Below are 72089 nucleotides of genomic sequence, written 5' to 3'. Positions count from 1 at the left end.
TCCGTTACGAATAAGGTTTTTAAGTAAGCCCTAAATTTTTACTTTCCCCTTTCTCAATCCCTCTGTCAAAAAATTTCCTCTTTCTCTCTCCAATATTGAAGCAGCTCCCGCGCGCAAGGTCGTCGTCCTCACCTCCCTCAACTCCATTGAAGGAGCTCCAAGCTCAGTTCAATCTTTTGCTCCTCTCATTCTCACTCTTCTCCTCCATTGAAGCGCACTTTGAGTTCTCCAATATTGAAGCGCTCTCCGAGTTCTCCATTATTGAAGCGCACTCCGAGTTCTCCATTATTGAAGCGCACTCCGAGTTCTCCATTATTGAAGCGCACTCCGAGTTCTCCATTGAAGGGCTTTTTTAGTTCTCCATTGAAGCGCGGTCTGAGTTCTCCATTGAAGCGGTCTGATTCTCCATTGAAGCGCACTGAGTTCTCTATTGAAGCTCGGTCTGAGTTCTCCATTGAAGCTCGGTCTGAGTTCTCCATTGAAGCGCACTGAGTTCTTCATTGAAGCGCACTGAGTTCTCCATTGAAGAGTCCTGCTTCCTGTAAGTTGCTCCATCTCTCTCCTCCCCCAATTTCTTAACCCTTGTTTCAATTTGCTTAATTGCAATTACTTAATTTTAGGTTTTTTTCCCCAAATTAATTGATTGATTTTACATGTTTAATTTGATTTCTTGATTTTTCTAGGAAATGGGAGTGAATTGAAATTGATGTTTTAAGAGTACCTCGGTCCTCAGCTCCCTCAACTCCATTGAAGCAGTTTGGTCTCACCGTGTGACAATTTGGTATGATTAATTAATTGATTTGTAGTTTTTTTTTTTTGTTTTGTTTAATTTACTTCCAACTTTCTGCAAATTCAAATTTGTTTTTTTTTTCTTTTTTTTTTTGTCTAATATTTTGTGAATTTTTGTTATGTTAATATTTATAATGCATTATATCTTCATATGCCTAGATACCCGTTCAAGATTTACTCATTAGGAGTAAATCTTGAATAGTCCCCGTTTGGGACTGTTCTTGGAATTGTATTCTCACTTAGGATGTAAATGGTTGATTGTTTTTCGGAAGTAAAGGTAATTTCGTGTAAGCATTCCGTAATGTGTTCTCTGGGTACATACGTAATTAAGAAATCAATTACGTCGTGTACTTGGAGAACCGTAGGGAAATGCTGCCAAAATTTCTTTAGGTCCGAAAAGTGGTCAACCATTTTCTAGTGGGAATACACTTCCAAGGATGGGTTAGGTTGGAGCGATAAGGACCTTTGAAATCATGCATTTGGAGTATGTTGATATGTGATGTTGAATATAATTTTTTTCTTGGGATTTAATCATACATTGTTAGAAATGGACCGTCGTTGGATGTATAATGCTTCTCGAACCACACCGGAATACTTAGACGGGGTCAAAGAGTACTGTAGAGTCGCAGTGCAACAACAATGGAGTACTCTGGTTGAACAAAGGCTAACCAAAGCAAGACCTATTTTCTGCCCTTGTCGTGATTGTAACAATGTGAAAAGGTGGGAAGACATTAAGAAAATAGAGGACCATTTGATTATTCGTGGGTTTATGCTAGACTACAATATTTGGTATTGGCATGGTGAAAAATTTCCTCCCATGGATAATTCTTCTTCTATTAACGGCAATGGCAATGAAGCTGATGAATTTGAGCCAAATGGTTTTGAGGATGATGAAGTGGGTTCTAATGATGACATGGAGGAAGATAGGATAGATGAGATGATAGACGGGTTAGGTGATCATGTTAATGAAGATTCTCATATATATGAGAATGTGTTGAAAGCAGCTGAGACACCGTTGTATCCTGGTTGTTCTAAGTATTCCAAGCTTTCTGGGATTCTAACATTGTACAACTTGAAAGCGAAGAGCGGGTGGACCAACACTAGTTTCACTTTGTTGTTGGAAACCCTCTCTGATATGTTTCCAGAAGGAAATGACATTCCTAAGTCAACTTACTATGCGAAGAAATTGATGTGTCCATTGGGTTTAGAGTACTCCAAAATCCATGCTTGTCCGAATGATTGTGTGCTATATCGAAAGGAGAATGCAAAATTGGACGCTTGCCCAAAGTGTGGTGTGTCACGATACAAGCGAGAGGGCGCAAATAAGGATCCCTTGAAGTGGCCACCAGCTAAGGTAGTATGGTATCTTCCCATAATACCAAGGTTGAAGCGCCTGTTCTCAATTAAGGATGAAGCGGAAAAATTGGTGTGGCATGAAAATGAGAGGAAGAAAGATGGGTTGATTAGACACCCGGCTGATTCATTGCAATGGAAAAACATTGACAAGACATTTCCAGAATTTGGGAAGGAGCCGAGGAACATAAGACTGGCATTAAGTACGGATGGGATGAATCCATTTAGCACTCTTAGTAGTCAACATAGTACATGGCCAGTTCTTCTGTCAATATACAACCTACCTCCTTGGTTGTGCATGAAGCGCAAGTACATTATGTTATCACTTCTAATCCCAGGTCCTAAACAACCTGGCCATGAGATAGATGTTTATTTGGAGCCCCTTATTGACGATTTGAAACTGTTGTGGGATGAAGGTGTTGTGACATTTGATGCTCTTTCAGGTACAAATTTTCGATTAAGAGCCATGGTGTTTTGTACCATAAATGATTTCCCTGCGTATGGAAATTTGTCAGGGTACAAAGTTAAAGGAGAAAAACCATGCCCTATTTGTGAGGATGACATGGAAATTACACGCTTGAAGCATTGTGGCAAGAATGTGTATATGCATACTAGACGATCACTTTGTCGAAATCACCCATACCGGAAGATGAGACAACAATTCAACGGGCATGTTGAGAATGGAGTGAGTCGTGCGCCATTGACAGGATTTGAAGTGTATGAGAAAATTAAGAATGTTAAGACAATCTTTGGTAAGATGCACAGAGAAAAATCGAAGAAGGGTGTGTTGTGGAAAAAAGTGTCTAAGTTGTGGGATCTGCCTTATTGGAAGCACTTGTCGGTTCGACATTGTCTTGATGTTATGCATATTGAAAAAAACGTTTGTGAGGCACTAATTGGGACTTTGTTGAATATCAAAGGGAAGACAAAGGATGGTGATAATGTGCGTAGAGACATGAAGAAAGCCAAAATTCGACCTAAGCTATGGCCCGAGGATAATAACACAACGAAAAAAGCATTTTTGCCCCATGCGTGTTATACATTGTCTAGAGAAGAAAAAAGGGTCTTTTGTGAGTGTTTGAAAGGAATCAAGGTTCCGACGGGGTATTCATCGAACATAGGGCGTTTTGTTTCTACTACTGATAAGAAAGTTGTTGGTATGAAGTCCCATGACTGTCATGTGATGATGCAAGTGTTTATGCCAATTGCACTCCGAGGCCTTTTGCCAAAACATGTTAGGCATGCTGTTGTGAAGCTTTGCTTGTTTTTCAATGCAATTTGCAGTAAGGTGATAGATCCAAAAAAACTTGACGATATGGAATATGATATTGTTGAAACATTATGCAAATTCGAGATGTATTTTCCTCCTTTTTTTGACATAATGGTTCACCTTGTTATGCACTTGCCTCGTGAGATAAAGGAGTGTGGTCCTGTATTTATGCGTTGGATGTACCCTTATGAGAGGCAAATGGGTACTTTGGCAGATAAGGCAAAAAACAGAGCAAATCCCGAAGGGAGCGTCGTTAAAGGAACCATAGCCGAGGAAGCAGGGAACTATTGTTTAGTGTTTTTAGCTAAGGCTAAGGAAATAGGGATTCCAACTTCTCGTCACGAGGGAAGACTACAAGGGAAGGGTACAGTAGGTCGGAAATTGGTTAAGCCTCCACTTGATCGATATACGAAAGCCCACCGATTTGTGCTTCAAAATCAATCTGCAGTTCATCCATACATTGAAAAACACCTTAATGAGTTGAAAATTCACAATCCCAAGATCAGCTCCTACGCGTTGATGCAGGAGCATATTCGCCACTTTGTTGAGTGGTTTGAAGGCCAAGTGAAGCTTGAATTGAGTAGAAATGAGAATGTTTCAGAAACGATCAAGTGGCTTTCACGAGGTCCACAACCACTTGTTTATACTTATGAGGGTTACGATATCAATGGATTTACTTTTGCCACTTGTCGTCAGGATGAAAAAAGTGTGCAACAAAATAGTGGTGTTGTCGTGGTTGCATCTTCTACTGAATACTCAAGCTCTAGGGATAGAAGGCCAGTTGAAGCTACACAGGCATATTACGGTGTCATTCAAGAAATTTGGGAGTTGGATTATGTTGATTTCACAATTCCTTTATTTCGTTGCACATGGGCGGATAACCGTCGTGGTATGAAAACCGATGAGTTATTTGGATTCACCTTGGTTGACTCTAGTCGATACATTGATGGTGAAGAGCCTTTTGTATTAGCCTCACAAGCGAAACAAGTATTCTACATCAAGGATAATATAGATCCGCAATGGCGTGTTGTAGTTGAAGGCAAGCGAAAAATTGTGGGTGTGGAAGATGTTGTGGACGAAGAAGAGTATGACCAATTCGATGACATCCCGCCTTTGACAATGGGAGTGCAACCTCTACAAGAAGGGGAAGATATTTTTGATGACGATGAAGAGTATGATCGTGAGGAAGGGGAAGTGGTTCCTATATCTACAGTCGAGGTTTGTGTTATTGTATTCCTTTAACAAATATATTTGTATTGTTGGCTATAAATATTGAATTTATTAAATTGGTATATATTTAAATCATTAGTTACTTTATTGTATAGTTTTTACATTAATATAATTTTAATGTTATGATTTTGATTCCAGTTCTTATTAATTTCATTCTTTGTGTAGGTGTAGGCTACTACAATGGAAGAAAACATAGGTGATCGTGATGGACATGAACAATCTGGTGACATGGATGTCTCCACTTCCCAAGGAAAGTCATCTACAAGAAAAGGACGAGGCCCATCTAAAGCAGTCCAAACAACTACACCCATGTTCCTCGAATTTGATGAGTTTGACATGCCTACGGGAAAGTGGGAAGCTGCCTATGGGAAGCAAATTGGTAATTGTGCTCAAAGAGTTAACATTAATGTGAAGGGATATCCGAATTATGATAAAGTTCAAAAGCAAAACTTGTGGGAGGAGAGTAAGGTAATTAAGATATAAATATGGTTAGTGATACTTATAATTAATTCTAAATATTAACAAACTCTAATTTTGTAGCGGAAGTTCCACATTGATGATCCCAAGGGTATTAAAGAGAAGAAGTTCCACGAAGCTGTTGGTGCTAGATTTAGGAAGCACAAGTCTTGGTTAATTTCACGATTCATTACTAGGGAAACAGCACCTCCGCCTGACTCACCAAGTGCAAACATTAAGCCTTAGGAGCTTTATGAAGGATACATCACAGAAGAGTAATGGAAAGAGTTTGAGACATATTGCAATACAGATGCATTTAAGGTGTGCAATTATGAAAGTAATTTCCACATACTTCATTTCAACTATAACACTACTTACACTAGCTTTTTCATTTGTAACAGGCTTTGAGTGAAAAAGGCAAGGAAAATGCAAAGAATAATAAGCATCGCCACCATCTAGGCTCCAAGAGTTATGAGAGGGCTCAAGTTGATTGGAGTAAGACCAACAGAATTCCAGCAGAATCATCTTCAACCTCAAGCACAACAGATTCCACGACAAGCAGTGTAATGAGTGAAAAGCTTAAAAACCGGTCTATGTGGTGGATTTTGGCCCGTCAAACTCGTCATGCAGATGGATCGTGGGCTATAGACCCGAAGAATACCGAAACCCAGCAAATTGCCATTGCTATTGTAAGTATTGTTCAGGTTTTGGCTGTAATTTTTGAGCTGATCAGTTCTGATCAGTGCTGATCTGTTCCGATCAGTTCATGTTTGGGCTGTAAATTTATAGCTGATCAGTTCTGATCAGTTCCGAACTGTTGTGATCTGTTCTGAACTGTTCTGTTCAGTTCAGGTTAGGGCTGCATTGTTTGAGCTTATCAGTTCTGATTTGTTTTGATCAGTTCCTAAGTGTTCTGATCAGTTCGAATCAGTTCTGAACTGTTCTGAGCATTTCTGAACTGTTCTGATTAGTTCTGATCTGTTCTGATCAGTTCAGTTCTGATTTGTTTTGATCAGTTCCGAACTGTTCTGATCAGATCAGATCAGAACTGATCAGAACAGTATAGAACTAAACTGATCAGAATAGTATAGAACTGAACTGATCAGAACAGATCAGAACTGATCAGAACAGTATAGAACTGATCATAACAGTTCAGAACTGATCCGAACTGATCAGAACAGTTAGGTACTGATCACAACAAATAAGAACTGAACTGTTCTGATCAGGGGATGTTTTTCATAGATAGGGGCAATAATGAGTCGTAATGACCTCGTCTTGAATTTGAAATATTCAAAATGTCCTTCCTATATACTTGTTTATCTCTAAGATTGGTTCGTTAATCCGTTGATAATATGGATAAGAGGCGGAACACATCACCACCTCACAAGCCAAAACCATGACACCTTCTAATTATAACATTGAAATTTATAATAATCAAATATTTTTCCTCTAGAAATTAATTAAGCATAAATTAAATTTATATCTTTATCTCCACGAAACATTTAAATATTTTATCCTATTCAAAAATAATTTTATACGGAGTAAATCCATTCCCGGTCCCTAAACCTAATAATGGTACATGAAAAAAAAATTAAAAAAAAAAAATTCATCATAAGTATAAGAACAGGCTGCAGAATGCAGACATCAAATATTTCTGAGGTCTAGTAGTACACAGCCAGGCAGCTACCTATATTATACTAGTAACATCAAATATTATTATTACATACATCTTCATAACAAATCATCATTCACACAAAAATTTTGCTGAAAATTTTGATCAGGGGATGTTTTTGCTGAAAATTTTGGCTCTGATCATTAACAAACTGATCTTTTTGAAGCAATTATTAAACTGATCAGTTCTAATCAGTTCAGGTTTGGTCTGAAATTCTTGAGCTGAGCAGTTCATGTTGTGGCAGAAATTTGAGAGCTGATCAGTTCAGTTGTTGGCTGGAATTTAAGTTCTGATCAGTTCGGATCAATTCAGATCGGTTCTGATCAGTTCAGGTTTTGGCTGAAAATTTTGAGCCAATCAGATCTGATCAGTTTAGTGTTAAGGTTCTGCTAAATTATGAAATTTTCTTGGAATCTCATTATGTAATTCTCTTGCTGTATAATATGTTTATTTACGTTTATTTTGTTAATAGTTGGAAAACTTGGAAAAGAATCTGAAGGAAACGATTCAAGTGAAGGTATTGGTATGGATGCCCTGAACAAGGCTTTAGGAAAAAAGGATCACCGCGGGCATGTAAAAGGACTAGGAAGGTGTGGGGTTGGAGTTAGTCACACACAAGTATTTGGGAAGGGACATAGAAAGGGTAAATCATCCGGCCAAGGTGGATGCTCATTGGAAGAGTTAGAATCAATGAAAGCTACCCTAACTCAAGAATTTGAGGCGAGGCTAGATGAAAAGGTTGAAGAGAAGATTGAAGAGAGGATTGAAGGCGGGCAGATATAATGTCAGTTACGAATAATGAGTTATTCGTAACGGGCGTTTATAATGCCCGTTACGAATAGAGTCTTATTTTAGTTCAAATAAAGACTTATTCGTAACGGGCACCTGAAATGCTCGTTACGAATAACTCATTATTCGTAACGGGCACCTGAAATGCCCGTTACGAATAACACATTATTCGTAACGGGCACCTGAAATGCCCGTTACGAATAACCCATTATTCGTAACGGACATTTTATCTGCCCGTTACGAATAACGTGTTATTCGTAACGGACACCGCCCGTTACGAATAATATTGGCCATCTGTAACGGCCGCATACGTAATGGACGCTGCCCGTTACGGATGGGCCCTTTTTGCCCGTTACGGATGATGTTTTTTCCACTAGTGCTTTCATGACCGTTTATCTTATTTTCCATGCCTATTTCTTTTTTTTTCCTTAATCTAAATCTAGTAAATGTGGGATGAGTAATGGTGTAGTAGAAATGCTGTAGTACATAAATGATTCTTAATTCACTGTCAAAAACGCGGTTTCATAGTGACAATGCTCACTATTACCAACTACCACCAGAATGGTGTTGATGTTTGTATTAACTTATTCCAAATGCTATCAGGATGGTATTCAAATTTGGGTTAAGTTAGGATGGTGTTGATGTTTGTATTAACTTATACCAAACTTAAACCAAATGCTATCAAGATGGCATTCAAATTTGGGTTAGGTTAGGATGGTGTTGATATTTGTATTAACTTAAACCAAATACTATCAGGATGGTATTCAATTTAGGACTAAGTTAGGATAGTGTTGATGTTTGTATTAACTTATACCAAACGCAATCAGGATGGTATTCAAGTTAGGATTAAGTAAAGATGGTGTTTGTATTAACTTATACAAATTCATCGAGTTTAAGGTTTACATGCATAGAACCCATGATCAGAAAAATGATACCTTCACGGGTGTAGAAAATACTATGAAACTATACCATCCAACATTGAATGGCACTGTTTTAAAGGGAATGTTTTAAAGGTGCTAACATAAAGTCACTAAATGGATTATGTCATTAGTGACCTTGATAACATGTAGAAGGAGATACTAGATTCAACATCACAAAATGTTCATTAGAAGCAGAAACCATAACTCCCTTCCCAAACAAACAGCCATGAATGAGATTCGAGGTGGCAATCACATATTTTACCACCCTAAAGCTTTAATCTACTTTAATCCTTTAAAATCAAACACCAAACCTGAGATTGACAACAATCAAACAAAATATCATCTAGGTGACAATGAATACTATCATGGGAACCCACACAATCCGGACAATGTAATCAAGGCTATATTCTCTAGCAAAAATGATCGGGATGGTTTCGTAGCTGGGGTGATGACGGTTGATGGGGAACAGGCTACCGTGCCACATCTTCCCTATGTGGATGATCATCCTGAAATCCATTCGGGTGTTTGGGAGTTCTTCAAGTGGTGTTCAAGAAAGTTGCGAGAATCTGGTTCTAGCAATTTGTTTCCACAAAATTTACTTTCGGTATTAGATCCTACTCCCGATATCCAGGTTCAGAATCCAGTGGTCTATAGTTTCCCAACTTCCCCCACTACGTTGTTTGTGGCACCCAACACCGATTCTCTCCATGTAGTTCGAGTGGATTCCACTTGCCACTTGTTATGCTTCGGTGTTGCAAAGAGGAGAATGTTCCACAAGCCACGACCTTACTTACAAGTAGATCTCCATTGTGAACGTCACCCTGATGCGGATAATGCCAGGTTGATCCCTAGAGGTACTATTGCGCTGCGCTGGAATGCGAGGGGTGTGGATCGTCCTTTATTCATGCACAACTTTAGAACCTTATTCAATGAGCTCCGTCCAGTTGTGTGGGTCATTACCGAGTCTCGAGCAGATCGGGAAACCCTTATGAAACTTGTTGCTGAAATGCCAGGGAAGTATCGCGTCATGTGTACATGTCCTCATGGGTGTCCCTGTGGTGTCCTTGTTGTTTGGAACCGTCTATTTGAACCAAGTTTCGCAGATTCTACAAATCTCGCCACCAACGTATACTACAATGAGTTGTTTCAGGTTTCTTTCTCTATAAGGTAATTGGTTAGCGTCCAGTACTACCAACTGAGGTGATTGTGCTACTAACACAATGATATATGCAATCTGTTGGTATACCAACTAATGTCCAACGTTACTTTATGCAGCACTTTCAGGCTAAAGTTGCAACAACTCAAGTATGGACATGCCAGGATTAGTTGACTATCCATTCGACACAATGAAAGGGTGTATTTTGTAAAATTTTGGAAAAAAACTTAAATTATGCTTTCTGAAATTCTGTTGTTATTGTATAATAATTTATGGACATCGGCCTAATTTTAAGTATTAGTGTTGTATTATGTATTACGGTTATTGTTTTATTGTATTTCTTAATTAATATGTTTGTATGGTACGATATCATTTCACTGACTTATAAATTAAAAACCTATGTTTCGTATATATTAATTAAGAATTACATCAACTATTTCATTTACATCAATTAAGTGCGTTTGGTTCCTGTTTAGGGTAATTTTACCCCGCCATGTAGACCAACCAGAGGGCGACACGTGTCAGCCCAAGGATGGTCCAAAGTGGACCTATCCCTGCTTGACACGTGTCATCCCAGATATTTGGGGAAATGACGGCCTTCAGGCCCAAATCCCGAGAAAGCCGCAATGCGGCGCAGCCCACCACTGATTAGGGTTCTGTAACCTAATCAGGGGCACAATTCCCAAGGACCCTATAAATAGGGAGATTCCCCTCTTTTGGAGGGCACGTTTTTCCATTGATTACAAACTGTCCCTTTGATAGAGACAACTGAGCTAGAAATCCTAGCAGATCTCCACCTAAATTTTGGCACCTTTTTCTCTCCTTTCAAGTTACTAACTTGATCGTCGGAGGCGGAGCACCTACCAACTGGTGTCTCCGTTTGTCTTGCAGGTACAGGCCGCACCGGACCAGTCTTCGAGCTGTAACTCTCCCGAGGGACAAAAACACCCAAAACATTTGGCGTTGTCTGTGGGGAGAGTACCTCAAGATGGTTCAAAGTTCTGTAACAATTATCAACTCTACTTCTCTACGTCCGATTACTCAGACGGGTAACCAAGAGGACTTGCAGCCGGTTATTCAACCGGAAGGTTTTAAAATCCCTCAGCCTCCGCCTCAGCCCCAGCCAGAGGTATTCACTGAGGAGGTTGAAGAAGAAGATAATGATGTGGAGACCTACATAACCAAAGATGGCTCCCTCATCTCTAAATCCATTCGTTCCATAGATCAATTGGAGCGAAATCTAGACCAGGCGGGCCCAAGCAGGCGCCCCTCTGGGAGGTCAGACGGGGAAACCCGGAACGCCAGAGGAGAGGCTCCAGTCACCCAGAACGAGCTCATGAAATTCATGAACTCCTTCAAGGGTGAAATTAAGGAGATGATCAACAACAAGGCAGGCTCTAGTAAGAGTCCGCCTGCTAAAAAGACTCCCAATGATGGGAAGAAGAAGAAGCCGGTCAAGGACAGGCAGCCAACTCCTCATCCAAAGGAGAAGGCAGCCGCAAAACTTGACTGGACCAAGATTTTGATGCCCCAGAGGCAGCCCCGGCAACCCCAGCCGGAGGCTAAAAAGGCTTCTTCCTTCGATGCTAGGCAAGTCATCAATCGAAGGAGGCAGCAACAGTCTGAGTCAGCTTCTACCTCAAGCTTTCCAGACAGCTTCAAGGAAGCTTCTGCAAGTAATTCTATGTCCTTGCATGAGAGTCGGACAGGCGGTAAATCCGTCAACACCGAACCTCAACTGATGATAGGGTCAATGCCATACGCACCCCAGGCGCAGTATGGGCAATATGGCCTCCAATTTATGCAGCCACCCCCATTCGGAGGTCAGGCGACATATACCAATGTCCAGCCACTAGACTGGCAGCTGCGGCTAATGAGGCTAGGCGAACAGCCGTCTGCCTTTGCAGCCAATGTAACCGAGGCGGCTCAGCCGTCCAAGGTTAAGAATGTGTTGGTGGGCACCTATGATGGTACCACCAACCCAGAAGACCACCTGATGGCATACACCAACCTCATGTGCTTACAGGGTTGGGACGATGCCACCTGGTGTCGATGTTTCCCGGCTACACTGAAGGGCATCGCCCAACAGTGGTTAAGCAACTTGCCAGCCGGCTCAATTGATTGCTTCAAGAAGCTAGCTTTCTTGTTTGCTACCAACTTCTCAATGAACATCCCTGCTAAGAAAACGAGCCTTGATTTGAGCACCGTTAAGCAGGGTGAGAGGGAAGGGCTACGCTCATATGTCAAGCGGTTCAACCTGGTCAGAATACAGATCCAGGGACGTCTGACGAGGTAGCTTTTACAGACTTTTTCAAGGGTCTGAAAGACGGGTCAGCTTTTAAGTTCGACCTTGTCAGAAAGGGGGCATTTACGCTACAGGCAGCCCTGAGGGAGGCGGAGAGCTACATTCAAGCTACCGACCTCTGCACGCTTGGTAGCCAGTCAGACTCCAAGAAGTCTAACAAACAAAAAGAAAGCCGGTCTGCTCAGCCGGGTAACAAAAAAGAAGAGAGCAAAAAGAGAAAAGAAGTCTGGGCGGTTAGTGATTCTGACCAGCCGCCCCAGAAGAAAAAGAGGGAGTTTAAACCGTACGTCCCCAAGTACGAGTTTAACAAAGACTGCAACTCCATCCTCATGGAGGTAAAGGACCGGCTGTCTATTGAGAAGCCGAATCCAATGAAGAGTTCCGTCCAGTCACGGAACAAAAATAAATTTTGCCAGTTCCATGAGGAGGTTGGTCATAACACCAACGACTGCTTCAGTCTACAGTGGACGTTGGACCGTCTGGCTGACAAAGGGCTTCTGAAATCCTACATTTCTAAGTCCCCAGCTGGGGCAAAGAAGAAAAACAAGGGTCAGTCCCCCAAGACTACCCATCAGCCTACTAGTAGCTCGGATACCGACAAGGATCCGGTCTACACTATAGCAGGCGGATTTTCATGTGGTGGCCCTACCATCCGGAGCACCAAGAGCCATCTTCGAAAGATGGACAAGGATGATGATGATGAGCAGGCGTTTGCCAATTCCACCTTCCCAAACGTCCTCATAACTGAGAAGGACAGGGGCAGCGTCCGCCGTCCGCATGACGACCCGGTCGTCATTGAATGTAAGGTTGCCAACCAACTAGTTGGACGGATCCTTATCGACACCGGCAGCTCGTCGGGCATTATCAGCCTCCGGTGCCTGCAGAAGCTGAAATACAATATCAGCAGCATGCATCCGGTCACCCACCCTTTGGTTGGTTTTGGGGGTGGGATGGTCTTCCCAGCCGGCAGAGTTGACTTGCCCATTCGGCTGGGATAAAAAGGCCAGGGACGACATATTGTCGTCAGATTCTTGATCGTGGAGGAGTTGACCGCCTACAATATCATCCTTGGTAGGCCAACCCTAAACGAAGCCAAGGCAGTGATCATCCCGTCTCTCGTGCTCATCAAGTATGAGCGGGATGATGGCTCTGTTGGTTCCCTGAACGGGGATCAGAAGACGGCTCGGGAGTGCTACCTCTCAGCCGTTAAAGACACTGTGGCCTTAGACGGCCAAGAGAAGAAACCAATAGACCTTGACGATGTCAATGATGCCAACCCTGCCCCACCAGCCGTTGGTAAGAAAAGAAAAGCGCCTCTGCTGGTGGAGGTGAAGAAAGAAAAAAATAGCAATCACTGACCGGGGAACGGTCAAACGAGCTCCGTCCCCAACCAGCTGGTGAAAATATTGATCTCGTTCTGGACGACAGCCGTCCAGTTCGTACTTTGAAGGTTGGGACGGTTGCTTATGCTACTTTGGGTGCAAGCTTGCACCTTCTGCTGAAAGAATTCAAAGACATCTTTGCCTTTGAAGTGGAAGAGATGCCAAGCCTCAACCCGGATCTCGCTGTCCACAAACTCGCCGTGGATCCCAAAAAGAAGCCCATCCGGCAAAAGAAAAGAAACCATGGCGAGGAAAGAAGTCAGGCGGCAGCTACCGAAGTCAAAAAGCTGCTAGATGCCAGGTTCATACGGCCCTGTAATTTCCCCGACTGGGTGGCCAATGTGGTCCTCGTCAAGAAACCGAATGGGAGCTGGCGCATGTGTGTTGACTACACAGACCTCAACAAGGCGTGTCCAAAGGACAGTTTCCCGCTTCCAAAGATTGACAGTCTGGTCGACTCTACAGCTGGTCACGCCTTGATGAGCTTTATGGATGCCTACTCCGGCTTCCATCAGATACCCCTCTGGAAGAAAGATCAAGAGAAGACGGCCTTCGTCACTGATTTGGGGTTATTCTGTTATACTGTGATGCCGTTTGGCTTGAAGAATGCGCCTGCCACCTTCCAACGGATGATTAATACGTCTTCATTAATAAAATTGGGAGGAATGTGGAGGCGTACATCGATGACATGATAGCCAAAACCAAGCAACAGACGGATCATCTTGCTGATCTCCGAGAAACATTCACCACCCTCAGGCGGCATAAGGTCATGTTAAACCCCAAGAAATGCGTCTTTGGTGTTGAGTCTGGGAAGTTTCTCGGATTCCTGATTGATCAAAAGGGGATAGAGGCTAACCCCGAAAAGATACAGGCGGTAATTGACATGAGTTCACCCCGTTTTGTCAAGGAAGTTCAAAGACTAACTGGTTGCCTGGCCGCCTTAGGAAGGTTCCTCAGCCGGTCAAGTGACAAATGCCTTTACTTCTTCCAAGCAATCAGGAAGAAGACCAGGTTTGAATGGGGAGACGATGCTGAGACGGCATTCCTGAAGCTAAAAGAGCACTTGCATTCTCTGCCTAGGCTGGTCACTCCGCTACCTAGGGAGACGTTGCACATGTATTTACCCGTCTCAGATCATGCTCTCAATGACGTTCTCCTTGCTGAGCGAGACGGCGTTCAGCTCCCGGTTTACTTCATTAGCCATGTCCTTAAAAATGCTGAACTCCGGTACCCCATGGTTGAAATATTTGGCCTTGCTTTGTACATGGCATTCAAAAAATTGAAGCCTTACTTTCTGGCTCATCCGGTGGTGATTTACATCGACCAGCCACTCAAGCGGCCAATGTCTAACTTGGAGTCATCCGGCAGAATGTTAAAATGGGCCATCGAAATAATCTTGATCGGGTTTGGAAAGTGTATGTAGACGGGAGCTCTACAAAGAACGGCTGTGGTGCAGGCGTAATTTATGAGTCTCCTGAGGGGGACAGATATGAGTATGCACTACGGTTCAAATTCCAGGCCTCAAACAATGAGGCTGAATATGAAGCCCTGCTAGCCAGAATCCGCATGTGTAAGGCGGCAGGGGCAACAAAAATTGACGCCAACTCTGATTCACAGTTGGTCATTAACCAATATGAGGGAAAATTTGAGGCAACTCACCCGGCTATGATCAAGTATCTTCAGGCGGTCAAAGAGGAGGCTGGGTCACTTGAGGAGTTTCATTTGAATCAAGTACCCAGGTCTGATAACAACCAGGCGGATGCATTGTCAAAGCTTACATCTTCCGCCTGCCATGATACGCCTCGGTCAGTCTTTTGGGAAGTACTTGAAAAAAGAAGCATCTATGAAGATCCCATTGGAGTCCTAGACCGAAGCTCTACCTGAATGGATGGCATCCGGGCATACCTGACAGACGTAACACTTCCTGATTCGCCACAGGAGGCAGCCGTTCTGAAAAAAGCGAGCCGCAAGCTTCGAGTTGAGAAATGGAGAGCTCTTCAAGGCGGGGTTTCTTAAGCCTCTTTTGAAGTGTGTAACCCCAGAAAAGGGGAAGGAAGTTCTTGAAGACTTGCACTCGGGATTCTGCACCTCCCATATAGGCGGCAGATCCCTAGCCGTCAGAGCCAGACGACATTACTTTTAGCCCACTCTAGAGGCAGATGCCAAGGAATTGGTGAGGAAATGTGACAAGTGCCAGAAATTTGGCAAACTTATTCACCGTCCAGCTACTGATCTGACGGCCATCCACAGCCCAATCCCGTTTGCAAAATGGGGCATGGACATTTTAGGTCCTTACACGCCTGCACCAGGCGGAAAGCGCTACATCTTGGTGGCTGTGGATTACTTTACCAAGTGGGTAGAGGCTAAGGCGGTAAAGAATATCAAGACATCAGACGTCATTTCTTTCATCTGGAAGAATGTTATCACCCGGTATGGGGTTCCTATGTCCATGGTGTTTGATAATGGTCCTCAGTTTGAGACGCCTCAGCTAAAAACTTGGTTGGGAGATCAAGGGATCTCAAGTTGTTTTGCATCAGTCGGCCGTGGTCGTCCCCAAGCAAACGGCCAAGTTGAAGCCTTCAACAAACTGATCTCAGACGGCATTAAGAAGAAAATTGAAAGAGCCGGTGGCTTATGGGCTGAGGAATTAATCCATGTCCTATGGGCCATCCGGACAACAGTAAAGGGGGCAACCGGTGAAACCCCATTTCTCATGGTTTACGGTGCTGAAGCCGTCTTGCCCATTGAACACTATGAGCCGACTCTCAGGGTCATGCTTTATGATGAAGAGGCAAACTGGGAGGCAATGCGCCTGGCATTGGACTCACTCCCAGAACGCAGGGGCAATGCCGCCTTGCGTCATGAGATTTACCGCCTGAGAATGACAAGAGCCTACAACAAGAGAGTACACACGCGTCCTTTGAAAGTAGACGACCTAGTGTTACGGAAAATGGAGGCAACCAGTAGGGCCAATGAGCTTGGAAAGCTAACTCCTAATTGTTTTTCTGAGTTTGACACTTGGAAATTGAATTAACGTCTGATTGACGAGAGGCCAATGGCCAGATAATTAAGCTAAGCACAAAACCGCATAGTGGCTATATAGCCGATCTCAAACAAGACCAGAGGCCAATGGCCGGATAGCTGCTTTTCCCATAAATTCGCCTGTCCCAACATGGACAAAGGCGTCCGGCGACACCCCTCCGGGTGCAATTGTCGTAGAGAGAAGCCAACCTGCTTATTCTACGTACCAATGCAGGCGGCCACAATTGGACGGCTGAATCAGCCATCCATAGTCGTCTGACCTGAACAGTCTGAGGAACGACCAAGTTTCGGAACCCGGATGTCCAAAGACATCAGTCGGCGACCGACTGCAGTTCTTACATAGCGTTCTTTCGTTTTTAAATTGTACACATCCTCGTTTGGGGCAAAAGAGTTGTGCAATGGCTATAAGATCTCTACCTAGATGGACAACACCGTCTAGCTAGAGACTGAAGCGCCTGTTAATGTACGGCTGTGTACTTGGTTTGGGGCAATCACTACTGCGATTGATTGACTGACAAACGTATCATGCTCTTTGCAGCATCAGACGTTCCCAAGTCAATCAACCAACTCCATTTGAAACCAACCACACAGTCGTCCAGGGGCAAGGACAGCCGCATACTTTTGACAAGTTAGGCAAAATTCGCCGCATGCTTTTGATAAGTTAGGCAAAAATTGAAAATACAAAAAATTAGAAAATGCAAAAAATTGAAAAGTGCAAACACAAGCGCAAAGTAATAAAAACCGACTCAGTTGGCGCATTCATTGAATTTCCACCCAGCCAAACGGCTGTGATGGATTAATTGTTATTCGGACCCCGTCCGAGAAAGAGAAATTGTTTGACAAACACGGCTCCTTAGCTGGTAAAGATACAAATATACTCGGCACACAGGCTGGAAAAGCAACTAATGGCATACTGCTGCAGAAAAAATAAAAAAGAGTTGGCGCACAGCCGCTGAATCTACTGCCCCTCAAGCGCTCCCTCCGGGCCCTTCTCCCCTTCTTCATTCCCGGAGCTTCAGGCTCAGGCTCGGGATGCTCAGTTTCAGCCCAGGCGAGGAAGGACTCAGGCTCTGGCTCACCCTTCTCTCTCAAGTAGATCACCTCATCAGCATACTTGTGAGCCAGAGCCCAGACGCCATAATCCTTGTCGGGATACAAGGCAGTCCAGGCGATCCTCATCATAGCCTCGTTGTCGGCGGCCATCTCAGCAACCAGACGGTTTTGATCCGCCTGGAGAGTCGCTCGGAAGTTATCCTGAGCTTTGGCCGCCTCTTTTTCCAACTTGGCAACCTTGCTCTTCAGATCAGCATTCTCTGAAGAGGCTCCTTGAAGCTTTTCAAGGTCTTCCTGAGCCTTCTTGAGGTCCTCCCTGAGCTTGGGGAGGTCCACCTCCGCCTGTTTCTAAGCCGCCTCGGCATCCTCAGCCCTCTTCTTGGCCGCCTGCAGATCCGCCTCCAACTCTTGAATCTTAGCCGCCTGTGTCATTTGGGTTGCTTTAGTTTCAAGATCGTTAACTATACACGAGTACAAAGCAACATTATCGGCGTCTGTGGCTGCCTGCTTGGACCGTCTTACCTCGTCCCGTTTGCGGGTGTAAGGACGCTTGAGCCCGTCTACCCGCAGAAGAGCCTACAAAAGCAAAACAAGGTTAGTAGTGCAGGCGGAGAAAAAACTTGGAGAAAGTTATTGAAAATTTTTCAAGTGTCTTACCTCAGCCAGGAGGGTCAGAATACGTTCAAGATTGAACGTCTCAATCCCCGGGATAGCATCCTTATCCCGTTTGCTGACAGCCTCCAGCATGGCCTTGGCATGCTTCTGGACGTCTGGCCAGCGGGGAGATTGATCTGCACCATAATCAGCGTCAGATTGAGATACTAAAGAAGCGCCTATCTAGTTTCGACTATCTGAGGATGACGTCTGCTGGGAGTGTGATTTCACTCGCAACGGCCATCCCAGCTCAGGCGGGGATTCAAAAGGGTTCTTACCTGCAGAGCCGGCCAGACGAGAGCCGCTGGCAGGCGCGGTGAACCCCCCGGTTGCAGATAGGGGGTTGGCCAAGTCAAGGCCAACAGAGCCGCTCACTCTCTCATTCCTTCCCCCTATCCGCATTTGTCTCCCGCCTGGGGCGTTGGGAGTTGCGGTGGAGGCGGCCTTCTTGGAGGATTTGCTGGGGTTAGAGGCGGTGGTCTCCTCCCTAGCCCGTTTGAGGGTTTTCTCAAACGTCTTATCCACTTTTCCTCCCTGAGAAAATAAGCAAGTTAATGTTAGCAGTCGAAGAAAGTAAACTTTGAAAGTAAACTCACAAAAAGAGTCAGACGTTCACCTTGGCCTTGAGCTCTCGCGCCTGGGCCTCCGCCAAGTCTCGGCGGATCTGTGCTGAGGACCGTCTGGGGGTCTTCTCGTCTGGCAACATGTTCAAAGCTTCTTCTGCAAAAACAAAAAGGGGAATCGATTAGTACATCATCAAAAACGATTCCGACACAAAAGTACTACAGACGGAAAAGTATTAAGGCCTTCACCGCCTCGTGAAGGGGGAAGCGAAGTCCAGCCTTGAACGTCGCCTCATAACAGCCGAAGTAGCCGTTAGCATTTCGTTCATCGTCTTCCTAGGAAATGGTGCCGTCTGGAGGAGGCACCCTTATTTTCCACTTGTCTCCCATTGGGTGCATCTTCAAAAAGTTTTCAAGACCTCTTTCCATAAGGTCTCTATCTTTGAGGGAGACGTGAATCTTGAAGAGATCGTCCTTCTCCTTCCATTTCTTCCTCTCTTCTTCCTCACTATCCTCGAGCGGAGGAAGATTGTCACTGCTCTCTGAGGAAGAGACGGCGAGTCCGCTTCCCGTCTCCTCACCAGATTGGGAGACAGAAGTTGAGGCGGCCTCCTCACCGCCTTGGTCGCACTCGTCCAAAAATGAGTATGGAGGAGTTGGAGGGCCACGCGGAGGGGATCTCTCCGGAGCTGTCTGGTGTTCAAAGCCAGACGTCTCTCCCTCAGGCGTTTGGCCGCCTAAGCCTTCACTTCTATAATCAGGGTCTTGTGCCGTCTGCATTGTCCGAGCCATTGTGTCCTGCACAGACGCGCAAATGGTCGAAATCCAAGCATGAGGGTGGTCCCAACACCTTGAGACAGCACTACCAGTCCTAAACTCAGCCGTGCCTGGTGAACGGCTGGATTGTACCCTAGGTTGTGTCGTGTGTGTTGGTGATGAATCCATTTATTGCAAGAAATATGTACAAGCGATAAAATGAAAAACAGCTGAGAGAGTCAGAGACGGTACCTCTAGATTTGAGATCTGAAGGTAGACGGGTCCGCCTGTGTTGAAGAGGCTGAGTTTTCTTAAACTTGCGCTTGACTCAGACGGGTGACTTCTGCTCTCTCTTTCAAGATTCTCTCTAAGTTTTCTCTGAAAATTTTTGTGAAACGTACAAAAATATGAGGGTAAACGGCTATATAAAGAGGGTAAATGAAGGGGTATTCCTGTAATTTACTCAGATGGTGAACAGTAAAATTTTGGCGATAAAATTACCACCATTCATAGAGTGACACGTGTCACAGATGCCACGTGGCGTGCCACGTCACATCTGTGAGGGGCAAATGTTTAGGGTAAATTTACCTCGCCATGTGGACCAACCAGAGGGCGACACGTGTTAGCCCAAGGATGGTCCAAAGTGGACCTATCCCTGCTTGACACGTGTCATCCCAGATATTTGGGGAAATGACGGCCTTCAGGCCCAAATCCCGAGAAAGCCGCAATGCGGCGCAGCCCACCACTGATTAGGGTTCTGTGACCTAATCAAGGGCACAATTCCCAAGGACCCTATAAATAGGGAGATTCCCCTCTTTTGGAGGGCACGTTTTTCCATTGATTACAAACTGTCCCTTTGATAGAGACAACTAAGCTAGAAATCCTAGCAGATCTCCACCTAAATTTCCGCACCTTTTTCTCTCCTTTCAAGTTACTAACTTGATCGTCGGAGGCGGAGCACCTACCAACTGGTGTCTCCGTTTGTCTTGTAGGTACAGGCCGCACCGGACCAGTCTTCGAGCTGTAACTCTCCCGAGGGACAAAAACACCCAAAACAGTTCCCAAATCATAAACAAACCGAAACATAAGTGACTAAGTTGATGTGATTAAATTCAATACAACCATCACATCACAAGGCTTAGTTGTTACATTATTCAAATGAATCACAACTAATATGGTAATTAATAATGCCCCGGTATGTAATAAAAAAACCTATTGTTGGTATTAATCAAATACCATCACACCATATATTGGTATTTACATCATTGACGTCTGTGTTGGTATTTACATCATATCACGTCATACCATCCCACCATATATTAGCATGTGTTTTATACCATTACACCCTATGTTGGTATTTATAGTGAGTTTAAATTGTATAACTATATATGAGGAAGGCAATAAGAATGATAAAGGCAATATAAATGGTTAATGAACCTGAATTACTGCATACAACTAAGTCCATCTTCGTATCCGAAAATTCTATTTTTTTTTTTTTTTTGGAGTTCATACTATCTAAGCCATAAATAGGACACAATTACAATATGTCAGTACTATCCAAGCCATAATTAGGGCACAATTACAATAACAACTTGTGAAATGAATTTGTTACAAGCATATCAATTATTATTCCTAGAGAGATTAGAATGAGTTTGTGTAGGCGTGTTGGGGACAAAGCTTGGATTGATAAATTGTCCACCATCCCCAAAATGCAATTATCTGTGGCACGCATTGTTAGTATAGTAACCAACTGCCTCACTTTGCGGATTGATATGAATCCCACCAGCAAATACCCTTCCGTTCAACGCTGAAGGCCCCCCGATCCCAATTCCACCATAATATCCTTGGTTCACCTACACATATGTGGTAAATGTTTGTTTGCATCCAATACACCAAAATCAAAACGCAAAGGTAGCACACTGAATGTATTACTTAACTAGCTCACAAATACCTGATTATTGTGAATTAAACCATTATTATGCTGCTGTTGGAGGTGTAACATATCACCCCTAAAATGAGAAATGGGATTATGCTGAGTAGGTAACACGTTGTTGGGGAAACAAACCTGCACACAATACTATTTGTTAACACAAATTAATGAAATAAATGAACATATGACATACATGATACACTTATTATACCCAAATCAGATAACCTTACTTGTTGGAAATCCGCCGGATGTTGCAGGCACTCAGAGGGATGATGTTGCACAGTCCCATTACCATATTGTAAGTGATCATCATGCCCCTTGGCCTGTTTCTTCTTACCACATGTCTTTGGAACATTAACTTTGGCCTTTTCTACTGGGGATACAAACCGTGTTGTTCGAGGTCTGCCTTTGTTATTTCCTCCTCGAGGTTCTGGATCTTTCACCACACACGTGGAACTGGGTGTGTCTAAGGATCCTGCAACGCTTGCTTTATTAACTGAGCTTGGCGTTTTGGGAGTTGGAGGTGTAGCATGTTTCACTACCTCCACATCAACACTTTGCCTTTCATCCCCACCAGAACCTTGGCCCGACCCTTCTGCTAACGCACAAAGTTCATCCACCTTAATGCTCATTAGCTGAATCAAGTCCATCAGGACTTCAACAGCTTCATCTGACGCCGAACCACACAATATAACAGGTTCAAGGGCTAACTTCAGCTTATCATATCTTTGAACCTCTTTTGTTTTTGAGGCATCATGATAAGCAACTTTAACGAGAGTGTGTTTCCGACTAATATCCTTTCTCCACCTGTCTAATATGTACATGGGAGGGACATTAGTTACTGTGGCTACAAATTATCCCATGACATTCAAAGTGGCGACAATCACAGTACGCTTTCTGTCTCTCTGTGTTGTACAAAACAGTGTAGTCCTTCAACCGACCTTTGAGAGGAGTCTCCTTCTTTTTTTTCTTGCAATATATCCATACACGGTCTAAGAACACATACTCCTCCTCTTTATGTGACACCGACTTCTTTGATACAAGAGTAACATATGCGACTCAGTTGCATTGGTTTTGCACTTCAACAAACTTTGCATCCATGTACAACTTCTAAAATTTACGTTCCAGCCCAAATTCTGATATCAATGGCCTCACAAAACGTGTACAGTTTGCATCCACTTCCTTCTCATCGTTTGCTCGGCTTTCCATCGCCTTACAATAATTAAGAGCAAACTCACATAGTCGAGTGTGCCTTTTAATATAACCATCAAAAAAGCTATTTATGCTCTCAACCCTCTGAGTTGTCAGCATTCCTGCCCAAAACACACCTTTCACATATGCGGGAATCCACATCTCTCGTTCCTCGTATAGGCCTATCCAAAAAAATAGGGCATTTTAACAATTAACATACCCTTTAACCATCAAATGAAGTCATATAACTCAACATTTAACAGGAGATTGGAGATATGCAAAGTTTTGGGACGGAACAGAACTACGGAACTTGTATATATGAATCACATCTAAGATGCATGTCTAGTCCAGTGGGTAGAGACTCTCATATCCAAAAAAAAAACACCATCCAAATTAAGAGAAAGTGTTTGTTACATTTCTTGCAAACACATCCTACTTTACAGATATTGGAGTACCAATTATCTAATACATTATCTACTGCATAAACAGTTTTATGTTGTGCTGCATAAACAGTTTTATGTTGTGGTAAAATGCCTCATTTCTTGTAATTTCTTAAAATTGATTTATGTCTTGGGCTCACCAAATATGTATCTACGGTAAAGACTCAGCAATATTTCTTAGTGCATGTATCTATATGTCATACACATGGAATATATAATATCAAACAAGTGATAAGAAACATTATTAGATGGACTCAAGTGATAGGGCAACAAATCCTATGTTGGTATTTACTTTATACCATCATAACCTATGTTGGTATTTATAATACAGTATAAGGTAATTAACAATTATCTTAGTTATAATGTAGAATAGGAGTATATTATGATCGGGTCGGCCTCATAAACAAACTATCAAAAGTATCAATTTCATGTGACTTTTTTGTATCGGCAAGCTATCTAACAACTCGGCAAAAACACAAATCCTATAAACAAATCAGGGAGTAAGAACCCGAAGAAGCAATTTTCAGACTAAGATATTTTCAGACTTTATCTCATCATCCAAAACAATTTCATCTCACTAAAATTCATGATGACTGAATTTCATCATGCATAATAAATGCTGAATGAATTTCTTAACAAAGCATACAGAAAATAAAATACCATGCAAACAATATGAATTTCTTAATCATACAGAAAATAAAATACCATCATCATTAAGCAAAAACATGAATACTAAGCATTAAGCAAAAATTGAATACTAACAAAGCTATTATTACAGTAGGCAAACGCACCTTCCAGCCACTCGTAGCACTCATACTCTTCTAGCTCGAATTTTTTGATAACTTCCCACCAAGAATCAACAAACTCCTCTGGAGTAATGCTATTGTAGATGACATGTTGCAATTCCTCTTTAACATCTTCGTAATTAGTAATAGCACCAAGTTTGGTACCAAACTTCTTCATGATGTGCCATAAACACCACCGATGGCGTGTTTGCGGCATTGGGAACACCGATCTTATTGCCTTCCTCATTGCAGGGTCCTGATCTGTCATGATTGCAGCATGGGGCTTTCCACCCATGCAAGAAACCCACGTCTTGAATAGCCACTCAAACGTCTTGGCATTCTCATGGGAAACCAAAGCACATCCAAGTAGGATTGTCTTACCATGGTGATTCACCCCAACAAAGTTTGAAAAGGGGAGCTTATACTGGTTTGTCAAGTATGTTGAATTAAAGCAGACAACATCTCCAAAATACTAAAATGCCTCCCTACTCCGGGCATCAACCCACATGATGTCTTTCAATCTCCCCTTTTCATCAATGCGATGCATGTGAAAAAATTTTGATTATCCGCAGTCACTTTATCAAAATACTCCAACACAGCCGCATCATCACCATTTTTTAACTTCAACCTCCTCTTTCTATTTCACCAAATTATGAATATCTTTTTTCGTGAATCCCACATTCTCCACACCATGTCTTTGTCCCGCCAAGTTGTTAAATATTTGACCTACCGGGGCGCCAGATGCATGGTCAGTTTTAATCCTTTGCTCTAAATGTTTAGTGATTTTTTCTTTCCTATACATTGCAATGTGTCTTGAAAGCTCGGGACTGACTGTGTGATTGTGATCATTCACTACTTTCTTGATCTGCCACCCACTTTCATCGTTGCCTTGCCCATACATCATAACTGGGCAGTTGCATTTTTTACTCTTCTTCTTCATAGATGGCTCATCATAAACCACAACCCTCTTCCCATTAACCCTCTTCCTGTATGCTGTCATACCGTAACACTCACACTTCCAAACATAAGTGCTATAAGATCTTGTCTTCCCACCACCTATACGCACTACACTAAATCCCTCTTGCTTCCCATAACTACGATAATAATTATTCAAGTCATCCCAAATACTAAACTCCATTCCTACTTCTGGGGGTACTACTCCTCCCACTACACATCTATTGAACTTTCTAAGCTTGCATTATATAAATCCACACTACATTCGTCCTCGGTAATGGTACATTCAGCAGGGGGGTCTTTATTCAAGTCAAAACCCTCCCCTACATCATTATTCAAATCATCAATATTCAAATCATCATTCAAATCAAAATGATCACTTTCATCACTGTCAGAACTACTAAATGAGCTGCAGCTAAGGTATGTGCCCCCTTGTGTATCATGGTTCTGGAGCACAACATTACACTCCTAACCAAACCAAAGAACAAAATTCATGAACACATATTCTTCAATCATAATAAACCAAGAAAAGAACACCACAACAAGATCAACACAACTCATGAAACAACAAATATTAGACAATTTGTAATACCCCGTATTTTTAATGTATTTTATAAATTATTTATTTAATTATAAAATATATTTTGGGTCAAACTATTTTAATTATTGGATTATAGATAAAGCAAGTATTTATATTTGGGTCAACAAGTATTTAATCCAAATGTAGCCCATCTTTCTTATGAACCCAATCACCCTATTTTTACTTTTGGGCCACCTATTTCAACATTTAAAGTCCATGACTATATGAAGCCCAAACCTACACTAATTACCCTACACTATATATCTCTACTAGATCCCCAAAATTTCCCACACAAAAAGGTTAGTCTTATTTTCTTCTTTTTCCTCTCCTCTTTTCATTCTAGCTATTTTGATGATTTTATTTATGGGTTTTGGTTTTAATTATTCAAAGTATGTTTGATTAGTATCATAATTATGTTTTGATGATTAAAGATTGTAAATTTTAAATAATAAAGTGTTTTATTTTCAGATTTCATAAAGGAAAAATTGCCCAGAATAATCCCACCTTTAGGCCGTCCGCTAAAAATAATCCCACCTTTGGATTATTTTTAAATAATCCCACCTTTATACCCACCCCGCTATAAATGGTCCCAACCGGTCATTTAACTTGTTATACCAAGTTACCATACACGTGGCAGCCTGTAATTGGTCAAAAAAATAAAAATAAAATAAATCTTTTTTTAAAAAAGTAAAAAAAAAAAAAATTAAAAACCATCAACCACCCAAGCCAACCCCAACCCCAGGCGCGCGGCACCGGCCAGCCACGCTGCTCCGGCCAACCACACGGCTCCAGCCATCCACGAAAACCCTCCGGCGTTACCCCTTCCCCGGAACCACCCCAACCCTCTCCCTCACTCCTTCCCCCGCGAAAACCTAGGTGAGCCACCGAACTCGCCGTTCCCCGATTCCACCCCGTCGACCACCCCAGCCACCATTGTCGTCTATGCCGACCTCTGTAGTACCTCAAATCGGACGCGCTGAACTCCCTTGTCTCCTGATGTCGGCCTCGCTAACCACCCTGCCCACTCGATTTCAAACGCGCTGACCTACCCCATCCTCCGCCCCCGATTCCAGCCGCGCCGATATATTCCGTCCTCCCCTTGGTTTGGTGGTTTTCGAATAATCTTGGGTTAATGGGGTATTTTCGAAGGGGTTTTATCGAGGTTGGGTTGGCTAGCATAGGACGCCGGTAGGCATGGTCAGGTGGCGGTGGTTTTGGGTTTGGGTGGGATGGTGGTTGGATGGTAGTTCTAGGTTTTGGATTTGGGGTTTGGTTGGTGGTGGTGGTGGGGATGGTGGTGTGGCTGAAGTGGTGGAGCTTTTTATTTTTCTTTTTTTCTTTTTAATTAATTTTTCTTTTTTGACCAATCAAGAGGCAACAAGTGTAAATTAAATTTTTTAAAAAAAAAATAACAAAAAAAACCTATTCAACCGGTTACAAGTCACCTGGGACCATTTAAAGAAGACTGTCATTAAACGTCGGATTATTAAAAAATAATCCAAAGGTGGGATTATTTTTAGCGGACGGCCTAAAGCTGGGATTATTCTGGGCAATTTTTCCTTTCATAAAATTATAAGTTAGGGTTTTAAAATTATTAAAGACTTGAATTTTAGGGTTTTTATGAACAGTTGATTTAGGGCTTTTATAGTAATGATGTTCTGAAATTTTGGTGATTATAGCTACTAATTAGTTTAACTTAATTCTAGATTATTTTGAACACATAAATTCATGTTTTAATTTTTAGATTCCCGTTTGTTAATATTAATCCCGTTTTAATCCCGATCAGGTTCTAAACTCATCCGATTTTGACAAAAAAGTAGTGTTTTCCATGTGAAAACAACGTTTTAAGAAAGACTCATTACCTTTGGTAGTGAGCACCACCCTCTCGTGGCCAAATTCCGCCTCTAAGTATGATTTTCGGGCAGTTTTTGATTTTTAACGAAGTTTTTTTTAATTTTTATCCTTGAGTTTAAAGGGTAAGAGAAAATTTAATTTTTCTATAGATAATTTAAGTATGAAGGTGTATTTTGATGAAGTTTTAAAGGGGTTTTTGATTAGTTTAAAATGCTAGAATTTTATTTAAAGTAGTATAATTGTGATTTTAATAAAAGGGTGTGATAACCTATTAACAAGGAGTTTAATTAGGGGTTTTTAAATAATTTTCAGATTATTCTAAATAGTTTAAAGTGAGTTTAAGTTGCTGGAAATTGTGTATACAAGAGTAATTAATTTAGTATTATTGTCCCTTATTGTAGGAGACTTGATTCCGGAATTGTTATAGTATTTTCGGCCACTTTATGGGCTTAATTGAGGTACGTTCGTGTACTTAGCATATTTGATGATGTAGAATTATGCTAGGTTTGGTTTCAATCAACTACAAGTAGTATCATGCTAAGGTTTATGTATTAAATTGTGAATTATTAGTATTGGTGATTGAATTATGAAGCATGAATTTATTTGTGATTATCTATGGATTGGAAATTATATTTTTGGCATGAGTATATGGACTACATATTTATTTATGGCATGTTAGAGAGCATGTTTAATTAAACTAATTGTTTAATTATGTTTAGAATATTGAAAAGGAATTTTATTATAGTCCATATAATTTTTATTGATGCATTAAGCATGAGGAAGGAGCTATATAAGTGTCTGTGTACACAAGGAATAAATAGTATGTTGGTGCCTTTGTGCACTTAAGGTGTTTTTAACATCGAGGGATAGGATTGTTGGCGCTTTATGCGTTTAAGGTGTCTTTGACACTGAGGTAGAATTAAAAAGGGTTCAACATTTAATATTATGTGGTCACTAAATACTCAAGAATTAAATTGGCATTTTTGTTGATTTAATAATTATTGATGATTGAATTGTTATGCTTTGAGAGTCATCACCAAGTCTAATAATATGTAAATAACGTAAAGTGAAAGAGATTACACACCAAAACTATTGGAACGTATATACCTTAAGTATGAACAATGGGGGGAGTTATGGGGTTTTATATTTAACCATAAGTTCTATTGGAGTACAGGACGCTGTATATTCCTTTTTGTTATTATGCGCTGGAATTCCGCCACCAATGTGTGGCATAGGTGTGCTGGCACGGTTAGCTCCCTTGTCAGTGAACCTCAATTTATTGAGGGAGGTTTAGGTGGAAACCCGTTCGATGCGTAATCAACGCTAAATGAATTATTTAGTGTCCAGTTAAAGTGTCTTGTTGTTTGTTGTGTGTGCTTGTAAACAGGCGCAATGAGGTAAGTATGTGTGATGCTAGGAGTTGCATGTTAGTGTGTTTATTTACGCTTATGTACTCAGCTTTGCTGATTGTGTGTGTGTTTGTGTGTTTGGCCATGTCTATATCTTGGCCCTGTGATGACCCATTTTTAATGAAGAGTAGTGGGGGCAAGTGGAGATAATCTTTTCAGGTGTTGAAGCATATTCATGATGGGGCATGAGTGAAGAGCGAATCATGCTAGTTTCTATTAGTTGAGATGTGGTTTATTGCTTTCAAATATTATATTATGTTATGCTTAGGAGACTAACGCAAATGTTTTCGTAATTTAATTGGTTTTGATAAGGGCCTTCAATGGTTCCAAGTTGTAGGTTGATTTTATTTGACTTCGTTTGACTTTGGTTTTTACTTTACTTTCGTTTGGTTGACTTTTAAGTTGACTCGTTTTGAATGGTTTTGATTTAAGTCTTCCACTGTGTGTCTTTGATAATTGCCTTAGCCGTTCTCACGGTGGCGGTAATGTCTTAGATATTCCTAAATCGTATTTTAAAGAGTAAAATAGGTACTTTTAAAGGAAAGGAATTTCTAGGGTGTTACACAATTCCTCCTAATATTTCATGCATGGTTGTTGGTATTACCAGTACGTACCATTAACCATGTAGATGGTATACAAACGTGAACGTATACTTTGATTACACCATATACATTATACCTAATATACATTGATACCAACCTCATATACACTTTGATTGTTCCTACATAATGGTATGGTCTGAATTGTTCCTACATGTAGATAATATGGTTGCATAAAAACATGATAACTAACTAAAAATGAAATACAAATTAATCAATTACTGAAAACTATACTTTTTCACGCATGTTGATCAATTTCACTATATTGTTCAATTCCTCATTTCTCAACAACATACAATATCACAATCCTCAGCATTACAATTTATCAAAACATTTTCTATATCTAATAGTGAATTTAATTACCACAATTCTCAGCAAACCAAATTACCATAATCAAAATCAATTACAATTTTTGGAAAACAAAAAAAAAAAAAAAAACAAATCAGAATAATAACTTACCTCAATCATCTCAGTGTCTTTGTTTCCCGAATTACTAAAATCCATTCACCTACAAACCCGTGCCTAATCCTCATCTATTTCTGATCCAAAGTTGCAGATCACTCAATTTTTACAAATTAATTACTCCAATAATAAGAGCTTCTCTCAAAATTTAGGCCTAATCTACTACTATTTCAGATCCACAGTTGCAGCTGGCTCAATTTTCAGAAATTAATTACTCAAAAAATATAAGAGCTTCTGTTCTCTGAAATTTTGGGACAGTACAACCCTTTGGAGCTTCAATTAGGGGTTTTTAAATAATTTTCAGATTATTCTAAATAGTTTAAAGTGAGTTTAAGTTGCTGGAAATTGTGTATACAAGAGTAATTAATTTAGTATTATTGTTCCTTATTGTAGGAGACTTGATTCCGGAATTGTTATAGTATTTTCGGCCACTTTATGGGCTTAATTGAGGTACGTTCGTGTACTTAGCATATTTGATGATGTAGAATTATGCTAGGTTTGGTTTCAATCAACTACAAGTAGTATCATGCTAAGGTTTATGTATTAAATTGTGAATTATTAGTATTGGTGATTGAATTATGAAGCATGAATTTATTTGTGATTATCTATGGATTGGAAATTATATTTTTGGCATGAGTATATGGACTACATATTTATTTATGGCATGTTAGAGAGCATGTTTAATTTATTGTTTTGTGTTTTTCTATTTGCTTTGGGTGGGGGGATAGGGGAGGGAACCCCATTAATTATTTCACAAAAATTTGGGAGGGGAAAAATTGGGGAAAATTTTGGGCATTTTTTTGCCCGCCATTGATTCAGGCTTGTGGCTGGTGAAATTTTGGGGAGGACAACATAAGAGTACCAAGTGGTCCCTTTTTCTTTTTCAGCTATTTTGTTTCATTATGCCTTTTCCATTTTCTTTCTTTTTTTTTTTCTAGTTGAGTCCACTTGGACTCAACTTAGTTGAGACCAAGCATTTCCCCAAATTAAAAACCTAGAGAGCAAGACTGCCAAGACAATTTCGCATCCTAAAGTTTTAATTTGAAGATATGTAGTGTTTTCTACTCAAGCATTGATGGTTTTTGACGTGAAGGAAAATTAGGTCGTTGGACTAATCCTCCTAAGCCAAACAAAATTTATAAACACTCAACAAACCTAAATACAAGTATAGAGGTAAGTCAAGGGTCGAACCCAAAGGAACGGTAATGTCTAAGTGCTTTCAATTATGTGCCTAAGCTAGGTCGAAGACGAAGGGTAAAAGAGGACACTAACAACTACTAAGACAAAGAAACCAAACAAATAAAATGCTAGGGATTAGGATTCACTTATAATAGCAATGAACAATGCAAATTGGTATAGGAAGTTGACTAAGTCAAGCAATGCGAGGGAAGATCAATTATGCAACCAAAAGAGCATATCAAGCTATTCTCCTAGAGGTCTAACTAGCGTCAACTACGATAAACTCTAGCTAGGAAACATCACAAGACACCTCAATCGTGTAAATGCAAGCCACAAATCAATGGTCCGTATCAATGTGAACTTACAATGCAATCTAGTGTGAATAACTAGGGTGATCAAGCCTAAATCAAACTCACACATGCACATAATCAATTAACCAATTTAATCACATCATCAACTCCATCAAAATCCCCAATCTACATCAATCCATTACATAATACAAGCTTCACCAAATCCCTAACCAAACAACTACTCTAGCAACATCATCAATTCAATTAACAACTAAAGAAATCAACAATCTACAATCAAAGAATCAACAATTAAAGAAGAACAATAACTCTAATCAAACATCAACCATCAAAATCTAATCAAAATCAAACAATCTAAACATGAATACTAAACAAAACAATAAATGAGATAGAGTTTAGAAATGCTCATTGATAATAGAGTAGATATCCAATACAATTGTCACCATTGGATCCTCAATCTCTCAATCACCATTGAAATTCTTCACATTCTCTCTCTAAAATCTACTCCTAAAACTAACCCCTAAAATCTAGAGAGAGAAGCTCTCAACTAAGCTAAGAATATGATCTAAATTCTATTATGAAACTTCTTACAAAAAATGGGTTCAAATAGGTATAAGAAGAGAGAGAAAATCGTCGAAATCCGATCGGAAAAGACCCACGTTGGTGCGGCCACACAACAGGGGATGTGCGCCCGCACCACCATGATGTGCGCCCGCACCACCATGGTGTGCGCCCGCACATCCTTCGTGTGCGCCCGCACCTTCTGCGCATTGTTTCAAAAATCGGCTATTTGTGTCTGATACAGCAAATATTGTGTTTGAATCGAAGTATTAGAAGTTAGAAATTTGTTAAATTTGTTAACTTTGTTTAAAATTGGATATTGTATGTGAAATTTAGTCTATTAGGAGAGTAACTATTTTTTATATTCGTGGAGCAAAATTCTATGTGAAATAGTTGTAATGTTTTGATCGGGAATTGTGAATGCAATTTGAATGGGTGGGTAATCTATAATTATATATAAAAAAGCGTTCCTAAAATAGAATATGTTCCACGTGTCACCTTTTTCAAGTTCGATATGTCAGCAACATGCGCCACATGTCATTATAAACATGACATGTCACTTTCACATGTATTAGGTTTGCATCAAAAAAATACTTATAACAAGACTTGAACTCAAGACCAATAAGCTTTAAGTTAAAAGTCTTACCATAGCCTTAAACTCGAAACCAACAAGTCTTACTATCTAAATAGTCAAATTTGATTAGCAAATTAAACAAGTACAAACTAGTAACCCAAGGCATGACCTGGGCCACACACTAGTTACTTGTTAAATTCGTGAATATAGTGTTTAAATCCCCAATTTTGAATGTTGTTGGTTGTATAAATCTCTCTCAACTTGGTGTAGAAATGCAAACTATGAGCATAATGATTCAATTTGTAGAGTGGTATTATGAGAATGTTGCTGGAATCATTATATTTTTGATACCATAATGTGACTTGTTGATACCTTGCTATTGATTCCATTAATAAGCTCATACCATCGAATTGGTTGGTGGTATTTGATATGAAACTATTTTAGCCTTTTAGGGTAAGTAAGGGTGTTTATTTGTTTGGGTTAGAGCTGTTCATGGACGGGTCAACTCGCTAAGCCCGCCCAACCCGACCTGCAAAATAATCGGGCTTGGACAACCATTTTGAAAAAAATTGAAAATTTGGGTGGACTAGGCCCGACTCGTTAGTATAAATGGGCGGACATGGATAAGACAATATGTACTGTGGGCTAGCCCGTCTGGCCCATTTATTTCAAAAATTAATAGTTTAATGCTTTTTTAGTTAGTTGATTATGTAATATATTTAGAAAATAAATACAAAGAGATTATATTGGACTCCAAGCTATTATTAACTACAACTATTTATTTCAATTTTACATTTTATCATTATACTTGTATATAATAAGTTCATTCTTTCCTATTTTTCACTAACATATGTTATAAGTTAAATATATTTTTTTCTAGTATCATCAGTGAGATCAAGAAATTTGTAAGATGAACCAGTTCAAACCAATAAGAGCACTGAGTTGGAACTAAATCAAAATAATATTAACATAAGTAAATGATAAAAAAATTTAATTAGTGTTAGATATATGTAATACAAATATTTTAGGCCCACGGGCAAGCTCGACCCGTTAATAGAGCGGGCATGGACAATTTATCAAGCTCGCATAAAAGGGCTCGGGGTTAGCTGCAATAAGCCCGTTGGACAAAAAATGAAGTATAGGCCCGGCCCGTTTCCCGTCCAAGCCCGCAAACGATCACCTCTAGTTTGGGTAAATGTTTATTTGTTTGGGTATATATGAACTTGTTAAGTGTTGTTGTTCCAAAAAATTGTATTGATCTTTTATGTTTTTTCGTGTGTTGTTGTAATGTAGTTAGTCAATAGTCATGGTGTCGGAGCAGTTGAATAAGACTTCATAGGATGCATAAGTAATTGGGGGTAGGTTAAGAATGATTTAAATAGAGTATGACCACATTTGTTCGTAAATGTATTTATCGGATGTTTTTTGTTTTGTATTGTTTGCAGTGTACCCTTAAGCAGATAATGAGGACTAGGTTTGCTCCAGCTGGTTCTTCTAGCAAACATGTCAACAACAAAAAGAGGATGGAGAATATAATAGCTATGATGGACTGATTAGTGGAGCGGATGATGATTCTAATGATGCCGACTATGTGGTGGAGGAAGAACAAGAGTACGCCGAAGATGATATATTTGGTGGTGATTACGAGGTGGAGTCAGAGTACCTTGTTACTCAGCACACTGATAAGAACCGTAAAGTTGTTCTCCCGCCAAAACCGATGAGACCCCCACAGACACAGGCGAGGGTTGAGAGAAGAGTACAATGGCCAGTAGTAATTGAACAAGAAGATAATATGGAGGTAGAGAAACAGTTTAATTTGAAGTAGTTTTTCCTTTATCTTTCAATTGGTGATGTTGATAATTTTTTTTTTGTTTTTGTTTTTTGTTTATTGTAGTTTGTTGTTGGACAACTAGGGAAAACGTTGGGTGTGAATGACAAAAAAAAAGAGGGGTGATAGTTACCACACATTTGAGGAATTGCAGCTGGAAGGTATAGTTTCTCGATTAAAGGTCTTATGTGATTGTATATTCTTCAAGTATATTTGTTGATTTAAGGTTTATTTTGTGAATTCGTTTCAGCCAGCGAACTTCAACTGTCGTGTTGGTGCATTTGTTGATGTTGTGAAGGCGATGATTAGAGAAAAATTGTGTTATTGGATAGTGGGTTTGGAGCGTTGTTGAAACTGCCTTTAACAAAGATCAATCGCAGGCTCCGTTACTAGCTTATGGCAAGGATCGATCCTAAGAAGAAGGTGCTAACTAAAGGAGATGGAAGGGAGCTACCTTTATGCCTTGAATAATGGAGGTGCATTTTTTAGGTTTCCTCGTGGTTCGAACCAAGTGCCTGTTAAAGTTCAGAATACAGCCACGCAAGCAAGGGTTGATTGTATTGTAGAGCACTATGGGGAGATTAAGCAAGGCGGTGTTTTCATATTAAGATTTAGCAGGAAGTTAATGAGCTGCCTTTGATGCTGTAGACACCTAAAAAATTTCTCCCCAAATCCAAACCCGATGATGAATCACCGCCATTATTGGTCGGGTTGATTATGTAATCTTTGGAATGCTTAAATCCATGTTCATACCGAATACATTTCATAAACCAATCCAATTCCTAGCTCATTTCACCAAACCATAACTTATTTTCCTCTTTTCGTGTGCCTTTAAAACCAAAATAATTCATTTCGTGTTCTTTTTATAAAACGTTTAGACCAGTTTATTTTGGTCCATAATATGGGTCTAATGATTTAATATTTGGATGGGGCTTGAAAAGATCTTTCCGACGATATATTATAAGCCCAAATCCGAGTTATAACGAATAAGTTATGGCCAAAATACTAAACTGAGTCTAAATCGAACCTAAGCCCACCTTACCTACGACCCAATGATCATGTGGAGGGTCCAAAATCTTAAATCCCACTCCTAATCCAATTAGGATTAATTAGAAGCTTCTATAAGTTTCTAAAATATCTTAATTATCTTTTTTGAAAAGATAAGATTAAAGCATTTGGAATTGAATAAAACTTTTCTTTTTGAAAGTCCAAATTCCTATTCGAATTGAAACACGTTCAAAGATGGCCAGATATTATTTTCGTTCTTCATAGTTTTTATTTAATTCTTAAATGGTTGGATAGCTCTTGAAATTATTTTTCCAATGATATATTATAATATTAATTCCGAGCTATAACGAAAAAAATATGAGCGAAATACGAAACTCTATCCAAAACTGACATCGTCTCACTATTTCGGCCATATCTTTTATTCTACAAAATATTTTAATCTGATTACTTGTGTAGGGGTGTGTTGGTGTTTACAAATTTTGTTTGGCCTTGGGTAGGGGTTAGCCTCAACGACCTAGCTACGACGCACGTCAATATATTTGCAAATGGTAACTGGTTGTAGCGGGGTGAATACTTGTTTGAGTACTCTACTTGCAACTATTCAAAAGTGAGTACACTATGGGCCTGTTCACTTCAGCTTAATTTTAGTTCAGTTTAGTTCAATTTTTCTCCAATCAGTTTAAGAATTAGTCTAAGGTGCACCCTTGTGCACCTTAGATAGGTGCAACAACGTAAAAAAAATCAACACTACGCTCTACAAAATGAAGATTTAGTAAAAAAATATGAACATTTAGTAAAAAATATATGAACATGAAAAACAAAATGAACATGTAATAATAAAAAATAAACACGTAAAAAATGAACATTTAATTATTTATAATGCATATGTTTCATAATCATATTATTTTTTATTTCTTTAAATTTTTATGTTCATAATTAAATGCATTATATTCATAATAATATTTTATATGTTCGTATATAATTGCAAATATTCATAATGTAAAAATGTAGTGTTGTTCATGAAATATTAATTAAATCTGTTTATGTATATGTTGTCTTTCTTAAATGTTTATGTTCATATTTTTTTACGTATATGTTCACCTTTTAAATGCTTATATTAACTTTAAGAAAACCAATGCTTACGTTCATATTTTGAAATGTTATGTTCACTGTCTGAAATGCATAAGTTCATATTTTTTTGGAAAATTTCACATTTACTACCACTGAAAGCAGCATGTTTCACATTTGCTACCCATCAAAAATTTTATTTTATTATACTACCACTCAAACACACAAACTTTCATAATAACTACCACTTAACAGATTTAGCCGTTTTCTGTCAAGTGGGGTCCACTCCAACGGCTACTCCTCAATTACCCCCATTTAAATGCGATTGTTCTTGGTTGATTTCATTGTGATGGTTGTGGTTTCAATTGGAGTAAATTAAATCACAAAATCATCAAATTAAAACTCAAATTTCTTACAACAACTAAGTGCGAATTCAGTGAGTGTGGGTAATTGGTGATTGTTTGGCCAAAGTAGGCGGAAATTGCGAAGGTCGAAAAGGTGAGTTCTCTTAATAAATCGAACAATTTCAGCAAGTTTTATTCAATTATTTGTGTAATTAGCAAGGTTATATGTATGTAGGAATGTTTATTTGGATTTAATTGAATGAAGGTGTTTGTTAATTGCAATAATTTTCTAGAAAACGAATTAGGGTTCTTTAGTGTAATCTAAATTTGGGGGTTTTTTGATGGGTGTGCAAATCATGAAATTGAAAGTGTTGGTGAGTGAAACAAGTATGAAAAGTTGTAATGCATCGTGGTTTTTGTGTATTTTGCAGTGAAAAATGGCAGCTTTGGTTAGGTGTTCACCTTCAAAATACAAGAAGTGTGATTGTGGCATACCAATGGCTAGGCTAACTTCATGGACTAAAGAGAATCCTGGGAGGAAGTTTTTGACATGCAAGTTCTATGATCCCAAAACTGAGACTAGGGGCTGCAAGAGCTTTGAGTGGGTGGATGAAGATGATGGGACAGATTGGCAAAGGGATGTGATTAATCAATTGATCCTCGACAAAAAACTCATGAAGGGTGAGATAAGCTCACTGAAAACTGAAGTGGAGGATCTCAATGGGCAGAGGAGGTGCCTCCTCAATGAGATTGACAACCTCAAGCTGAAGTGTAGAGCTCTTAATGGTGACAGGAAGAGGTACAGCAATGAAGGGAAGCAGAGCAGTAACTGGTTTGGGTGTGTACCTGTAGGTGTTGTGTTTTGTTTTGTTTTGATGATGCTAGGGCTGTTAGTTGTGGTTAAAGTAGCTTAGGTTAGTGTAGGGGGTAAGTTAGTGGGTGTTTGTTTGTATTTCAAGAAGCTTGATGTTGTAAGCTAGTACTTAAGTCTGCTGTAATGAAGTGGACAGTATGCATATGTAACAATTTCAAGCATGAATGAAAAGTGGACAATTTATGTCTAATTAAACAACTGTTTTGATCATTGCAAATTCAGTCACAGGAATTGTTTGACAAGAACTTAGATTTAAAAAAAAAAAAAAAAAAAAAAAAAAAAAAAAAAAAAAAAGCTTAAAAAAAAAAAAAAAAAACAAGTCCTTCCAAACCAAGCTGTTACAGAACCTTAAAGTGATACATTTTCAAAATAGAATTCAATGAAACCAAAGTCAAGGTTTTACAAAAGGCAGCTAGACATCTTTTTCAAACACATGGCTTCTTTCCCTTAGACTTGGACCTTGTTGTGGTTGTTGATGCCTGAGTATTTTGGCTGCAAGTTACAGGGTGTGAGCTTTGAGCCTGCTGTGAACTTTGAGCTTGCTTCTTCTGCTGCTCTTGGGGGAATTTCTTGTTACCAATGCTGTTTGGTCCTGCAGTTGCCCCTTTCTGTAAATGAACACACACAAACACATAAGCCAAAAAAATGACAGACTTCACTATTTGACAGCTGTAAGTTACAGGACATGTAGCTTACATTTGCAGCAGCCTTCATTGCTTTCTTTCTCCTCTGTTCTTGCAGCCATGGGGTGTTGAGGACTGGCTTGGTTGACAGCATTGGCTCAGCCTCTTTTGGAGCTTCAGCTTTTGGTCCAGCTTTACAACTTTTGGCATAATGACCAAAGATGCCACAGTTTCTGCATCTTTTTTGAAACTTAGGGCCCTTTGGTTGTTGGTTGTTGCTGCCTGAGGCTCCTTCTCCCTTCTCCAGCTTCCTTTTTTTGGATTTTGGTCTCCCTGGCATGACTCTTACTGCAGGTGGGAGTGGTGGTCTCATGTCAATCTTCTCCCAATGCTTGGGGCCTGGCATAGGGTTGATTGCATGTTGATATGCTTGAATGTATGTTGCCCTACTGTAGTATGCATCAACATAGTCATCTGGATCCACCCTTTTGTCAAGAATACAAGCATATGCATGTACACATGGTATCCCTGTCAACTGCCAGTGATAACAAGTACAGGACTTCATTTTGAGATCAACCACCACTTTATCCCCATTCAAGTCTACCTCATAACTGTCCCCCCTTGACAACTGGACAATACAATACCTGGCAGCCCTCTCAATCCTCCCAAAAACCTTAGAAACATAAGGCATGTTCTTCCCTTCCATTTTTTGAACTCCCTCCCACTTCTCACAATTCCTTTTCATCATGTAACACCTCATCCACTCCATCTGAGTTAGTATGGGTTTGTCTCTTGCATCCTTTATAATTGCATTGAAAGTCTCACAAAGATTATTTAGGAGCATGTTAGACTTACAGCAATCTGAAAATGCATGTCTTGACCAGTGTGATGGGTTGATATTAGCTAAGTACTCATATGCATCTTCTGACAGGAACTTAATAGACTCCATTGCAACCTCAAAGTCAAACTACAGCAATACACATAGACTAACATAAGTGAATTATTCACACTGGCTGCAACTAAAAAACACACACACCCCAATACCAGAACATACACACTACCAAAATGGGTGAGCTTTGGAGACACACACACATACTGCAGACTTAATGCAAACCAGAACATACCTAATATAGCAATACACCAAACTAAATGAACCAAACTTAAAAACATAACACATATGTATACCATAAAAGAACAGGACACATATCATCACTAATGCTAAGCATGAATATCATATCACTAATGCTATCCAAACTTAAGAACAGGACAACTAACAAGATTAATGAAAATAATACAAATCTGAAATGACCAGAACACATATCATCACTAATCCTTACCAGAGTTGTTGCCCTTGCTGCATTCCAAAATAGTTCCTTGAAGGTGGATCCAGTGAATTGCAGCTTAAAATTAGCCCAAATATGCCTGACACAAAATCTCTTCTCAGCATTTGGGACTAATTCTTCAAAGGCTTCAAGCAATCCCTGCAATTTGAAGTCATACACACATAATAATTAGACTAATAATAACTGAAGCATACTTATAAACATTGGAAATAAAGAAAGTAGACAGATAAGGACAAACCTTTTGTCTATCACTCATGAAGGTTAGACCCAACCCTTCACTGCAATCTCCAAGATCATGTTGAAGACACTGTATGAACCATGCCCAAGTCTCCTTGTTCTCTACCTCTACTGTTGCCCAGGCAAAAGGGAATATTTGGTTATTCCCATCCTTCCCAACTGCCACAAGGATTTGACCAGGGTAGGCCCCTTTCAAATGACACCCATCCAAGCCTATAAGAGGCCTGCAACCTCTATTAAAACCCCACTTCAATGCTGCCAAACATATGTACATCCTCAAAAAAATAGGAGGTTCTGGTCTATCTGCTCCTTGTACCACAACATAAACCCCACTCTCTGGATTGTACTTCAGCACTGCCTTGCCATAATCCCAAACCCTTGCATATTGCTCTGCTGAAGAGCCATAAATCATGAACTTTGCCCTGGCTCTTGCTAGCCAAGCCAATGAATATCCAATTTGAATACCCAAATCACTCAAAACCCTTGCTCTAAAGGTCTTAATTTTCCATGTGGGATTGCTCCTCCACTCCTCAACATACCTTTCAGCCAAATATTCTGCTGAAATCATTGCATTCACCCTAGTTCTCATACACTTATGCTCTAACCTCACTTCCCTGATTTGCCAAGCACAACTGTTATAAATTCTTCTGGCAGACACCTTGAACTCACACCTCTTCACTTCATCACCACAGTTGCATTGTGGCAAGCAACTTCTCTTTGAATTCCAAACACAGTTGCATCTTTTTCTACAAAATATGGTGATCCTTTTCCCACCATTATGCAGGTAATAAAACTCATACCTGTTTTCAACAGCATGGGTTCTAAGTGCCCTTCTGAGCACATTGCTGTTGCTAAAACACTGCCTTTCTAGCAGAACCACTGGCTTCTTAAAGTCAGTGTCCTCCCTAAACCATGGACATGACTCTTCTTCCTCATCTGACCCATGTGCACTCCTTAATTCATCTGACTCACTTCCCTCAACCTGCAGCTCTAGATTTTTACACCCAATGTCTTGTCCAAGCTGCGGTACCTTCTGCTCTCTCACCTGAATTTCTTTCTTGGAACTTTCCCCAGATGCCACAATCTGTAAAGACTTCTGAACCTCACCTAACAAGCTCTTTCTTGTCTGGACATGCCACTTGTCTTCTTCCTCATCACTACTTTCCAACTCCTCTTCCCCTGCCTTCCAATCAATATCTAACTCACTTTGGTCTGAAGATGATGACCCAGATTCTGATCCAGATTCTGATCCAGAATCTGCCTCTTTGAACAACCTTTTTGTACACTTTTTCCTCAACTGCCTCTTCTCTTCAACCTTCCCTGCTTCACTTGCCTCAGCAGCTACACCCTTGCCCTTCTCTATAACAGCTACTTCCTTTTCCTTATCACCACTCTCACTATCCCCCTTCCCACAATCCTTAAGTAACCTAGGGCTTCTCCTACACACAGGTTGAATTGCTTTCCTAGGTTGTAGTTTAGATCTAGGATGAGAAACTAAATGAAGCTTACTGTCAGCTGTAACTGCCTTACTCTCACCTGTATGTGGCTTAAATTCAGCAGGCTTTAACTTCCTAGGGCTCCTCCTAGTTACTTGGGCTTTCACTTTTGTTGGGATGTTTGTAGATGCTGCCTTAGCTTGTACATTACAGAGGTTTCTTTTTTGAGATGGTAAGGGCTGAGATTGGTGTGAATGAGAAGGCTGGGATCCATTATCATTTGGATTTGGGTCACTTGGATAAGAATTGGGTGGGTGGGATCCAGATGCAGTTGGGTTGGAAGGAGATGGGTTTGACACACTAACACTAGTGGGGTGATACCTGTCCCACTCTTGTAACCCCACAGTTTGAAATAACTCCACATGCCCTTCACTATGCTTAGACTCTAAAAAGGCCCTAACATCATCATCATTATCAATCCTCCTCTTCCCATTTACCCAAGTCTTTCCTGCCTCCTTATACCACAAACTGTATATGTGAGGAACCTCCCAACCTATGTCTCTAAACCCCTCACTACATAGGTACCTCAAGTAGCTAACACTCCTCACAAAACTCACTGGAACAATATTCTTCCAATAAACAAACCCACCTTCATACACCAAATATGGCGTCCCCCTTCTTTGCTTTTCAACAAACCCTCCAAATAACCTAAGCTTAATGTCAATTGTTTCCTCAACATCCATATTTATCTACAAATAAAGCAATTAAAAATTCAATTATAAAACCAACCATTACACAGCACAAACTGACAATTGTCAACAGTAACAGCATAAAACACACATGCACACCCAAATATGCTTATTTAATTGCACAATTAGGGAATTTTTAAAGTTAAGCGCAATAATCTAGGGTTTAGTAACAAATCAATTTTGTCTAAATTACCCACATTAACAGCACTAAATTCCAAATTCACCACCATTGCAGCTTTGTTGGACCACTAAAAGTACAAAAACGAGTTCTTACCTGTCAATTGCAGTCACAAGATTCTCCAAGCTTCCACTTCAGCAATGAAGATGACGAAGCTTCCAGTTGGACCTCCTCCTTCAATAAGCTGCTTCCACGCAATCTTACCCTAGATCTGAGGATAAGTTAGACAGAGAAAGAAATTGACCAAGTGAAAGAGAGAGAAAGAAGAATCGAAAAAAATAAGGGAAAAAATAATTTTCAAATATGGTCAATTATGGAGGTCTATCTGAAAATTAATGGGGGAAGAGAGAGAATGGGAGGAAGGAGTTACGGGGAGAGAGAGGGAGTTAGATAGAGTTAGTTAAGTCAGTGGGACCCACTTAACGATTCTTTGACAGAATCTGTTAAGTGGTAGTTATTATGAAAGTTTGTGTGTTTGAGTGGTAGTATAATAAAATAAAATTTTTGATGGGTAGCAAATGTGAAACATGCTGCTTTCAGTGGTAGTAAATGTGAAATTTTCCTATTTTTTTTATGCCTATATTCACTTTCTAAAAAGTTAATGTTCACATTTAAGGAAATATATGCATATGTTCATATTTTACATGATTATGTTCATTGATAAAAAAAATGCTAAAAATCAGATAAAATTCAATTCATTAGAATTAAGAAAATCATATACTACCTCCATAAACATTTAGTTGCAACTTTGAAATATTTTATGTCTCTCAAATAATACCCCAAAGTTGCAACTAAATGTTAACGAAGGTAGTATAACCTAATCAATTGAAGTTAATCATAAAGTCACCACATAAGAAATCGAAAATCACACATTTTTATGCCTATGTTCACTTTCGAAAAAGCTAATGTTCATATTTTTCATACCTATGTTCACTTTTGGAAAAACTAATGTTCATATTTTGCTGTTGTTACACCTATTTCTAGGTGCATGAGTGTGCACATAAGAATATGCATCAGTTTAATTCAATTCAGTTCAGTTCAGTTTAGTTCAATTCAATTCAGTTCAGTTTAGCTCTCATAAAAAATTCATTTCAGCTCTATTTAGTTAAGGTAAGTTCAATTCTATTCAGCTCCAATCAGTTCAGTTCAACTCTAATCAATAAAGGCTAGAGCTGCTAATATTTTCGGTTATTAGGGTCCTAAAGAACGCGCGTTATAGAAGGTTGAGAAATTCTCATTGGTGTGTTGGGCGTTATCACCACGCATAGTCTAGGATAGAAAGGGAATCAATCTATCAATTAATGAAATCAAATCAAAGAAACAAAAATGTCGTCATAATTTTAGTTGAATTGATTTACTTTTTACACCAAACAAACAGATAAAATTCAGAAATTCAAAAGCCAATCATATTTTTCAGACCAACAAAACCACCTAATCGCTGACTTCTCACCTACAACTTCACCTGCTGCTCATTCTTGCCTTCCACCCTTTCCAAATTTCTCCACCTAATTCCCTCATTTTCAAATTTCCCCCAAATCTACTATTATTCGATTAGGGTTAGGGTTAGGGTTTGTGTTATTCCGCCATGGATTTACCTCCGTTGACTGGCGGAGGTGAAGAATCGGGTGCGCCATTTGAGTGGAGTGATCTCTTTGACTTTACAATCGACGATCAATTACTGCTTAATCTGGATGTTTCCGATCACCCGAAGGAGCAGCCACCGGTGCTACTACCGCCGGTGACGAACGCGGAGGATAATGGAAAGACCGTTGCGGTAAATGGAGGTGAATCAGGGTCGTCTGATCGGGTGCGAAAGCGAGACCCAAGGATGATTTGTGAGAATTTTTTGGCGGGGCGGGTGCCGTGTGCTTGTCCAGAGTTGGATGCATTGATGGCGGAGGAGGAGGAAGAAGAGACCGGGCCTGGAAAGAAGCGGCCGAGGATGGGGCGGACACCGGGTGTTGCCAAGTGTCAGGTGCCCGGGTGTGAGGTCGATATTCGTGAGCTCAAAGGGTATCACCGGCGACATCGGGTTTGTTTGGTGTGTGCTAATGCTACCTCGGTTGTGATTGAGGGTGAGAGTAAAAGATATTGTCAGCAGTGTGGCAAGTAAGTTTATTTAAGCGTTGGGTTTCTTCGATTTGTTTATTTACTTTTGTTTTTGTGGTTTTAGTTTAAGTGCTCATTTGGTGTTTAAAACTTGTTTAGTTGTCAGGATTATAATTTTCGGAATTCATTAAGACAGGTGATGTGAATTTTCAGCCTATTGAATGGTGGGAATTCAAAATTTTCGCAATTGAAAACGAAAATGTAGAAATTTAGAATAATATTGCTAGTGGTTGGTGGATGTTGATATTAGTAGGTAATAAGTTTTGTTATTAGTTTAACCGTTTAAGAATTACGGTTGGTGAATTTATACTTTGTATTTTGTAGTCAAGCCAATGTATTTGGCAAGGCTAACTAAGCAGTCGATTCGTAGTGCTTTATGATTTATGTTTTTTTATTTTCTTAAAACAGAATTGAATCTTTTTCGGTGGCTCAGTTGCAAAAAACAACTGTTATGTAATTTTCCCCTCCTTTCTTCTCAGATTATTTGTTCTTTTAGTTGCAATAACCTTCTTCAATCTCCATATTGCGAAAAATTGCCAAAGCTCCTTAAAAGTTCTGCCTCCACTGTCATGGGATTGTGATTGATGACTTAACATTATAGTTGTGTTTCATGGATAATTCAATCAAACTTCTCTCTGTCCAAAATTGATTGTCATTGTTCACAGCTTGTGCTCAAAATGAACTCGCTGACAACTGTTGACAGCTATCCCTGACTCTTCTAATATGTGTAGCTTGTTTTTTTGAAAAAAAAAAATTTAGCTTTGTTTTGATGCCTACCAGAATTGTTGTGATATCATGTGATGTTGATATGAGAATAATGGATGTGGCTGTCGGAAAGGGAGAAAGGGTGGGGATGGTCTTGGTTGCGTAGTAAGGGGGGCGGGAAGGACTCAAGGAGTATAATACTGGTCTAAATTCTTCATTTTTTATAGAGTTAAAATCATAACCCATTGGTTCAAATCAGTTTTGTAATAGTTTTGAAAATTTTGAAATTATTAGCATTTGGCATTGCTTTGGGTTTTTTTTTTTTTTTTTTTTTTTTTTTTTTTTTTTTTTTTTTTTAACTTTTCAAAAGCATATGGTATATGTAATATAATGAATCAAAATTTAGTCAAACTTATTAAAAATCATAAGTGGAAACACATTTTTTTTAGAAAAATATAAAAAAAAAAAAAAAAAAAAAGATGCCAAACAAGAAACAAAAAAGCATAAAACAGGTTATTATACCGCAAGCCCAAAATCTAACCAAATACATTTTATATTGTAAGTACCTCGATTTCTACAAGTGTAAAAATTGTAAACTTGATATTAATAAAATATGCAATGAGCCCGCCTAACTATATTATCTCTTATAGATTAATAGATATCTATGGTCAAAGTTTTAAAAGTTTGACCCAATTAATTGCAATGGGGCAAAAAAAAAAAAAAAAAAAGAAAGAAAAAGAAAAAAGGGAGAGAGGTAGTATGCGAAACATACGTGAAAATTAATTCTACTCAATAACTAATATCTAAATTGGGTCACCTTAGTGATATGAAAATAATGTTACCGCTTACCACTTACCATTACAGCAACATCCCAACCAGCTATATCATTACTATCGTCTAACCACTAGTGCTGGCTTTTGCAAGTTTGACCTGCTTGATTATTTGAAATTTCTCTCTAATACCTGCTTTTGGAAGATCTGTATCTTGCATTTAATGGCTGCAATGCCTAAAGGGGGGAGTTTAAGAGAAGGATAAAAGTTTAGAGGGAGGAGTCTGCAAAGGAAAAAAGGTTAGGCTATAGGTGTAGCCGTGTGGGATTTTGGATACTCCATAGTAAAGAGGGCAAGGGTGAGGAGAAGAGAAGAAAAGCAGAAGGTAATTAGTTTGGGGAAGGAGGAGAGAGGGCTTTGCCTCACTAGAAAGCAAGGAAGACTACATGAAGTGAGGGAATGGGATGGGGATAAAAACCATACCCACCATGGGTGATGGGGCGGGGGTGAATTTTAAGTTGTACCTGCCCCATCCTACCCCGCCCCACTTCGTACCCGCCCCATCCCCACCTCATACCCACATCTATTTGTCTTCAATACAAATTATATATACTTTTTTACTTTTTTATAAAATAACTACGGGAAATAAAATATTAATTATAATACTTTGTCTTACACTACTATTATAAACAAAAACGTGTAATATTAAGAATGTTTATTATTATTATTATTATTATTATTATTGATTATATAGGATTGTGTATTTGAGAGGCGGAAATTAGGTGGCTGGGTCTTGGGTGGGGATTAGGTGGGGGTGGATATCCAAGTGGGGAGTGGGACGGGGATGATTTTGGAGTTGTACCCGCCGGGGCGGGGGTGTGGATGAATTTTGGACCCGCCGCGGGGATGGGGATTGGGATGAAAATGTTAGGTGGGGATGGGGATGGGGATGGGAAGACCAACATCCGCCCCGCCCCATTGACATCCCTAGATGTGATGTTTCAGTCATGTTTATAAATTTGTAGGATCCATTCAATTTTGTTTCTTCACGAGACGAAGTTATTGTTTGTCATCCCAAAAACTTTGTAACTTATATAACTATTGGGTTATGATGGTGATGGAGGTGGAGACTAAGTTGACTCAAGATGGAAATAGGGTAGTTAAGGTGATTAAATATTGTAAAAAATGATATTGAAGTTAATAATTTATTGAAGATTAAAGTATGTGAGAATAAAATAATAATAATAAAAATAGGTATGGATTGGTAGGAAAGGGGACCATTAGAAGAAAAAGATAAGATATATAAATGTACTCACTCCGTTCTTTGATGTTCTACTCGGTTACTATTGATATATGCAAATAAGAAAATATTGAAAAAGTTAAGTATATGTAAGATAAAGTAAGAGAGAGAAAGTAAAAAAGTTGATGAGTGAAACAAAAAGCTGAATAAAGTAAGAGAGATTGTGTGGAAAGGTATAATTGTTGTGGGGTAAAAGGGGTAATATGTTAAATGGAAGATTCCTATAATAGAATAAAACAAAGTAAGTAGAAAAAAAGAACAAACCAAAGTGTAGAGTATGTAAAACAAAAAAGAATGTACAGAGTGGTAGATTACCAAAAAAGGAATAGCAACACCTAAATTAAAGGCCGATTAAGGCAAATGTAACACTTGAAAAAACAAAACAAGGGTGTTGGCGACTTGCTTTGTAGGGAACTTTAATGAGGCTCACTTAATATTTATTGAAAAAAAGCTGGAGCAAAAGTAAAAGTTGTGCACCTCATGTGTGGCTCATGTTACTTAGGTGTGCCTCCTTGAATGTGCTTTGCCTAGCTTAATAGCTCATCAGCAACACAGAAGAAGTTAAGTTGAAGACGTAGACTGTAGACATAATAAGCTTGATAAGTAGAGTATTAAAGTAATGAGCAAAATTATTAATTTGTAATTTTAATTGATTTTGCAAAAATTCCTAAAGCACTATTCTCTACACCTATACCTGGTTGATACGTTCTACATTTATTATAACTGAATCTCTTAGGCTGACTAACCATGAAAGTGTTCTTACGCCAATTTATTACTATGTAGAAAAAAACTATATCATGGGGGATCTTGTTGTGTTTGTTTCCATGTGTGTTTTCCAAATTATCTAAGTTTCATAAAGTTTTCTTATTTGAATGAGATATTTGATCATAAGTAAACAAATGTTGATTTGGCCGCCGTTGAATCTTGAGAGTAATTATGAAAGAATATTCGATAATTACATGAGGTTAACCTAACTATCCTTTTTGAAATAGTGTTGCCCAATTAAGCAACTTACGTGGATGAGGAAGCATTTACAGATATGCAGTCATATGGGAAGAGATATGATCAAGATGTAGGTGATAAGTGATAATGAGGGAGTTACTTCACTTTAGTAAAAAAAAAAAAAAGTGCAATCAACAATACTAAAATATTTGGTTTTGAGCAACTAGGAGGTGCTAAGAGCCTAAGCTCCCATCAAGGGGTTGCAAGAGAAGAATTTACTCATTGAATCTACTATCTAATTACTACCTCCATTTCATATTATGTGCAACAAAGACATTAACACGGACTCTTAGGTAAATTTGCTTATGAGTGTTAAATGAAGAGAGAAATATAAACATGCATATGATAAGGAGAGAGATAGAGAGAAATCAACCAATCAATCAAAGCCTTAATCCCAAAAGTGGGGTCGGCTAACATAATTTGATTATTCCATGTAGTCATCGACATAAATCTTCCTTCTCCATCTCTTACGGTCCAATGCTTCATCCTCATGCAAATCCTTATACCTCATATCCTTCTCAACTCCTTCCAATCAAGTCAAAAAAGAAATGACAACTTAAAAAAGAAAAAAAACATTTGTTGCATTAATGTGACACAACCGTTTTTAATAAATGTTGCACATAATATGAGACAATGGTAGTAAGTGGAATCATGTTAAAATTCAGACAGTAACAGTTCACACTAGAGTTGCTTTTATAATAAATTATTAAGTTTTATGTACAAAGTTATTTTATGTACGAGTTTTATATATTTTGGCCTGAGCTAATACAAATGAGATAGCATACTTCCTCCTCTTTTTTTAAAAAAATTAAAATTTGCTACAATTACCTTTTAACGAACATCTCAAATATTGCATTGTTTCTCTTTTAAAAAAATCCAATATCTCATTTCACACAACAAATACTCAATGTAACCTTATTGTACATTTCTAAGCTATTTATTCACATTTTTGTGGGTATTTTACATTAGTTTTGTGGTACCTTATATCTTATACCCACTTTCTCTAATCCTGTACCTCTTTCCCATGTTGCAATATACTTCCTCCGTGTTTTTTTAATTGCATCATTTGTGTTGAAAACAAAGGTTAAGAAAAGATTAAAATAACAAAAATTCCAATGTTAACTACAAACAAAGGGGAGAGAATAAAAGTGAGGTAACAAGGGTAAACATCAAATGTGAGTAAGGGTAAGATAGATATTTGGTGTATCAAAAAGTGTATGAAAGTATACCCATTATAGATATGATGCAATTAATATGCAACTTCCTTAAAAGGAAAATGGTGTGAAAAAATAAAATGGACGAAGTATTAAATACATAGGAAGTACAATTTATTTTAGAAATATAATATTTAAGCGCCAAATAGGTAAATGGTGACAATGCCCTATAAGCAACTATCAATAGCTAATGAATATGGTCGCTGAATGAAAATTAATTAACTAATCAAAAAAATTTAAAGTTATATAAGTCAATAATATTTTTTTTTTTCTCTTTAGAGCAGATTTCCTCCATTTTTTTTAATATAATTGGAAAAAAAAATTCTCCTTTAAAAAACAAAAGGAATTAGAACCTAACTGAGGCCAAAAAAAAAAAGATTACGAGATCGGCACTCAAAGTGTTGTTTAAAAAAAAAATCTGATTGCATGGGCATAAGTCTACTTATATCAATTATATTTAATTAACGGTTCAATAATGACCCTTGAATGATGCTTCATTTTTGGTTGTACATATATCACTTAATTATAGAGTTCAATTTAAAGTTAATTTTGATGAATCTTGATTGACATGTTCATTGATGAACCTCAAATTGCTAGTTAAATTGGGGTCGTTTGCAGATTTTGTAATATAAAGGGTGTTCTCATTTGTAAACTTTTACTGATGTTTTGGAGTTAAACGTCAATAGACAAGTGAGATCGTAGAGTTGCGTTAGTTATGGTAAAGTTCTGAAGAATGTGAGGAAGTATATTGTTCTGATAGTATAGTGATTGCTTACATGCTAATTTATCTCCTCGGTGCTTTATGGCAGGTTTCACGTGCTGTCAGATTTTGATGAAGGAAAACGTAGTTGTAGACGTAAATTAGAGCGCCACAACAATAGGCGGCGAAGAAAGTCTGCTGATTACAGAGGAACTGTTGAAAAGGAACCTCAGGGTGATGTGCAGACAGAAGATGTCTTTTCTGATGGAGAGGCAGGGAAAGGTATCATCAAAATCTAATTTGTATTTGTAGTTAATTTTGTTTCCTAGAGTATTTTCTTCAAACAAAATAGAGCCCATATACAAGTTTAAGACTTCAGCAATCCACAGATCTAAGTATTCTGAATCAGAAATTTTGTGATATATATGCCTGCCAGCAAGTATAAAACATATAAGTCTGCCAGCATTGCTAAAAGTTCTAGAACTTAAATGCCTGATTTTCCCCTTTTTCTTTCGCACTTATATTGTGAAACTAACATTGCAAACGTGGTATCTTATACAGTCTGAGAGATAGGCCAACATATTAGAAAGTAGATTTTCGCTTCAATACCCATCAACATTTTTCTTTGGTTTTTCCTTCATGTCCTGAGATTCTAGAGAAGTGTATAAAGGCTCCATGAATAATCTTGATCAACATGTTATCATCCGTTCAAATAACCTGTCTTTTGCAAAACACTGATGTGATAATCCCAGGCTTCTAACACTTTGTTCAATATCAATATCTGGGTTCCTCTTTAAATCAGTTATGCTCCTACTCAGATACTCAGATACTTTACTGCTACACAAACAGACAAAGTTACAACAGTTCTCTCTATCTTAACCTTTCTTTGCACAAAAAGGCATAGAAGGAGGACCCATAAAAAACATTGTATTGTATACAATATTATGAAGATTATATCCTTATAGCTGTTGTCATATGTGAAGATAATCTGATATCTGGATTTAATCAATGATCTTCTGTGTGATGAATATGCTTCTCTAGCAACATAATGTAATGTCTTACAAATCACGTGTCTTTGATGACAGAGAATGCATGGTCAGGCGGCCAAATTGAGAAGGAAGATTCTAAAGATAAAACTTTGACAAACCTGTGCTCTGCTCTGGAATCTCAGAACATTGAGAGTGACAGCAATTTAACTTTTACTCCAGTGGATAAAGTTGTAGATAATTTGGAGCGAGAATATTCCCCACCTTCTGATACTAAGAGTGCTTACTCATCTGCGGTAGGTTCAGTTTAGCCTATTTCATTGTTGGCTTATTCAATTTCTCCCAACTTTTATAAACTTCATTAGTTAATAATATTTGATGTAGTGCCCTACAGGTCGTATCTCTTTTAAACTCTACGACTGGAACCCTGCAGAATTCCCTCGACGACTACGGCACCAAGTATTTATACTTTTCATTCTGCAGCTTAGCAGTGAAATTGTTGTTCCTTTCTGAATGATACATATCACATGTAGCTGACTTGGTAGCATATTTCTACAGATATTCCAATGGTTGGCCAGCATGCCTGTTGAGTTGGAGGGCTATATCCGTCCTGGTTGTACAATATTGACCGTATTTGTTTCAATGCCACAATATATGTGGGTAAAGGTAAGGTTTAAATGATATGATGTAATGCTTTGCATTGTACTTTGCATTGTTCATATAAGAGGTAAATTTTGATGAATATTTTCTTATGTAGCAGAATAGAAGAAAAAATTCAAAAAAAAACCTCGGTGTGTTTTTTTTTTTTTTGTTTGGGGGGGGGGGGGGGTGGGGGTGTTATACTCACTTTTACTTTATCTCAAAGGCAAACCCCTTTTCTTGCTTACCTCTCTTACCCCATATGGCCATATATTTATACGGTTATACCTTTCCATACACTCTTGTACTATGTCTGCCTTTTTCTTACACCCACCTAGCTTTTTACTCCATATCTCATTCTTTGTCTACGTTCTTCTTGTATTCAAATGTACTTTTTCGATTTTTATCTGCGACAACTAAGTCAAACCAAAGAAAACAAAATAACTTAATTAATTAATTAAAGGCAGTCTAAAAAGTTTTGTGGAATCAAGTCATTGGATCCTGTTTGATTTAAAATTGTTTGGTATGGTTCAGGGTGAGCTTTAGTATTAATGAAACTAATATAGGCATGAAGGTGAACAAAACATACCCACTGAGAGTAAAAGGTTTATTTGAGACCTCAGTACAATATTTAATTTATAATTCTTATTATCATTATAATCATTTTCATTATTATCTATTAAGGAAGGATTTAATATTACTCTCTCCGTCTTGAAAATTTTGAGTACTCTCTTTGTTTGTCTGGTTCAGATTAGTTTAAACACTTCCAATTTAGGAAAAAAACACACTATTGTTTTGATACGTCTCTCTTTCCACAACCAAAAAGTTATAGCCCAAACCTCTCTAACATTCAAATAAAAAATGCCATCTATCTTCTCTCACATCTAAATAATACCCCACTCTCTTTTATCACATCTACTTTCCTGTAAGTAATAATTAATAACGCCACAACTTTATACTTGAACTCTATGCCCTCAAAAGTTTTGGGATGGTGGGTGACTGCATGTGCTAGTAATTACCTAATTTCTGTGGAATGGTTCATTTGTAATATATTTGTTTGGTTTTTCTGGCTGAAATAGATTGTTTGCGCCTTATAACTGCTAAGGAGTATCCATTCATAAAATCCAACTCTACTGCCTTGTGAAGTAAATTATACTTCCTCCATTTTTATTTTTTTTGCAAATTACCACTTTGGCACGCACTATAAGATATTAGACTAGGCGTATACAGAGAAATTAACTGAAATAACTTTACCAGCGATAAGAAGAAAGTGGATCTTGCAGTTTATATTTTATAGTTTAATCCATCCGTTTACCTTTTCACATCACTGTCTCAAATAGTGTGCCAAGAAGGTGTGTTGCAAGTAAAAAAAGTATGACTCTTTGAAGACTTAGTTCAAATGTATATGAAATTAATTTTTATCTGACGTGCCTTGGTTGCTCAAAATCTTTCCTATAAAAAACTCTCTATTCTCTGATATTGGCAAATCTTTTTTACACTAGATTTACCTATTCATCTTGACTTGTTATTAATAAAAACATATATCCTTGTGCAGCTGTTTGAAGACCCTGTTTCTTATGTACAAAACTCTGTTGGACATGGAGGAATACTGTCTGGCAGAGGCGCTGCCTTGGTTTACTTGAACGATTTGAGTTTTCGTGTTATGAGAGGTTAGTTGATGCTTTGCTATTACAAGACCTATAATTGTTTCATCTAATAATATTGGTTTATGATCCTTGCACTTGGGATTTTGTCTAGGCTTCCTGCAAAATTTCAGAACATCATAGTCAAAATTATCTGCTGTTGAAGATTGAAAAAATTAATTTTCTAAGATGGTTTTGTAATTTTTTATGCATGTCTATGCTTTTGGGAATCCTCAGCTGAACCTGTTAATTGTTAGACTTGCTGAAGGGTAGTTTTTTTGTTGATATATAGATGTGGATAGAAACAAATATTTTTGTTACAGATTGTTGCTTATAATGTCTCTCAATGTTCTGTTAGGATTTTAGGAAAGTAAGTGTCTGATTTTAGAATTGTAATTTGTTTTTCCATCACCTCTTATTTTCCCAATAGAAACTGGTGGTATAGCCTATAAATTTTCAAGTATATGCATTTTCTCATGTACAGAAGGAGCTTCCGTGATGAAATTGAAGGTTGCTGTTCGGGCCCCAAAACTTCACTATGTCTATCCTCCTTGTTTTGAGGCTGGAAAACCAATGGATTTTGTTGCCTGTGGAAGCAATTTACTTCAGCCAAAATTTCGGTATGATGAATATTTTTAGAGCTTTTTTTTCTTTATTTAATTAGTTGTGTAATTCGTCATTCTAGATTTTCTATAGGTGCAATAAATTGATGGTTGTGCTTAATTTTTGTCCATTATTTGTGTCAATCTTTGTCTCTTTTCTTTTACACTTCATTCTCTTGCACATGACTTATCTGAATTGGTCCAGGGGTTGCTGTTGCATCACCTGGATCTATAAATACTACGTATGTTTTATTTATTTCTAAGCCTTTACTGGTATTAGAAATCTCAACCATTGCTTTGAATGTCTGTCTTTTGTTTCCAAATTTTCTCTTTTTCTCCTTCTCACTTGTCGTTTCAACTAATTTACAACAAAATGCAACTCTGCATATGAATATTATGTAATGTACAACTTTTGCATGGCGATTTGCAACACTTTTTATTAGTCCTCCAAAGGATGCTAATTTTGTTACTCATTGTTTAAAATTTGTTTTACTACTTGAACAAGCGAAGGGAAGGTAGTTTACTGCATAGCTGATTATGTAGGTGGTATTTGAGGGTGTATAATTTGATGTATATTTTGGTATGGGTTAAGAAAATAGCTGGATAATCATTGAATCCAAAAAGGCATTAGTTGTGTTTAGACTGTTTTATTCAGTATTATTAATTCAAAATTATGTGGACTTTATCTGAACTTGTCTTGTCATAAGAAGGTTATATCGTTTGAAATAAAACTTATTTGTTTATGAAGCTGGTAAAAACATATTATGTCTTAAGTTCTTAAAAATAAAGAAGAACAGTACATGGCCATAGAGTTATTAGTTTTTGTTTGTTGAAATAGTGTTCTGAACATTGGCTGGTGTTAAAATTAAAGGAAAGTAAGGCAAGCTTAGTCCTAAAGGCTATGCATTAAAAGCTAAAATTGCAGTAAACACACATCAAGCGTTGAATAATATTGAATGACTTGTATTTTTTCTTAGGTATGACATTAATACAATTTTTTTTTTTTTTTTTTTTTTGATATTTGATTAATGCTTATGCATAGTCCTTAGGGCTACAAACGGTATAGAAAATCCCTTCATTAAATTTTGTGAAAGACTGAAAGTTAATAAAGCCTATTTATGGTTTGAAAGAGATCACTATTTCCGATTGTTTATATATTATAAGTCCAACATTTATCGGACTTACTAGATTTCGATGCTTATATATGATCCATACATGTTATAAAAAGATTTTCGTGATGAGTGTCTTGGTAATGGCATGTACTCAGTCTGTTTTCTTTTGATGAATAGATACCTATATTTAGGATAGACTTTGATAATCTAGAGTAGTTTAGTTGGCCCTCTTCTTATCGTTTTTGTGGTCTGTTGTTGCATTCTACAGACTTTTTATCCTCTTTTGGCCTGATGCTTCGCATCAGAAACTATATTATGATATAATATAAGCTGCTTCCCTTTTGTGTTAAAAAAAAGAATATATAAATAAAAACAACACAAAACGGAATAATGGAATATGGGTACACCTTTCGAAATGGAGGAACAGCTCTAGAAATGTGAAATTTAATATTTGAGTCATTGAGCATCTTTATGAATGTACTTTAAAAAAAAATCATCTGGTACTCATAGTTTATTTGTTGAGGGATTACTGTTGACCAAAGTGGTTTTGCTAATAGGTCTCTCGTATCATTTGCGGGAAAGTATTTGGCTCATGATTATTATGTCGCTTTTCCACGTGGAAAAGAAGACAAGCCTGCCATTGATTATGATTATCAGTTCTGCAGAATATATGTGCCACACACTGAACCAAGCTACTTTGGTCCTGCGTTTGTTGAGGTTAGTAATGGATGAAGCTCATCTCTTCTTTGAAACTGTATGCACTGTTTATTTGGGAGGTGTCTATCACTTGGGTTTGTACTTTCTTATTTAGTTTTCAGTCCAAGTATTAATAGCTGTTTAGCATGAAGACGGATACAGATGCGTGGATGGGGACGAAAATGGCCAAATCAAAATTAATAACATGAGTTCAGTGTGTGCATATTGCCAGAGAAAAAAAATATTCAAGAATTTGTAAATTCAAAACATCATACAAAAGTCACTACAACAAATTACAAGTGAGTTGCATATTTAAGAGAGTAATTAGAAGATAGAATCTTGAAAACGTAAAGGGAGAAGACAAATGAGTTGAGTAACAAGAAAAGTGACGAAGTGAAACTACAACTTTCTAGTTTCTACTATTAGAGAGAAAGTAGGCGATGTGACTAGGTACCCTAGCTCAATTTGAATCCTTTTTTAATTTTTATTTTTACAAGCCAAGTAGAGAAACCCTAAGTGCAAGTTTGGTTCCACTCCTTATCTCCCTTTAAAGAAGTGAGGGCTAAGGATGAAGAAAAACAGACTGGGGGTTAGGGCAAGTAGGGGACATGACAAAAAAAAAAAAAACGAGGAAAAAAATCTCAGACAGTTTATCAAGTGTCAACCTATGTAGTGGTGTTCAGATCCAGGGTACCCGAAAAAGCGGGTACCCGGATCTTCGGCCCATGACCCGACCCGAGAAAGCTTGGTAACCTGATTTCGGGTACCTGATTTTCTTGAGTCGGGTCATAGGGTACCCAGAATTTCTCTAATTATTTCTACGAATCTCTGTAAATGTTAATTAAAATCAGTACTTTATTTTGTTACTTACTAAAAAAACTTCATATTTGATTGGAGCTCTTTAAATGCTAAATTGAATTGCAAATATATCATATTTTCAAATCTACCTACATACTTACAAAAATAAAGTATTCAACCCGAAACAACTAAATTTTATACAGTATTCTTCGAAAAACCACCTTATCTTAAAAATGATTTTACATAATATCAAAAGAGAACCAAAAACTCCACAAATGGAGAATCCAAATCGGTAGATCTCATACAATCAGAGATTTATACCCAGATATTGGGACAAAAACCACCATGATGCTGCCTACTGCCTCTCCTCCTTTGCCTCTGCTGGCTACTCACCGTGTGAATTGATGGAATAATTTGCAGTGAAAATTTTGAACTTGCATTGGTTGGGTTTGTAGAGAAGAAGAAAGAGAATTTGTAGAGAAGTAGAGAAGGAAAGAGAGTTTGTAGAGAGGAGAGAGGGAGGAGATAAAATGTAGAGTATGATGGCTACCTCAAGTATAGAGAGAGAAATGAGTAGTTGGAATTAAAACCCTAACCCTTTAACAAAATGACTTGGCCTTTAAAAAGAAAAAAAAACTCGGGTCAGTGGGTACCTGCCACTCTAACTGTTCGGTCCATGACCTGTCCTGAAACTTACCAACTTTCCCGCTAATTTCAAAAAATTAAAAAAATACCCGAAAAATTAAGTTGGGTCAGCAGGTCAGGTCAGTCGGGTATTTTTGAACACCCCTAAACCTATGAACCTATTTATATTTTATTTATCTTTTTATAATTTTAATTTAATTTATTTATTTATGATACCTCTATTGATGGAGAGGCATAGACAAATTATTAACGGAGTAAAAGCATAAAGTATTCTCATGTTAAAGGAGCCTAAATTTCCTAGTAATTCTTACAAATTAACAACAATAACAACATAAATTCCAATATGGTGAACCTGAAAATCTAGGCTCTAAACAAATTTTCCTGTTTTGGAGTTACAGAATTGGAGAATGCTCAATCGTCAAAGCTTTGTATAAAACATTTAATTCCAATATATTTTATAATAATAAGATTTACTGCCTCTGCTCTTTAATGTTGCCTATCTGACTTTTCACAGCTTTTATGCATATATATATTAATTATCGTGAAAAATTTATTTTTAACTACCCATGAGCTAAACTTATCAAGATTCAACATGAGTGTGGCTTAATTTATCCCATGATCAGCTCTTACCAGTGCCCGTGTGGCCGCACAAGGCCTGAATTAGGCCTTAAATCAATATATAAATACTCTATACAACAATAAATATGCATACAAAGGCTCAATTCTAATTGTGGCTTAGTGGTTTAGTGTTTATGGATACATAGCAGAGGTTTGGGCTTTTCCCTATCAATTGCCTTATTTTTTCCTTTTTTTTCCAAAAACAATTAATGCCTATTTAATTTGCTATTTATTATTTTTTTCTACTACCATTTATGCATTTTTCTGCCATAGGAAATAACTAATGCCTTCATGTATCACTTTTGCAATAATATATTTGTTCTTCTGGCGGGCGTAAAACAACGATTTTGTTTCTTTGTTATTAATATAGAAATAAGTCGGGAGTATAGGAAGCTCATTTGCTTTTATACATTTTATTTGCACAGGGCCTTTGAAAAGGCTGTGACAACCCTGAATATATCCTGAAACAATAGCCTTAAAAATGTACCATTTAACTTTGGGTCTTAATCCCATAGCTGTCGAGGAGTTACGTTTTATATGCTCTAAGCATTTTCATTTCAAAACTTCATGTATTAAGAGTAATTGTGTGATCTTACAGGGAGTTATTGTTTGTCTTGTTATAAGAGCACTTCTTGCTACTCTTTGGCTTTTGTTGTGTATGGGTTTATCTACTTCCGCTTTTTATTAAGTGTAACATTTCCCTTTTTCGGAAGTTGAATAATAAGTGCAACATCACTACTTATGGAAATGAGTTCTCTCTCTCCTCACCACTTGGGACCATTTTATCTCTATCTCTCTCCAAAAAGATTGTACTTCCCCTACATGTTTTGCACTTATAAAAAAACAGAGAAAGTATATTAAAATAACTTGTAATACTTTGGTCTTAATTTTAAAGTTCTTTTGAGTAACTATGATTCGCATGTTTATTGACTAGTCTTTTGTAAATAATCCATGCAGGTCGAGAATGAGTGTGGTCTATCCAATTTCATACCTATTCTCATTGGAGATGAGCATGTCTGTTCTGAAATAAAGATGATACATCAGAAGTATGATTGCTCGAATTGTAGAAAAGAGTCGCAATGTATACCAAGTGGTTCTTCGTATGGAACTTGTGAATTTTCATGTTCAAGACAAGCTGCACTGTCTGAATTTATGCTGGATGTTGCATGGTTGCTTAAGCAGCCTTGTTCTGAGAAGCTTCAGTGCATATTAACGTCTTCTCAGATTCAGAGATACAATTGCTTGTTAAAGTTCTTAATAAGCAACAAATCCACTTCTATCTTGGAAAAAATTCTACAATCTCTGCAGATTGTGTTTGATGGGATGAATTTCTGTGATGTGATTGATAATGATACTGATAAGGATAGAAGGTTGCTGAAGGAATATATTGCTCAGGCTAATGATTTTCTTCGCCAAAGCGCTCACAACAAAGAATTGATCTTGAAGCAGGGTGGGGAATGTGTCTCAAATGTTGACACATGTTTGGGAAATTTCCCTCATGACGACATGCTGTCTGTTGATCATACTGCTTGTCAGGTAATGTTTCACCACTTTATCAGATGATCCAATAAACTTCTTTATGAAGATTTTAAAACTACATCACTGTTGCAATGTTAACTTGTAGTTGTGGTACATTCTGAACTTGTTCAGATCTTATCTCATTGCATGTAGCCATCTGTCTCGACCTCCATCTCATCCTCCTCCCTGTCATTTTTCCAGCCACCACCTTAATATTACTAGTAATTGAAAACTAAAGCGGTGCATTCTGAACTTGATCAGATCTTATCTCGTTGCATGTAGCCATCTGTCTTGACTTCCATCTCATCCTCCTCATCATTTTTCCAGTCATCACCTTGTTATTACTAGTAATTGGAAAACTAAGGCTGGTTGCAGAGAATTCACTTTTTTGGTAGAATGATGAAAACGAGTGCATGAGGTGAATAATGGGTAAATATGTGATATTTGGGAAGTGAGGGTGAAATGAGAGAAAACTGAAAGGTAATTTATGTGTTAGGAGGATTGTTGATTCATGCACTGGCCAACTGTTTGATAGTCTTGTTTCTTCAATTTTTAATGGGCCGCATGAAACAGCACAATTTTATGTTTGGCTCGCATGATCCTTCTAACAGTATTAAATGGCCTGGCCTTGGCCTCCCATTAGGTGATGGTTTAGGTATTTGGTCTCAAATTGGTATGTCCCTTGTTTAACATGCCAAATTTAACAGATTGTCCCATCCTGTTGAGTGGCTTATTGCTTATGAATTTTTAGGGGATTTATAATTAAAATTAATATTGGCTGGTCTTGTTGCCATAGCTTAAGCTGAGTGCAGTGCCTTTAGTTTCTGAGCTTTGGGAGGTAAGCAGAGCAAACCGTGCTTGCCTCGGCTCATTATCTACCCTTAAAGTTGTCTTTGTACTAAAAAAAAACCTACAATTCTTGTTTTGAGTTTTTGACCATTGTGACCCTGCCTTATTTGCAGTTCTTGCCAAACCCCAATCTGAAAGAATATATCTTTGTTTATCAGAATTAGGGTAGTTTTTTAGGCCTGTATTTCTTATACTCAAAAGGAGGGTAGTGCTTTACTCAGCCCCGCTCACCCTCCACCCCCCCACCCCGCCCCCTCAGGAGTTAGTATTCATAGGTACAAGTATTCATTTTCCAACTCTCTCATGTACCGGCATTGACACGCCCTGTCTCTCTCTTTGAAATTTCTCCTTTAATAGTGGCTTTGATATGAAGTTTCCTCGTAATAATTGAAATTGAATATCTGGCTATATTCTACAATGTTTATCAGTTTTAGTTCTTGGATCTGCATTAGATTTGTTCTTTTGTTATTGAACTTTGTTTCATTTTTTTTTTATAAAGACTTTGCTTTTCTTAGTTTTGATAATCAAATTTGATGATTTAGCTTCATAATCTTTTTATACTCCCTCAGTCCACATTAGCTCGAACACATAGCACTCCACAAATTTTGAGATTAGTTATTGTAAAATTAGTAGAAAGATATGAAGGGGGAGTTAATGAGGGGGGTGTTTGTATTTTAATTTAAAATGGAAGAGTAAGTGTGAAAAAGAGATAGTAGGTCCAGAATAAAGGCAAAAATCAATACACAATTTGTGAGACCATATTAAATTAAAAAAAAAGGTATTTAAAGTATTGTTGGACAGATGAATAAACTGTTCTAACTACTCGGGGACAAATAAATTTTTAATCGTTTAAACTATTCTAGGATGGATGGATAACATTTGTTTTTGGTTATCAAAAGAACTTTTATCATATAATTTGTTTTGCTCTTGGCAAACCTTGTCTAAATTACTCTGAGACTCCCATGGAATCTCTCCCTCCCTCTAATTGGTCTCCTGGTATCAATTGCCCCTATACAATGTACCCTTGTAATGAATCTGCCCGTAAGCCGTCTCTTGTTCTTTGGACTAACCTATGACCAAAATGGATACTAGGCAAGGCTAAGTTTAACTGCTTGGTGGATTTTTTTTGACATCAAGATCTCTTATAATTTGGTGTATATAAGTTAAAGCTGCGATGCATTTTTATGAATTTGCTGACCTTAATTTTTTAATCATATCACAGGTTACAAAATTGATAACAGAGACGAACCGCACATTTTTGGAGCATTCAGAGTCTCAGGGTGAAGGGGAATCTGTTTCACTTATAAAAAGGGAAGTTGCAATGAATGTTAATGACAGCAGAGATTGGCCAAAGAAGTCATGTCACAGCATAATTTCAAAGAAATTCACCAGTAATCGGCCTTTCATTTATGCCATTGCTGTAGTTGCTGTTTGCTTTGGTGTATGTGCAGTTGTCTTGCACCCTTACAAAGTTACCAAATTTGCAGTAACTATCAGAAGGTGTGTATTTGACAATTCTTCATAGTTGTTTGGCTAAGATGGTTATCAACATGACCATCTCTGAAGCATTAGCCTGGATGAATATAGTCAACAGAGCCCTGATGCGATAATATCAATACCACAATTCCATTGTAGAAATGGATTAGTCGATTTCACATTGTTGTGGTTATAACTGCAAACGAGCTCCGAAATGTTGCATATCATGCAGAAGCTATTATTTTGTATGAAAGTCACTGGCCAGCCTGGTCTTGTACATATATATAACCCTATATATAAGCATGTCAAATGAAGTTAGTTAGGGAGTACTTGTCAAATGAAATGAGTAGCAAATCTTTTGCCCCAATACAGTTGAAGTTGTAACTCATAACAAAAATTCATTGGAACGATAAGATCAATTGCATTATGTTTTCCATTATGAATGTAAATAAAATTACTCTGGGAAATTCTATGTTGTGGCCCTTTATTGTTGGCATCTTCAAGTTGTGTCCTTTCTTTTTGAAAGATGCACATTGTAACCCTCAAGTGTGCCGGCGCAACATCACAAGTGAAGATATCTTTAAACTATCTTAGCAAGTCATTGCGGGGCAAACTGCTCAGATGTTGCCGCACGGACTTTGATTGTCCGCTCTAGCCAAGAGCATCTAATTCCAAATGTATGTGCTCTCAGGCGGCCTCAACTCATCAAACCATCATTTAGTTGCTATTGTGGATTTGTGGTTCTTGCTTGAATTTTCTCTTTTTCCAGACCGATTGTTGAGTGGATGGCTCATGTTTTTCTTCTTGCTTGACCTCTTTGTTGAGTGAGGTGGGCTTACCAGCCGTTAGCCAGTCACTTAACAGTCCCAAGCCATAAGTTGGTCGTCGCACATTGAGTTAATCTTGCCATCACTGCATTCGAACTTCATTAACACAAGGTAAGGGGCTATAAATGCTCTAGCCGTATTCAGTGTGGGTCGACCAAATGTGATGTTATAGGTAGTTAGGTCCTTCATTCACCACCAAAAATCGTATTACCATGTTCTACTCATGCTCTTGTCATCCAACCGGACGGGAAGATCTATCCGACCGATAAGGTGTATTGTCCCTCCCTTAAAACTTACTAGGGGTTGAACTTTCCTGCAACATGTTCTCATCAACATTCAAATTCTTCAAAACAAGATAAATTGACTATGTCAAATGAGCTAGTCGTATCAATGAGTATCGGCCTAACTATCATATTGGCCATCTTCAGCTTGACCAACATCACATTGTCATGAGGGGTTTGCACTCGGCCCTTGTTTGACTAGCATATTATGACTTTGGGGAATGACTCTTCCTTAATGCAACCTAACAAGATGACCTGCTCCAAATTCTGGGCATGATCTTTTGCACCATCAACGACCGCCTAAGGCGAAGCCACTCGAGATTACAACCACGTATCCTGAGCCAGTGTTGTACCCATCATCTGAGTTTTAATTTCCCTTCTCAGACTTATTGTCTGTCCGAGAGTATGTAAACTTGGATTTCAAGACATATGAATTGAGCAGGTGGCCCTTCTCCACAAGCTTGTCCAGCAACCGCTTCAAATTGTCATAGTCATTCATGTCATAGTGTTTTGACACCGGATCATGCGGCTCGTTCTTGTCTTTTGGCAACAAAGGCGCAAGCCTAGAGCAGAAAGGGTACGTGAGCACACAGCAACACGGACCAAGTGTATCTCAAGGAAGCACACGTCTAAAACAAGTGCATAGTAGGGGCTTGTGACGACCGATATTTCAAGCGGGCACAACCGGGACCAACGGCTACGAGGGTGTCTTTTGAGGTTATCTTGGTTTGGAGGGGATGCTTTATAAAAAGGCAAACACAATATCTATAAAGGCTTAAATCAACACACAAATCTTAAATCAATATGCAATCGGGTCCCACATTTTGACAATAATTGTTCTTGTTTTTGAATTGGGTCGGCCCCATCATAGGCTGTGGAGGCTCAAACTGGAACTTATCCTTAGTTTGCATGAGAATTACATCGTAATCCTTGTTGAAGTCGTATGCTAGCTCGTATTCTTTCCCTTTCTTGTATGTTCAACATCACCTCATGACCCAACCTGACCTCTTTCCTCTTCTGTCCTCCTTCTTAATTAGTCGATTGCTTTGGCTAACGATCTTGGTTTTTCTCAGTTTGTTTTCTTTTACCATCGGCTCTCTTGTGGCCGAATAGATCTCAGTAGCGTGTATTAACGTCGCACCTTTCTTCAATGTCTCATGCATGCATGTAGACATGTAGTGTCTGAATCCCTTTTGTTTACCGACTTGAACTTGAATCCACTTCTCCGCAAACCACGTACCAAGTACCTGTTGTAGGAATTATGACTAATAGCAATTAATAATAGAACAAACTTATCTGATTTAATGTCGTGGCGTGACATAGCATCACTGCCCTAAAGTCGAATTTGCCCCGTACTTGTACACACGGACTCATAGCAATCGACCTCCAGGGTTACACGACTCTAACTCTCCGGTGTACTACGAAAAGCTAGATTGAGAACACAATGATCAATGCCCAAAACTAGAAGTTATTTTGTGTAACATTTTGGAGTAAAGAAGAGAAGTATAGCTTTTAATTGTGTATCTCCCTTGTGAAGTGGAGGATGCTTCAATTTATATAGAAGTTTCACCAAGCTCAAGTCAAAAGAAGGGAATTAATATTTCACGAGAACCATGCATAAGAAATCAATCAAAAACCCTTTAATTATGCATGTTTACTAATTAGTTTTCCATTTATGTATTAAACGGCTAGAGAGGAGGAAATAAATGATGATCAAAGTCAACTAATTGCCATAATCATGGTATCAATCAAGCAAATTTAGATTTTTGATCTTTTGAAGCAAAATCAATGAACCAAGGCTTGGAGTTGTACTATGGGAACAAGTGAATAACTCCAACATTCCCCTACATGATTCAAAAGAGCAAGGTAAAAAGATATGAATTTGGGCAAAGGATACTCGGTTTTGCAAGTATCAATGTCTTGTGGACTTGAATTGATACCCAATACTTACAATTGTGTTATACAGCCATGTTGGGTGGACTTGGCCTTGAACCTTTCATGAGGTTAGTAGAAACACAGTTGCGTACTAAACCTTTCTCAAATCAAAGATGTTCTCGCGAAATCAAAAAAATGTCCCACATATGCCTGGATTTTTCATGAATGCTCTAGAGGTCCTAGCCTTTGGAACCTCATAGGGGATTGGGCGTAATCCCCCACATTCACATAGGTAAGTTCATCAAGTTTGTACTGCCACAAACCACCTTTATATATTAAGGCTATGAACTTATTAAGAGTTTCTTTAACTCAACCTCATACACATAGCAGTAAGAAGTACCACATCTCTTTATTAATATGGAATGGTCGAGGTACTATAATTGAGCTCTTTTGTGACTTCGTTTGACCCATTGAACTTAGAAATTTCTAAGATGGGTATCAATCACAATTCACTCCTCATAGGCTGAGACCTATTCCTTTGTGCTGACACCAGCACCAATTTTTCTACAAAGGCCTTTGTTGAGGAATCTCTAATATTCCTCTCACATCACGTGATCACAATTTTATAATTAGTATTCATGCCTCTAGCATGTATACATTTTTATTAATTCTTTCATGGTAAGTTACCTCAATTGTAACTTAAACTTCACAACACATGTATTTAATGGAGTTGGCTCCCCCCACAATTGATACCTACTAATAGTTTTTGCAATAAGATTGCATAACGTTTTGAGCCAAACCTTCATTGTTGATTACTTCGTAAGCATTTTCAACTTGCCAATTAAATTCTTATTTCACGATACCATACAATGATCATTAGAGAGCACTTTCAGATCATAGTCTCCACCTGCACTATGATTCATATCGTAATAATATTCTCGTTTGAACAAGTTAAAAGCAGGTATATATGATTCACAATCATGGTCAAATTGACAGATTACGAGAATAGTCATGTGATGACTTCTCACACCATAGCTTTGGTGTTCAAATAGATATATATAAACTTATTTACCTTGTATTATTTCTTACAAGGACACACACATAGAGACAGTTTCAACACTTTCACTTTTATAGCTAAGTTGTCATATTAGTTTGCAATTTAAGCCTTCATTTGAACCACTATCAAACCACTAAAGGATAATATCACAAACAAGGCAAAATACAAACTTAGTTATTGATGAGAAACAATATATAGATATACTCAATCACACATAACCTTCGATGAATCCACCATCGAAAACAATATATATAGTTATCAATTTCTTTACTTTCAACTGACTCATGGAAAACAACACTGCAGCCAATGGCTTTATTATGGTTAGGCATAACTAACTTTCACAAATATGATAGGTCACAAATACCTGCTTAAATTTGACTTGCTTCTTTCCAAAACTAGTACAACCACAGGGCATGGTTTCTCCACATGATTATGGATACTTAATTACTTATCCATCATTTCTTGAAGACACCCCAAGGCTTCTTCTAATTCTCCAACCTTTCTAATCAAAATGATTAGACTTAACTAGTTTGGACTCCGAATTTACTCCTTCCTAGTTGATATATTCATCAACTTCACAATAGAAAGGTCAAAGAGAATCAAATTACATGAATTGGATTACAAATTATCATACCATTGCAAAAATAGTAGACAATCTCCATGTGACTCGTAGAATCCATAAATTTGAAAAATAACATTGCTCTATTCATTCTCAAACTAAAACTATGTCAAACATAACCCATTAAATCGCTATGACATAATATTCAACCTTGATCGCATATTAGGTCATTAAATAGTATATTCAACATATCTAACAATCATAATATTGCAAAAATCTCAAAAGATAATTGCGAATAACATCAAGGAACATCTCACCTTAATTGGGTACCCCCCACACAACAAGCATTTGAGGTTATCACATAAACAATCCGTTAATTAGGGGATACTTAAATAGACAAACTTTCATGAGATGGACCTTTGGGTAACATAGTGAACTGAAAAATATTGATACCCCCACATAGGTTACATTAACCAAAGTTAAAACACATGCTATTTATAAGATCTTTAAAAATTGGGCTTAATCCCTCTTCCATTATGCAGAGTTCTCATAATTTCACTATTTACCATCTTAACCCTTTTAGGCATGAAAAAAATACTTACTTTTCCTATACCAACAAGTAGAATGAAAAATACATTAAAATTTTATTCTCTAAGTTTGATAAAGGAACTAAATCAATTAACTCATACGTAGTATAATTTAAAAATCATTGAAGTCACATACGCATAGGATGCGATAAACAATTGCATTAGCACAATTATCATATCCATTACACATAAGATCAAGATTAAGAAAGACACACAAGGCTCTTCAATAGCCACATAACCAAATCCCAATCAACCATGACTCTCAATATTGAATGTACCACAATAAGCAAAACTCCATAACTCACAACATAAAACTCACAACGGGCCATGAAATGTTTTCATGTAGGCTTCCCTTCTCATCATACTCGTAAAAACAACCAAAATAACATAACTCGGTAGTTAGCCTCAAACACTAACATAAAACCCCAAATTACGCAACAATGCTTAATATATACTCTGTGTGTAAAATTAAGAACACATGAAATCAATTGTATATATTAGTTGGTAAAAATAAATTTTGAGAGAACTTCCCTGGCACGAGCATGTTGGAGCCGCAAGCTGATGAGTGGCTCTCCTGCCAGCCTATCATTATCTCACTTATTGCAAGCCTCTTTATGGGTCTTCAATCCACGCTGAGTTAGAAAACAATTCAGGAAAATAGTCAAAGTTAGATAAATAAGCCATACTACAATATAGGCCATAATTATACATTGATCCGCAATGCTTTGGTGATTCACAAAAGCAATCATCACTGTACAAACCATGATATTATCGAGCATGAAGTACAAAAGGAATATTAATTCCCTCTCTAACATCCTTACCATACTAGTAAATGAAATAACTCACAACTCACAACTTATAGTACTGACCGAAAGTTAATGTAAGTGTATACTAATTCCTTTATTATTTAGTAAAGTATCTAAAAAACAATCTAGAGCAAGCATACATCAAGGAATATATATTACTAATTGGCAGTGGCATATGTATAGCCATATAATATCAACATCAAGATCCACAATAAATAAAACTCTTATAGTCTCCTTCCTTGATGCACTCCACCAATTTGAGCAAACTAACGTAGCCATTACACAAGAATTAATCAACATATACTTTTATTTGCTTTCAAACTTGTATATATAAAAGACTTTATGTTTGAGAAAAACATGTACTAAAAGGTTATTGCTACTTGATGCACTTCATCAATTTAGAACAAATAATTAGGAATTATATGCAACATATATTCCACTCACATTGATAATACCAATTTAAAAACACAACACAAAAATCCATGGCCTCAACAAATCGACAAATAATAATCATTTGTACTACAAACAAATTTCACTATTAGCTACAATTGACAATAATAAAATTAACGTGTACTAAAATAGTCCCTCTATTAGTCATAATAAACATAATAAAATTTCGACTTTAGATTGTAGGAATTATGACTAATAGCAATTAATAATAGAACAAACTTATCTGATTTAATGTCGTGGCGTGACATAGCATCACTGCCCTAAAGTCGAATTTGCCCCGTACTTGTACACACAGACTCGTAGCAATCGACCTCCAGGGTTACACAACTCTAACTCTCCGGTGTACTACGAAAAGCTAGATTGAGAACACAATGATCAATGCCCAAAACTAGAAGTTATTTTGTGTAACATTTTGGAGTAAAGAAGAGAAGTATAGCTTTTAATTGTGTATCTCCCTTGTGAAGTGGAGGATGCTTCAATTTATATAGAAGTTTCACCAAGCTCAAGTCAAAAGAAGGGAATTAATATTTCACGGGAACCATGCATAAGAAATCAATCAAAAACCCTTTAATTATGCATGTTTACTAATTAGTTTTCCATTTATGTATTAAACGGCTAGAGAGGAGGAAATAAATGATGATCAAAGTCAACTAACTGCCATAATCATGGTATCAATCAAGCAAATTTAGATTTTTGATCTTTTGAAGCAAAATCAATGAACCAAGACTTGGAGTTGTACTATAGGAACAAGTGAATAACTCCAACACCTGTGTATTTTCGAAGTTCAAACACTGTACATAGGACCGAAACCCTTCATCCTTCCCTAAATGGATGTATTCCAAGTGCATAGTTGCCATCCTAGTTGTCGTGTTCATTACAAAGTTGCTATATAACAAAGTGCCAAGCTAGAAGAACATGATAATCACGTCTACGCTATGCCTTTCAGGGTAGCTAGGAAGTATTTACACCAAATACCGTTGTATAATCCTTGCAAATACATCAATTTGTATTGCTGCCAAGTGCTACTCTAGATTGCTTGTGTTGTCATAAGTAAAGGTGGGCACGAGCCGTGCCGGCAAGCGGGCGGCACGGGTCCGACACGACTCCGGCACGGCCCGGCACGGCACGGCGGCCCACCCGTGGGCCGTGCCGTGAATACATTTGTGGAAAATGGCACGGGCATGGCCGGCGACTGGCAAGTGGGCCGGCACGCCGGCACGGCACGGCCCGGCACGACAAGGCCCGTGCCATATTACCGTTGGAAACTAGCCGTTTTTGGCCGTTTTCCAACAGCTATAAACGGCTAGTTTCCAACAGCCATTTCCCACCCAAACTCTCTATAAATACCCAAATCCTTCCTCCAAAATTTTCACAATTCATCAACTCATCTCTTCTCTCTTATTCTCTAATTTTCTTACTCTCTAATTCCTACAATCTTGCTATCTTTTGTGAAGAAAAAAAAATTTCCTACTCTCTTATACATTTTACATTTTTACCATTATTACTTTTATTATCCAACTACAAAAAAAAAAAAAAAAAAAAAAAAAAAAAAAAAAAAAAATTGTTATATCTACATCGGGAAATTATAAATTCGGGGATTTATAAGTTCGGGAAATTATAATTTGGGAAAGCATTGAAGTGTCATTGTAAGATCTAACTCAACTTCATTTTAATTTGTTATTGTTATTATTATTATTATTATTATTATTATTATTATTATTATTATTATTATTAGTGTATTCTTGGAAGTTGGAACTACATAATTATATAAAAACTACTTGCAATTTTTTTATTATCATATGCATTGTTGTTTTTCGCTAAATGAATAATAATTTTTTTTATGTAAATTTAAACATAAATTATTTACATAATCATAAATTAATAACATTAAATATATAAACTTAAGTTGTACAAAAAAAATATATACTGATTTTTTTTATATATACATTTAATAAAAAAAATTAAAAAAAAATAATGCAAGGCACGTGTTGGCCCGCGGCCCGGCCCGGCACGGCACGCCAGGCACGTGGGCCGTGTCGTGCCGTGGGGTGGGGTGTGCCAAAAGTGGGCACGGCACGGCCCGCCGCGAAGCCGGCACGGCACGGCATCAGCCCACCGCCGGCACGGCCCGCGACGGCACGGCACTGCACGATGCCCACCTTTAGTCATAAGCATCGACCAGCAGTCCAGCACATTCTTTACTCTTAATCGACACTTTCCACCATCGTTGATCTAAGAAGGAAAAACAATTAAGAAATAAATAGGCTATTAATCTACATAGAAAGAGGAATAAAACAACAAAAACCCAACGAACAAAGTAAAATAATAAAAAAAAAATATTCATTACGGGTTACTATAGCATCAAAGCAGTGAATTTTAACTAAAACGACATGTGCAACTTTTAATTCAAATAACTAGTAAAACGACTAAAACCCCCTAATTAATTATGCAAAACTATTCGCATGACTATTAACCCCTTGAATCGCCTCATATTAATATGTAATCCATCCGTCCTTTTCATTTGCTCTTAAGGGTGGAATCTATACTTTCTATATTAAAAAGCGTTCCTAAAACAGAATCTGTGTCACCCTTTCAAGCTCTTTAAACGTGCCAAGTCATCATTAGATGCCACGTCACCTCCACAACAAGAATTAAATTTGACATCTAAAAAATGTCTATAGCAAAACTTGAACTTGATATATTGTGTAAATTTATCCAACAAAATTATAATTAACTTGGATAAGATGATAATTCCTTAATTGTACTATTCGTTACATATCATAGGATAATTTAACAACTTCTATTAAATTTTGTTACAAATATTAAATATGGTTCTCCTAAGACAAACCTTTCTTCAAAATATTAAATTTTGAGGATGATTTTCAATATATTAAGCAAACATTAACCGAATGTTAATTACAAACTAGCAACTCGGGGCATCGCCCAAGCCACATACTAGTTACTATATTAATTTTAGGTTGAAATAAGTTGATGAGAAAGAAAGAAAGAAATGGGAATTAGATATTTAGATATAATAGTTAGAGTAAAAATTATAATCCCTACAATTATACTCCCTCCGTGTTTTAATAAGTGTTACACTTACCAAATCCGGCCATGTTTTAATAAGTGGTACATTCTTTTTTGGCAAAAAGCTACATTAAAATATTACATATCTCTTATCTCATGGTCCCACCTAAACCCACAATTACTTTTTTTTTTTATATCTTTCCTTTCACATTCATTACTTTTCAATAAACTATTAACCCTACTGTATTTCTTTTACGATTTTTTAATACTCCAACTACTCCACTTACCTTTTATTTTATTTAAGTCAATTAAATTACCTAATACTATTTACCGGTCAAATTGTAAAACTTTAAAAATACACAGAGGGGGAGTAATCAAATATAGTAGTACCTCCATTTTATATTATTTGTAATGATTTGACATATGATTTGGGTTAAAATAATTTAACCATTATAAATACTACCTCCGCTTCGGATTACTTACAACAGTTTCCTTTAATGGGTGCTTCACATTACTCGCAACAAGTTTTTTTTCTTTCCTTTTTTAGTAAATTTTTGACTGTAATTTTACCAATTTACCCTTACTTTATTTTATAAACACCTTATTACTACTCTTAATCTAATTTTGTTACTCTTAACACCATTTTACTAATTTTAACCACTCCCACCAAATTTACCTAATTTTATTTAAATCTCTCATCCCCCAAATACCTTCATTCATTGCTCCTGCATTCAATTGCTCTTGAATATGGTTGAAGCTAAGGCATTGAATTCTGGGTTTATTTTTCCCAGAATTCATACCCACCAACCCTAATTGTTCAAATACCCTTTTCTCTCTCTCTTTCTCTCCCAATCGTTTCGTTTCTCTCTCTTCTTCTACTGGTTTTTCTCCTTCTCTGTCCTTCAAACAATGGCTTCTTCTGATGATAAAAACCCCGATCTACACTGCCACGAGTCCCTTTCCGCTTCCACTAGGCAGTCTTCTCCTCGACCTTCTACTACGAGGTTTATTCCTCGTCTAGGAACTGGTCAGATGAAACCAATTAGACGAGCTTCAATCATAGCTCGTAGAAGGATCAGGGGTGCTAAGCTGGTGGAGTACATCTCCAGTGACGAGGAGGAGACGGTTGAGAGGCCAAAGCGTACGAAAAATCAAAGTCCCCCTTCCGTTGCTGCAGATCTGGTTGAAACCCCTGCTGCGGGGCTAGATCTGGTGGAAACTCCTGCTGTGGTAGGAGCTCTGGCTGCAAACTCTGTCCCTGAAGCTGCTGATCTGGTTCCAGATACTGGATCTGAGACTGGGGAGTCTCAACCCAGGGAGCTGACTGCGGAGGA

At 38.1% G+C, this 72089-nt stretch overlaps 2 protein-coding genes across 2 annotated transcripts; both read left to right on the top strand.

The window, feature by feature from the left end:
- The first annotated feature begins 1336 nt into the window (after positions 1-1336).
- On the top strand, positions 1337-4654 carry LOC145607126 (uncharacterized). The gene has a single exon (XM_081662883.1). It carries the CDS (start codon positions 1337-1339, stop codon positions 4652-4654), a length of 3318 nt encoding a protein of 1105 aa, XP_081519009.1.
- Positions 4655-43224: 38570 nt separating this feature from the next.
- On the top strand, positions 43225-61725 carry LOC145608179 (squamosa promoter-binding-like protein 7). Its single transcript, XM_081663788.1, has 10 exons — positions 43225-44013; positions 49814-49986; positions 50790-50986; positions 51075-51149; positions 51249-51356; positions 52885-52999; positions 53457-53592; positions 55244-55403; positions 58401-58979; positions 61033-61725. The coding sequence occupies exons 1-10, from the start codon at positions 43490-43492 to the stop codon at positions 61333-61335; spliced, it is 2370 nt and encodes a 789-aa protein (XP_081519914.1). The 5' UTR covers positions 43225-43489; the 3' UTR covers positions 61336-61725.
- The last annotated feature ends 10364 nt before the right edge of the window (positions 61726-72089 follow it).

Source organism: Chenopodium album, chromosome 23, assembly GCF_948465745.1.
Source record: "Chenopodium album chromosome 23, dcCheAlbu1.1, whole genome shotgun sequence".
Taxonomy (NCBI): domain Eukaryota; kingdom Viridiplantae; phylum Streptophyta; class Magnoliopsida; order Caryophyllales; family Amaranthaceae; genus Chenopodium; species Chenopodium album.
Note: the sequence above shows the minus strand (reverse complement) of the source record. Positions and strands in the feature narration are given on the sequence as shown.

What these genes read in the sequence shown, in the direction of transcription:
- LOC145607126 (XM_081662883.1), top strand. Translation starts at nt 1,337, where the DNA reads ATGGACCGTCGTTGGATGTATAATGCTTCTCGAACCACACCGGAATAC.
- LOC145608179 (XM_081663788.1), top strand. Translation starts at nt 43,490, where the DNA reads ATGGATTTACCTCCGTTGACTGGCGGAGGTGAAGAATCGGGTGCGCCA. An exon ending in TGATGGAGAGGCAGGGAAAG is followed by an intron (nt 49,987 to 50,789) that starts GTATCATCAAAA and finishes CTTTGATGACAG; the next exon opens with AGAATGCATGGTCAGGCGGC. An exon ending in CACAATATATGTGGGTAAAG is followed by an intron (nt 51,357 to 52,884) that starts GTAAGGTTTAAA and finishes ATCCTTGTGCAG; the next exon opens with CTGTTTGAAGACCCTGTTTC.